The 70,360-nt window shown below is 42.6% G+C and overlaps 3 protein-coding genes and 4 non-coding genes across 9 annotated transcripts; 5 read left to right on the top strand and 2 right to left on the bottom strand.

Moving 5' to 3' along the window:
- Positions 1 to 31,266: 31,266 nt before the first annotated feature.
- On the top strand, positions 31,267 to 37,305 carry EIF4A2 (eukaryotic translation initiation factor 4A2). Of its 3 annotated transcripts, XR_007457505.1 has the most exons (12): positions 31,267 to 31,375; positions 32,178 to 32,223; positions 32,310 to 32,442; positions 32,723 to 32,862; positions 33,660 to 33,828; positions 33,939 to 34,048; positions 34,249 to 34,392; positions 34,690 to 34,827; positions 35,074 to 35,163; positions 35,382 to 35,461; positions 35,898 to 36,008; positions 36,714 to 36,796. XR_007457505.1 is itself a non-coding variant. In XM_049629533.1 (11 exons), exons 1-11 carry the CDS (start codon positions 31,347 to 31,349, stop codon positions 35,905 to 35,907), a joined length of 1,089 nt encoding a protein of 362 aa, XP_049485490.1. In that variant the 5' UTR covers positions 31,267 to 31,346; the 3' UTR covers positions 35,908 to 36,813. The 3 variants fall into 3 exon arrangements, 2 of the variants coding, with proteins under 2 accessions (XP_049485490.1, XP_049485489.1); XM_049629533.1 differs by having other exon boundaries at positions 35,898 to 36,813; XM_049629532.1 differs by lacking the exon at positions 35,898 to 36,008 and having other exon boundaries at positions 31,299 to 31,375; positions 36,714 to 37,305.
- Positions 32,553 to 32,621, top strand: LOC125922265 (small nucleolar RNA SNORD2). The gene has a single exon (XR_007457683.1). It is a non-coding gene; the product is annotated as a small nucleolar RNA SNORD2 (small nucleolar RNA).
- On the top strand, positions 34,441 to 34,616 carry LOC125922259 (small nucleolar RNA SNORA81). The gene has a single exon (XR_007457678.1). It is a non-coding gene; the product is annotated as a small nucleolar RNA SNORA81 (small nucleolar RNA).
- On the top strand, positions 34,880 to 35,011 carry LOC125922230 (small nucleolar RNA SNORA63). Its single transcript, XR_007457652.1, has one exon. It is a non-coding gene; the product is annotated as a small nucleolar RNA SNORA63 (small nucleolar RNA).
- LOC125922239 (small nucleolar RNA SNORA4) lies at positions 35,190 to 35,327 on the top strand. The gene has a single exon (XR_007457660.1). It is a non-coding gene; the product is annotated as a small nucleolar RNA SNORA4 (small nucleolar RNA).
- Positions 37,306 to 37,504: 199 nt separating the features above from the next.
- Positions 37,505 to 54,152, bottom strand: RFC4 (replication factor C subunit 4). The gene is made up of 11 exons (XM_049629539.1): positions 54,067 to 54,152; positions 51,868 to 52,004; positions 50,244 to 50,322; positions 45,352 to 45,431; positions 42,972 to 43,091; positions 40,392 to 40,535; positions 40,080 to 40,200; positions 39,277 to 39,402; positions 37,935 to 38,015; positions 37,737 to 37,853; positions 37,505 to 37,656 (listed from the first exon to the last, which is right to left on the bottom strand). Exons 2-11 carry the CDS (start codon positions 51,990 to 51,992, stop codon positions 37,561 to 37,563), a joined length of 1,089 nt encoding a protein of 362 aa, XP_049485496.1. The 5' UTR covers positions 51,993 to 52,004; positions 54,067 to 54,152; the 3' UTR covers positions 37,505 to 37,560.
- Positions 54,153 to 64,845: 10,693 nt separating this feature from the next.
- LOC125921587 (uncharacterized) lies at positions 64,846 to 70,161 on the bottom strand. Its single transcript, XM_049629189.1, has 4 exons — positions 70,015 to 70,161; positions 69,734 to 69,973; positions 68,643 to 68,783; positions 64,846 to 66,787 (listed from the first exon to the last, which is right to left on the bottom strand). Exons 1-4 carry the CDS (start codon positions 70,159 to 70,161, stop codon positions 66,605 to 66,607), a joined length of 711 nt encoding a protein of 236 aa, XP_049485146.1. The 3' UTR covers positions 64,846 to 66,604.
- Positions 70,162 to 70,360: the final 199 nt, after the last annotated feature.

The following is a 70,360-nucleotide window of genomic DNA, read 5'->3' as shown; positions in this document are numbered from 1 at the left end:
AGCGTAGACTTGAATGACACAAAGGAAAAGTTTGGAAGCCCTGAAGGAAAAGCAGCCCACACCGTAGATTAAGGGCTTGGGTCCTATATCTGTGATATGCCTATAAACACCAGGCGGAACTATTAGTAAGTAGCTGGGCATACGTGTAATGCCTAATGGGAGATATGGAGAAGGTGTGGCAGTCAAGTATAGAAGCAGTGTGGTCACTGAAACTGAGTGTAACTTGCCCAAGATAATGTTTCGGGGGGGGGGGGGGTGGTTCAGGGAGGGATCTAGCTGAGGGTTTTTGTTTGTTTGTTGCAGAAATATTAGAGACCAAGTGGCCATACAAAAAGTATCAATCGGTAACTGCCTTTGTGTTTTGACTTCAAGTCTCTGACACTTAGGATTCTCACTAAATGGAAGCATACGGTTAACTGGCAAAACTTCCCAGCATAGACAACGAGGAATTTTTATTCTAGTATTTATGGCTTTGCTCTCCTTCCAGAATGAGTCATACCTTCTTGCTTTCATTCTTACATTTATAAGACTCCTCAACCTCGGACTGTGTTCAGCTTTATGCCCATCACATGGTTTTTCCTTAAGGAACTTGCCAGGCGTTTAGCATGGGCCATCTTTGTCTGAAAGGCACCTATATGAACAGTTTTTAAAAATTGTTATTACTCTAAACAGACGACAACTATTAACTGATATTTGGTAGCTAGGGTAGTGGGGACATGGAGGTGAACAATATTATTAGTAAAGTTGAATGTTTGGGGGGCGGGGGGGGGGAATGGATGAAATAGCAGCCCTTGGGGAAAAATGCAAGTGCCAGCTTTTTAGGGAGGGACTATTGACGAGCTGGGTGGTTTAGTACCGTGTCAACTCGGCTACGCAGGAATTATGCTGCCGAGAAACCCCTTCCTTATATGGTTCTAGGTTAGAATTGCTCAAAAGAGCAATGGGCGTGTGATGAAGGTGGAGTGAACCACAGCTGTCTGTCTGACGCCATGGGGCAAGATGCATGAGTGAGGACACAGGGGCGCTGCAGGGCTCCAGCCATCCTCCTCCTCCCTGCCCCTCCCCTCCTCCTGCTTTGCCTGTAACTCTCTTCCCACCGCTGAACAGGTTGACCTTCAGCCATATCAGGCCAGCAGAGCAACGGCCTTCTCCAGATTTCTTCACGGACTCCCCTTCACAGGCCCTCTGCGGCTGGAGGCGCTCGTCCAGATTTTCTCTAAGAGCTCTGATTTGTCCAACAGCGCAGAGCCTGAGGAAGCCTGATCAGTGACTTTTCTCTCATCCTCCAGCTTCTTTTCCCTGGGTGTTCATTTCCCTAGTCTCTCCCGCTAGGGTGTAAGGTCTAATCCCTGAGATAAAACCCTTGTACCATAATACTCATGGTGGTTATGTTTCCCTGATCAACCCTTGACAGACAAACCCACCTTTTATCTTCTATCATCGTGCATTGGGGTAACACATTCCATTGCTTCCGAATGCAGACCCAGGCCCAGCAATGTGAATGCTTTTGAGCATGTCCTAAGACAATGAGTACAGGCTGTTCCTGCCCTAAGGGGATCAGGTTAGTGGGGCAGGGGGGCGGGGGGGGACACAGACATATAGGAATATATATCAATCAGCATAAAAATTACAATGGTAGGTAGAGGTGTGTTTTCAGGAGAGTGAGATCCAGAAGAAAGAGTCAAGTCCGAGACCGTAAGCAAGCCGTAGGGCAAGGTCCCATCTTGTACAGCATCATATTCCCAGGATCAAGGCATCGTGCCTTAACAGAAAATTAGGGCCCCAGAAACATTTCTTGGGGTGCCTGGGTGGCTCAGTTGGTTAAGCGTCCAACTCTCGGTTTTGGCTCAGGTCATGATCTCATGGTTTCATGGGTTTGAGTTCTGGCAGTGTGGAGCCTGCTTGGGATTCTCTCTCTCTCTCTCTCTCTCTCTCCCTCTCTCTCTCTCTGCACCTCCTTGCTCACGCTGTCTCTCTTTCAAAACAAATAAACTTTTTAAAAAATTTCAAAAAAAAAAGGAAACATCTCTTGATTTGACTTGAACTAAACGGAACTCAATTTGCATATGGCGCAGCATTAAGCCCGTGAATACGGCACTGAGCAAGACAAACACAGCTCATGCCTTTAGCTCACAATCTAACGCAGTGGTTCACAAATGTAAGCATGCAACTGAATCTCCTGGGAAGCTTGTTAAAACCCAGATCGCTAGGGCCCATTTTCAGAGTTTCTCACCCCACAGGTCTGTGACGGGGACCTGGAGCCGAGTTTCTAACAGGTTCCGGAAGAGTCCAGGGACCACACTTTCAGAGCTGCTGTTCCCAGCCTGGCTACACATTAGAATCACTTGGACAACTTTTAAAAATACCTCGCTACAAGCATCCTCTCAGACCTGTTAAGTCAAGTTTTAAGAGCTCTGCACGTGGGGCTCCTGGGTGGCTCAGTCAGTTGACTCTTGATTTCAGCTCAGGTCATGATCTCACGGCTCATGAGGTCGAGCCCTGCATCGGGCTCTGCACTGAGAGCATGGAGACTGCTTGAGATCCTCTTTCTCCCTTTCTCTCTCTGCCTCTCCCCTATTCATGCTCTCTCTCTCAAAATAAATAAATATTTAAAAAAAAAAAAAGAGCTCTGCAGGTGATTTTAACCTGTAGGTCAGGGTTGAAACCACTGATGTGCCATATGGGAGTAGTTACCATTTATTACCTGCCTGCTACGGGCTAACATCTGAAGATCGCATACACAGGATCACATCAATGAATCCTATTTTGCAGGTAAGTAAACCAAGTCTCAAAGAGATGAGATGACACTGGCCAAGGTCACAGATCAAGTGTCAGGAGGGGAGGCAGGATGGAACCCAGGTTTCTCTGACCCCGGAGTCCACGCTCGTAACCACCAATGACCGTGCCACACGAGCCTCACAGAAACAGTGCACCTGGTTTGAATATTGGATGATGAGTAGAAGTTCTGAGGCAGACAAAGGGGGAAGGGCATTTCAGGCAGGAGCACTGAGCTCCACATCTTTGGAGGTGCTGAAGTAGAGGCCGGAAGTCAGAGGCATCCGGAAGCATTTCTAGCCGGGCAGGATGGTGGGACAAGATGACAGCTGTGGCCCATTCTCCCTAAGGGTCTAGAGTTATGTGATGGGGGCGCCTGGGTGGCTAGTTGGTTGAGTGTCCGACTTCGGCCCAGGTCATGATCTCACGGTTCGTGAGTTCGAGCCCCACGTCGGGCTCTGTGCTGACAGCTCAGAGCCTGGAGCCTGCTTCGGATTCTGTGTGCCTCTCTCTCTCTGCCCCTCCCCTGCTCATGCCCTGTCTCTCTCTGTCTCAGAAATAATAAAAATATTAAAAAAAAAAAAGAGTTATGTGATGAAGCCATCTAGAACCTGATGGACCAAGAGGAGAAGGAGAAAGATATGAGTGATAATTTGCTCAGAGTTGCCCTAAAAGAATATTTAGCAGATGCCTCTGTCCTGTATTTAGTCTCTCTAGTTTGAACGGCTACTACTGCTCAGTTCTGAAACCATATCCACGCCCAAACAACTTGATGCTCCAAATATGTGCCACATCAATATTAATAAGTAAAAGCCAGGACGTATGACAGGAAAACGTAGGACTAAGATTGAGGCCATTCATATTTAAATATTCATTTAAAGGTTGAAATCCCCGATTAACGTCTCTCTCAGGTATGTGTGTTCTTTCTTTTTATGTATCTTGTGGTATATCGTACTTTAATGTTTCACGTGGGAAATTTAGAAAATACAGAATGAAAGAGGCGCCTGGGTGGCTCAGTCGGTTAAGCGTCCGACTCTTGATTTCAGCTCAGGTGATAATCTCACTGTTGGTGGATTTGAGCCTTGTGTCCGGCTCTGCATTGACAGCGCAGAGCCTGCTTGGGATTCTCTCTCTCTCTCTCTCTCTCTCTCTCTCTCTCTCAAAAATAAATAAATAAACTTAAAAAAAAAGAAAAAAGAAAATACAGAATAATGTAAAGCAGAAAACACAAACTATTGTAATCTCACCAGCCAGATGAAACTGCTGTAGAAATTTTGGTTATAACTCTCTAGAAATGTCTCCAAATGTCTGTAGGTGTGGGTATTCCAAAAACAGAATCATGCTGTAAATGTAGTATATAATCTCTATTTTTTACTCAACATATATCATGACCATTCTTTATGTCATTAGATTTAATTCCCATAAATTCTTTCCTAATTATACTAAAGATATGAATATCTTTCATTTTTATTTTTTATTTAAAAAAATTTTTAATGTTTATTTTATTTTATTTTTTTTAATTGTTTTTTAGTGTTTACTTATTTTTGAGACAGAGAGAGATGGAGCATGAACAGGGGAGGGTCAGAGAAAGAGGGAGACACAGAATCCAAAGCGGGCTCCAGGCTCCGAGCTGTCAGCACAGGGCCCGATGAGGGGCTTAAACTCACGGATGGTGAGATCATGACCTGAGCCGAAGTCAGACGCTTAACCAACTGAGCCACCCAGGCTCCCCTTTTAATGTTTATTTTTAAGAGAAAGAGTACAAGTCAGGGAGGGGCACAGAGAGAGGAAGACACAGAATCCAAATCAGGCTTCAGGCTCTGAGCTGTCAGCACAGAGACTGACATGGGGCTTGAACTCATGAATTGGGAGATCGTGACCTGAGTGGAGGTCAGACACTTAATTGACTGGGCCACCCAGGCGCTCCCCACCTCCACATCTTTTAAAGATGTTTTTATTTTTAAGCAATCTCTACACCCACATGGGGCTCAAACTCCCAACCCAGAAATCAAGAGTCACATGTTTCCCCCCACACACACACCAGCCAGCCAGGCACCCGAAATACACAAATACCTTTTAATGGCGATACACTGCCCAAAACTTGCAGTGGGTTAGAACATCCAGTAAGTATGGTATTTGTTGTTGCTGTTACCATACTGACCTGCGGATAATGGTAAAAAAGATGGACCCGTAAAATGGGTGGAGACCCTTCTGTTAGTCCCTTGACTCAGAAGGAGAACCAACAGTCTTCACTTTTTGAACCCTTGAGAGGTGATTCAGCTTAAAAGGTGATCACTTAAAAGGTGATTCAGCTTTTTCTGGTGAGGATTCTTTGTGAGATTCCAACCTCGGCAGGAAGCAGGTTTTCCCTCACTAGTGAAATGAGAAGCGGAGTGAAGAAGGGCTACGGCCCAAGCTCTTTTTTCCAAGGTTATGTTTCTTGCTTTACAGGGAACTGCTGCCCCCCAGAGGACAAACACGTGGCTGAAGGTCCTTCTAGGAAACCCCAGGCCGCTGGGAGGCGGCTTTCTCAGTGAGTACATTTCTATCCCCTTTTTCCTTGTTCTTACCGGGTTGCTGTACAATTTCCACTTGCCTCAGAGTTTCCTAATGCCTTTTGTTATCTGGCTATGATCTTCCCCCATGTGAAAGTCCATATGTACCCAGGAGGATGTGGGACTCAGGAAGGGACTCTAGCCTTTTTTTTTTTTTTTTATGTTTATTTATTTTTGAGAGAGACAGAGCGCAAGTGGGAGAGGGGCAGAGAGAGACACACACACATAATCCGAAGCAGGCTCCAAGCTCTGAGCTCTGAGCGGTCAGCACAGCGCCCAACATGGGGCTCAAACCCACCAACTCGGAGATCATGACCTGAGCCAAAGTCGGAAGCTTAACTGGCTGAGCCGCCAAGGCGCCATCAAGGCCCTTCTGAAGCCTGTGGCAGGAAAAGGTATCCGTTCCTGGAGGGCTGGTGTGGATATGCCACAAACACCAGAGAACAAGAGGCTCCATTGGCAGAAGCCTTAGAATTATCTAAGATAACTCAACCATGGAGGAAATTAGAAAATAATTTCCAGTAAAATATCTCTTATTCAACGGGGTGCCTGCAATTGGTCTCAAAAAACTGCTAAGACTTTACACGAATCTAGCAGAAAGGATCCTAAAGTTTCTCAAGAAAAGTGACCCATTAAATCTGAAGGAACAAAATTCTCCTGGCTGGGAGGGAAGGCAAATAAATGCTTTTCTGTGACTCTGTCAGTGCCCGGCAGTAAAATTACACTGTGTGGCTTGTAGAAATGCATCGAGTAAGTTAAAGTTAGTCTTCAGAAGACAGCAAGTTAAAAGGGATTTTTTTTTTTTTCTGGGAGAAGGTGACTTCCAAGTGGATAAGTTTAGGTTCAGATGAGAATTAATATTATATCTGATTAAAATAAAGGTAAAAAACATAAATTATGGTATTAAGATAACTAAAGTATTAATAAAAGTTTAAACAGTATATCAAGTGTTTTCTAATATGAAAATCAAAAACATTTTTAAATGAGAAAAAGGAAAACTTAGCTTTCATTGAATGACCTGGTGTCCCTTTCAATTATAAAATAAAAAATAGAGATAGGCAAATTTACATTGAGCCAACAATTGGTAGTTATGAAAAGGGAATGAAAAAGACAAATTCATTTGTCTTTTCAGGAGACCCATTTCATTTGTAAAATATTAATCATAGACACAGCTTCCAATTGAAAAGACCCTAAGAAATCCTTTTGACTAAGATTTATAGGGTTTTCATTTTACTTTTAAAATATAAGAATAGGGGTGCCTGGGTGGCTCAGTCGGTAAAGCGCCCAACTTCAGCTCAGGTCATGATCTCACGGTTTGTGGGTTCGAGCCCCCCGTTGGGCTCTGTACTGACAGCTCAGAACCTGGAGCCTGCTGCAGATTCTGTGTCTCCCTTTCTCTGCCCCTCCCCTGCTCATGATCTGTCTCTCTCTGTCTCTCAAAATAAACGTTAAAAATTGTTTTAAATAAATGAAGTATAAGAATAAAAAGTAAATATAAGCCAAGTTTATGTAATACTACTCAACTACTTGGATAAATCATGTTTTAAAATATTCATTTATTTTGAGAGAGAGAGCAGGGGCGGGGGGTAGAGAGCGAGAAGGAGGATCCCAAGCAGACTCTGCACCTGACACAGGGCTTGATCTCACCAACTGCAAAATCATGACCTGAGCAGAAACCGAGAGTCAGATGCTTAACTGACTAAGCCACCCAGGTGCCCCTGTCTTTTTATATATTCTGGATGTGAGTGATAGCTATATATTTTCTCCTGGTTTTGCCATTTGAGAAAGAAAAATTAAAAAACGTAACATGTAATTTCATGCGAAAAGTTTAGCATTTTACAAAATGGCAAATTAAATGCAAGTTTCAAGATTCCAAACACTCAGCTTATAAAATAATGCTTACACTAATATTTTAAAGTGTATAAAGATAAACATGGGCACGCAACTGGGTTTCTCCGTGTTTATTTGAATAACAGGTATAATCAGAAACCAGTCTCATAGACCTCAGACAGCACTTCAATTTATGAGAACTGCAGAGTTCCTCTATTTACCCTTCATGTGTAAACTTAGAAGGTATGACATCTCTGTGATAAAAGTGTAAAAACAGTATTATAGCGAACTTTCCTGCCAACTTAATATTTTTTTCTAATCCACAATTGTCTTTAGAACCTTGAACTACTACACTATGGAGATACTTAGCTAATCCTCAACATTTCACCTGGAGACTTTAAAAAATGTTAGAGTTCAGAGCGCCAAGAACTGAGTAATCTAACATTTCACTCCAGTTTCAAGCTAACACGTTAGCCTCCATAGTTCCATGATCCTGACAGAAGGTATAGGACACCTGGATCAGAGACGATATTACACAAAGCCACCCCTGCAGTTCACAGGGTGACACAAAAGGGGTCAGCTGATCGCCGCATTGCACGCACAGTGGATTGCATAGCAGGAGAGGACCCCCAAATTTTAAGAAGACAAATATTTTATAATAAGCAGTAAGCCTGCCTGACCTTTGTGCTGGAAGGAGACATTATCTTTATTATAATGGCCAGTAAATAAAATTGCCCTTTGCTCAGGAAGGAGACACAATCTCTACTCCCAGGGCCGTTCGTTGTACAAACATCCTTGAAAGATATTCCAGACCTAAGTTAGCCATTGGCTCCGCTCTTAAGATGTGCAGAATTATGAGAAACCCAGGGAGGCCTGTCTCTGAACAGAGAGAAATAAAATATAAAATGTATAGTTCCTACATAACACCTAACATGTTTTTTATAGATGTATTCTTATTTATGCATAAATATTTTTTCCTTCAGAATCCCCAATTAAGACAAAATAAACATCAAATTATGTATTTGATAAAGTTGTTTTAAAACCTAGAGTTTTAGGGGCGCCTGGGTGGCTGAGTCTGTTGGGCGTCCAACTTCGGCTCAGGTCATGATCTCGTGGTCCCCCCGCGTCGGGCTCTGTGCTGACAGCTCGGAGCCTGGAGCCTGTTTCGGATTCTGTGTCTCCCTCTCTCTCTGACCCTCCCCCATTCATGCTCTGTCTCTCTCTGTCTCAAAAATGAATAAACGTTTTAAAAAAAAATTTAAAACCTAGAGTTTTAAAGCTTTAAGTATTGTCATTTACATTGATATGACTATCTAAGTGTATGCATGTGTACATATCAGAGCTATATCAAGGTTAATGAATTTTTAAAAATTATTTACAAAAGAGGAGAGAGGACTTCCAGTTTGTAAAAAGAATTGGTCTCTGGGTATGTCATCTGCTGTCAACATGAAGCAGGTAAAACTTCTTTGCCTGAACGGTGTCCCCACACGGTAGCAAAAGTTGTCACACCTCTGGGTGTATACTCTCACTTCTCACAAGTGTGCCAGTATTTATCCTGATCCCTGCGATGTTTTTCAGTACTTCATGACCATACATGAGTGTGAAAACAGCACAAGTCCCTTGTGCTAAAAGGGTTATATGTCTACTGTTAACCTCCGAGTGGCTGTTATAAAATATCCATTCAAAAATTTCAGTTACCTTTTTTATTATTTTATCAAGTGCGCAGCCCCTTAGGGCTATTTTTTTATATATCATCCAGTTCTACAATTTGACCCCAAACTCAGAAGCTCTGGGCACTTACAGGATGTCCCACTGGCCAAGGATCTTGTAAAAAAAAAAAAAAAAAAAAAAAAAAAGGATTAAAATGGCCAGAAATATCGCCCCATAGCAAAGAGGTAAGTCGCAATGGTTACCTCGGGGGAGGGCAGCTGGAAGGGAATGGAGTATGAGAAAGACTACTTTGTAACCACTCACCCTTTCTTTGGACATTTTGTACAAGGTGTATTATTACTTATCCAGAAGTGCATGTAATAAAGTAACCCTCTTCTAAATGACAATTTCACACACCTGCCCCTTGAGTCCGGCTTCTCAAGGACAGATCTGCACATGCGCAAATGATGATGGTGCGGGGCTGTTCGGGCAGCGTTGTGTGTAACAGCAACAGGTGCGAAATGTGTACGTGTCCGTGGAAGGGGATCAGTGAAATGAACTGTGTGACCATACAGTAGAATGCAGACGGAAGGAAGGATCAAGATTATGTACGCATATGGAAATAGTATCTCCAAATATATTAAGTAATAAAAGAGAGAGAGATGCAAAAAAGTAAAGTATCTCTCATGTTCCGTAAAATAGATATGCATTTCCTTGCGTGTGTGTTAACAAATATATCTAAAGGATACAGAAGGAATTAACATAATTGGTTGGATTTGAAGAGAATAATTAGGTGGCAGTGAGACAAGAGTGAGGGGGTGACTCTTCACTGTATATACTTGTATATCTTTGACACTGTAAATCTTGGGGCACCTGGGTGGCTCAGCGGGTTGAGCGTGAGGCTCAGGTCGTGGTCTCACGGTTCCTGAGTTCCGGCCCCACATCAGCCTTGCTGTGCTGTCAACACAGAGCTCACGCTCTCATGAGAATCAACATTAAAAAAAATAAATAAATAAACTGTAAATCGCATATGTTACCTATTCACAAAATAAAAATCAAAATTTTTAGAAGAGGAAGATAATAGTGAAACGTTACCAATTTCAAAAAAGCTCAGCAGTGTGCATTTCTACAACTCCACCAAAGTTCAGTTGGTGTCCCAATAAAGTCCATCTACACTGTCTCAGAATGGATCCTGAGATTGTGCCAAGTAGAAAGAATTGAGCTTTTCTGTAGCAATAAATGAGGAAACTCAGGTGGTTTTTTATAGATACATACTTCTTTAAATGTGTGAATATCCAGCTATCACAGTGCCCTTCTTCCAATGAGCTTTTCCAAACTTCTAAAATTGTGACATGAGTTTAGACTGACAGAAGAGTTGCAAAAATAACAAGATAGCTCTCGTATACTACCTTTCACCCAGTTTCCCCTAATGTTAGCATCTTACATAGTGCAGTTATCAAAACTAGGAAATTAACACTGTATAGTATAATAAAATAGTAGACATCATACACTATAACACAATATAATACATAGTTATAAGACTACTGACCACACTATAACTTTATTCTGATTTCCTGTGAGCTTTTAAATGATGTTTCAAAACCTACTTGATTCAAAAAGCAAGCCATTAGTAGGAGCATGAACATATTGTTTCTTTCCGTTCACAGCAAAAATTTGTTTTTGTTTTTGTTTTGGGTTTTTTTTGTTGTTGTTGTTTTTTGTTTTTTTGTCCTCAGGTCTTAACTTTTTGTCACAGATATTTTTGCAAACGTTCAAAATAGCTAAACTGTATTCTGAAGATGTTTAAATTTTCACATGTATGTACTAGAAGGCACATTTGTATTTGTAATGAGAAAAAGCAGGATGCTACAGAATTGTGGATTTGCCTCAAGGGAGTACTTAAATTATGGCCGGAGGGAGCTGCTTCTCTGTTTCATTGCTTGATCACATTTCACTAGTCAACAATTCTGTTAATTATCCAGTTAATTGAAAAAATTTCAGTTCCATTCCTGAGTCTACCATCAAAAGCAGTGGTTCTCAAAGTGTAGTCCCGAGACCAGAAGGTCGGCACCACCTGGGAACTTGTTAGGAATGCCGATTTCCAGCAATCTGTGTTTTAGAAAGCCCTGATTCTGACGGTTAAACTTTAAAAGACTCTGATGAAAAGAATTGTTTTGATGACTAAAGGGAGAAGAGGGAGGGAAAGAAGAAACTAAAACAGAAATTCCCACTGGGACATTTAACCTGTCTGTTCGTTCATAGAAAGGTCTTTGTTCAAACTTTTTTTCTAAGAAATTAGATTGTATATACTCTCTCTCTCTTTTAAGTCAAATTTTATTTTATTTTAATTTTTTAAGTAATCTCCATGCCCAATGTGGGGTTCAAACTCATGACCCTGAGATCAAGAGTCCCATTGCTCTAATGGACTGAGCCAGCCAAGCGTCCGTGTACTTGGTTTCTCTTAAGTACTGACACACTTCCCCAGGCACCAGGCTTTGACCTTAGCCACCTTTTGACCTGAGTGAACTAATTCCAAAGTAATTAACTTAGAACTTCTGTATCGATAACCTCTTCTGCCAGAAACCGATTCAATCCTATTCTGGACACGAAATGAGTACTGGCAATCATTACTTGGCACAAATTTCAGCAGCAGCAGTTGAGTTAAATTAAGACCAGTCCCTCAACAATACGGTGCAAATTGCAGTTACCATGGTATATTACCTGTGAGTAATTACATAGTACAAATTTCATGGTTCTGCAAACACCAGGGAAATAGCAGACGTGCATCGTGATTAGTGGCCAATTTCATAGATTCCTGTTGACTCCGCTGATGGTTCGACACAGCACATCTGTTACTCAGTTCACGCAGTCTGCCAAGGTGTGTGGTTGCTGTAGAGGCTGCTTGTAGGCACCAACTTGAACAATGGAAACCTGAGTAATGTCGAAGGATGCACAGTGACCCCCAACCCCCGGGCTGAATACAAACAGGCCCATCAGGCGACCCGCCTCAAAATAGCCACAAGCCCTAGCTGACCAATTGGTTACTTACACCCAGATGCAGGTACCAAAAAAGGAAGATTCCATTGGTTTCCATACTTCCTCACCTTCCGCACTTAACCACAGCTCCCCCCAACCTCACGGCAGTCTGTGCTTTGCTGTTCCTGCCCCCTCCTCCCTTCCCCGCCCCCAGCTTCCTTGCGGTGTATTCAGGAAACTTGTATCTCCCTTGTTCTGTCTTGGGTGAATTCTTTCACTGCCCGTACTGCCTTCTTCCACCGGATTGGATTGCCCCCCCATTTGGTGGCCCCTCCCATCCAACTGGATGCCACTGCGTCTCCCAGTGATAAACCCACATGACGTTTTACAAAAATGGATGATGAAAAGAAAGAATTGTCCAACACAGACGAAAGTGCGGCTAAGAAAGGAAAAGTGGTGTCACTAGGAGAGAAATTGCGTGTGATTAGAAGTTACTGATGGGAGAATGTTGATGAATCAGCCTGTCTCCAGACTCCAGGTATACAGCCAGGGGATTTCGTGAAGAGGAACTCACTGGTAGAAACACAAAACTCAATGTGACACAAGGGATGAAGATGTCCCAGTGAAAGTGAGACTTGCAATCCCTTCGCATCAGAGGACCCTCCGGGGTGTTTTATAACACTAAAAGCACGAAGGATGGAATCTTGTAAGCAAAAGTAAGCTGCCAAATTAAATACTCCCCTGAGAGCTGGGACCTGTATAAATGTCCTGGCAGACTCAGGGAATTAGGACTGAAAAACTGTATGAGTTGGAAAATGATAGTTCAGAGACTATTGCCATGGCTTGTGTAAGTTACTCTTTTTAATGTTTATTTATTTTTTTGTATTCTGAGGGGGGAAGGGCAGAGAGATTGGGAGAGAGAGAATCCCAAGCAGGCTCCATGCAGAGCTCAATGTGGGGCTTGATCCCAGGACTTCGAGATCACTACCTGAGCCGATATCAAGAACTGGTCACTCAACCGACTGAGCCACCCAGGGGCCCCTCGTATAAGCTACTTATATCCTCTAAAGTTGGATTTCTTCCTGGTTGTTATTCTTAGCAACTTACTAGTCTGGTTGTAATATTTAAATTATTGTCTCTTTTTTTTCTGAAAGATGTAAATACTTGTGATTTTTGTTTGTTTGTTTGTTAAGCTAGAAAAGGATTTTTGGCTCTTCTCCTGCATTTGTGGTGGTTAAAAGAAGGAAGGAAGGGAGGGGGCGAGAAGGGGAGACAAAGAGCAAAGAGGAGCCCTGTTCTCCACCCACCTTCTGAATTGTTCTCCCTTGTCCAGTGTCTCCTTCTCTTCTTAGGGACTCAAGTCATCTATGTATTCATCATTTTACATGTTCTTATTTCACATTTTCTTTCAGATAGCCTTTCCATTATCTGAAGTTCATGACCACTGAATTGCTTGTTTTAAGTACACTCTCGGGTGTACATTGTTTTCATGTGTGTCCATGTTTTGATTATGAGCTCATCTGTAGCAGAGATTGCTTTTTCCCCAGAGAACCCATTGTGCCCCGGGGTGAAAAAGAGTCCTGGCAGATCCATTCTTGGTTGATTCTGCCAAGAGTCTTGTGATGTCACTGCATTTGACGGGTTCTTATGTTCAAGTCTCAATTTGGGGTGTGGGGGACTTCATTGTTGAAAGAAATTCAAACTCCAAACCTCTCTGAGGAGCTCGACTCTGGAGATTTTAACAATGGGGGAATCCAGGCAAGGGGTATGCACAGGAACTCTGTGTGCTAGCTCTGAGACTTCTCTGCTGACCTAAAATTAGCCCAAAATCAAAAGATAATTTTTATTTTTTATTTATTTAAAAAAATTAAAAAATTTTTTTATTAATGTTTATTTATTTTTGAGACAGAGAGAGACAGAGCATGAATGGGGGAGGGGCAGAGAGAGAGGGAGACACAGAATCGGAAGCAGGCTCCAGGCTCTGAGCCATCAGCCCAGAGCCCGACGCGGGGCTCAAACTCACGGACTGTGAGATTGTGACCTGAGCTGAAGTCGGATGCTTAACCGACTGAGCCACCCAGGCGCCCCTAAAAGTTTTTTTAAAGTCTATTTATTTATTTTGAGAGAGCGAGAGAGAGAGAGAGACGTGGGAGGGGCAGAGAGAGAGAGAGGGAGAGAGAGAATCCCAAGCAGGCTCCACGCTGTCAGTGCAGAACCCGAGGTGGGGTTTGAACTCACGATCCATGAGGCAATGACCAGAACCGAAACCGAAAGTCAGACACTTAACTGACTGCGGCAGCCGGGTGCCCCTAAAAAGTTAATTTTTAAACAATGAAGCCCCCAGGTAAACACTTAGGTAGCTGTGGAGTCAGCTTGTATGCTTCCTGGCCCCATTTTTACCTCCTTCTTCCTTTTGGGTATCTGCAATATCCTTTTATCCTTCCAAGTTCAGCTATGAATTTATTTTTTTAAGTGTATTTATTTATTTATTTATTTAAAAAAATTTTTTTTTAACGTTTATTTATTTTTGAGACAGAGAGAGACAGAGCATGAACGGGGGAGGGTCAGAGAGAGGGAGACACAGAATCTGAAACAGGCTCCAGGCTCCGAGCTGTCAGCACAGAGCCCGACGCGGGGCTTGAACTCACAGACCGCGAGATCATGACCTGAGCCGAAGTCAGACACGTAACCGACTGAGCCACCCAGGCGCCCCTCGGCTCTAAACTCAAAATAATCTTTGCTTTCATTTATCTAGCATTTCTGGGAGTTGTCGTAGGTGGATATTGAGACCCTATCAGCTCACTACGTGTGGAATCTTAACTCCCTAGTTTCTCTTTAATCCACACACGTCAAGCTTTTATCCCTACCCCTGAAACTGCTCTGGCCAATCTTACCAGCAGCGTTCCATCTGGCAAACAAGTGGTTGATTCTTAGTCATGAACTCCATCTTCCATCAGCGTTTGAACCGTTGTACGTGACTTCCTTGAAACCCTCTGTTCCCTTGGTTTGTCGCACTCTCTTTTTTTCTCCTCCTTCGCCGGCGGCTCCTCAGACTGCTTGCCGGACTCTGGTTCCTTGGCCAACCTTACGTCTTGAGTGCCTCTGGACTCAGTCTGCCACCCAGTCTCTTATCATTTTACCTCATTCCCTAGGTGATTCTATTCAGTTCAATGATTTTAAATGCCATACATATGCCAGTGACTCTCACATTGAGATCTTCCAACCTGATTTCTTGTGCGCCCACCCCTGGGTCCCCCTGGACTCATGTATACGATACAACTGCCTAGCCAGCATCCCTACTTGAATGTCAGACAGAACTCTGGATTTGGTGCCAACAGTCACAGAATAGGTCATCCACCATATGCCTGTGGTAGGCCTGGGCCAGGCCTTGTCATGTGGCAGCAAAGAGAACTGAAAAATTAACCCCTATGGCACAGCAAAACCCTCTCTGTCAGGTAGTAGGTAGACCTTTGAGTGTGAACGTGGCCCTTCCCCAAGCTTAACAGTGTAAGACCATAAAACCACGGTTCTCTGCATTAACCCCCAAATTTCTAGTGTACTTCAGGAGGACCCTCAGTTCAGAAACCTACTACTTCATTATATTTGAAGTCAAACCTCTAAATTAGCCAGCATGAAGGAGGGAAAGTTGCCCAACTACGTGGAGTAGGGAAGGAATTCCTGAAATCTGCTTTTTCTTTTTTCCTTTGTCCTCACTCAATGAGTTCTCATTGCATTGGGAAGGGGAAGAGTTGTGAGCATGTAGAATTGTTCTGTTCCATTGTCTTTCAGGCAGAACTGGGATCCAGGTTCTAATTTTCTTTTAAGTTCAGGATCTGATCAGAGTCAGAGGAGGCTGACGGCTGTTGGGAGAAAGGCGGGAAACAGGAATGTACTTGACTTTGAAAGTCGCAGGTCCCAGGGCTCCCATTCAGGTTCCTGAGGACCCTCCAGATAGATCACCATGTAGAATATGGATGGCCTGAGCCTAGGGCTGGTCTCGGGAGATGGAAGGTCAACCACATGTGCAAAGGAAGGACCTGAGAAGCCACTGTCCTCTGATCTGTACCCCCAGGATGCTGTGAAGGGCCTCTTCATAAAGAGAGGGCCAGGTTCACTCCTCAGCCTCTGGTTGGTCTCATAAACGGTAGAGAGTAAATCCTGCAAATTTATGAGCATCTGGAGACATTGTTGCCATTTTTCTTTAGGCCCCTGTCCCTGAGACCCTGGCCAAATGCTTTTGACCATATGTGGTTCTTCCTTGCTCGATCACATTCAAGGAGATCTCGTTCTTGTAGGAAACTCTGGATTTCCTAGTCACTCTAAGGTTTAATTAATGGGCCCATGGGATTTTTTGGTCCTTGGGCTTCTTTTTCCTACTTTACTTCCTAGAAGTTTCTGGTGATTTCAGCCTGATGTGCAACTTGGTCCGTTTTTATTCCTGAGTTTTCTCTGCAGCCACAGGGATCTAATCCAGGGCTGGCAGAGAGCTGGCACTTACTGGGCCCTGCTGCATTTCAGCAGAGTCTGGAGGTGCTCTGGTGCAGAAATGGGCTTGCTCCTCTCTGTTCTGGAGGTTTCTGCCTTTTCAAAGGATTTTCAACTTGTGATCGTGTTTTAGTCTCGCATCCCATGTCCAAAGGAAGCTTCCAATTTCTGAGTCTTTTGGTTGTTCTATGATATAAATGAGTTGTCCATTGGCTTTCCCCACGCCCCATTGAGGACCAAGCTTTCTCTCATCTGCTAACTTTGTCATCATTTCCCCTTTCGCTTTCCAATTTAAGAAGCCGTGTGGGCTGTTGTCTCCACTCCAATTTCCTTGAGTGTTTAATTGTTTTTAGCCAGACTTTTTACCATTATTTTCATTAGCTCTTATCATCTTCCTTGAACCCAAAAGCAAGACTTTAATATATGGAGACAAAAAGTTCTTAAAGGGGAGGATGGGTGACTCAGTCGGTTAAGCATCCACCTTCAGCTCAGGTCATGGTCTCATGGTTTGAGCCCTGCATTGGGCTCTCTGCTGACAGCTCAGAGCCTGCAGCCTGCTTCTGATTCTGTGTCTCCCTCTCTCTCTCTGCCCATCCCCTTGGCCTCTCTCTCTCTCAAAAATTAACATTAAAATAATTTTTTTTTAAAGTTCCTCTTAAAGGGGGAGGTCAGGATGGAACAAAGGTGGGGCTGTTAATGCCCCTGGGGGCCTAAAGAATCTACCTAGATCCACAAACTGAATTATTCAGAGTTCCCTGGGAAGCTTTGAAACCTCACTTCATGCTTGTTAGCCTAAGGGATTGTCCATGGGAATTCTTATCTCTCTCCACTCAATCAAAGCATTCAGATGTGAGCATTTTGAGATAAATCATTTAATCTCTGTACAATCCAACCCCCCTCCACAGTTTTACCTCTAGGAACCAGGGTCCCTGCAAAGAAGGAAGGTCTCTCAAGTTGGAAAAAGAGGCACCCCAAAAGAAAATTTAGTAATTATGCCTCAATCTGTACCCCTCTGAGAGTCTGTCCCTCAGGGACTCCCAATGTCCCACAAGCATCCTTCTGTCTTATCAGACAGCCTTTGATCTGATTAATCTAAACTCATACAGAAAGGCACTCCCTGGCTCTACTTAAAAAGAATTTTTTTTTAATGTTCATTTATTTTTTAGAGAGATAGACAGAGTGGGAGTGGGGGTAGGGTGAGAGAGAGAGGGAGATACAGAATCTGAAGCAGGCTCCAGTCTTTAAGCTGTCAGCACAGAGCCCCATGCAGGGCTTGAACTCACAAACCCCAAGGTCATGACCTGAGCTGATGTCTGCCGCTCAACCGACTGAACCACCCAGGCACTCTCTACAGAGGATCACTTCCTCTGGATTGTCAGGGAGTTCTGTCTGGAGCGTCTCCTTTGCCTTCTGGAGGCAGTTTGCCGGCTGAGTTTACCGCAGCCCCATCTCCAAGTGCCCAGGTTTTAGGGTGTGTTTAGATGTACGCTTATTAGAATCAACATTTAATTTTACTTGCACAGCCAGCATAAGACAGCTAGACACAGGGGTCTGAGGTTTCCTAATCAACTAACACAAGAGACGTCAGGTTATGTAGAAAGATCGGTCATATTAAATCAAGGCTATCAAAATTCAATGCCAATTTAAGTGAATACATTCCATTTTCTACTGCAAACATATCCTGTAGATTAAAGAAACACGGCAAAGTTGTATTTGCTTTGCGATAGTAGGGAGATGAAATGATGAATGAATGAAGGAAACACATGTGAATAGCAGTGGACATCTCAGGAAAATTTTTAGTATTTTTTATTGACCACAAGAGATAGAGCCTTGTAAATTACAATTAAGTAAGTCCTTTTCTCCTCCTATCTGATCCCCTATTCCTGAGATTACCAGATGGTACATACACTTTAATTTTTTTTTTTCATGTTTATTTTATTTTCGAGAAAGTACATGTGTGAGCAGGGGAGGGGCAGAGAGAGAGGGAGAGAATCCCAAGTAGGCCCCATGCTGTCAGCACACAGCCTGATGCAGGGCTCGAACCCACAAACTATGAGATCATGACCTGAGCCAAAATTAAGATCTGGATGCTTAATGGACTGAGCCACCCAGTCGCCTCTATACATATTCTTGATCCCTAGTTTCTTAATTTACTGTGGAGGATAATAAGCCTAGTACTTTGAAAATTTCAAGTACTTGACATAATAGGTTGTGGTCATAATAGGTTGCTTGCCTCAAAGCTTATTTTTTTAAAGTTCTTTTATTTAAGTAATCTCTACACCCTATGTGGGGCTCGAACTCACAGCCCTGAGATCAAGAGTTGCACACTCTTCTGACTGAGCCAGCCAGGTGCCCTGCCCCAAAGTTCATTAAATGACATTAGAACCCATATAATTTATTTTTATTGAGATCAAGTGTAAGTGTAAAAATTTAAAGTTACTTTTCAAAAGAATTTTAAAGGAAAATAAAAATAAAAGCCTCCAGCAAGGGGACGCTACCCCCTGACTCTTCTCTCTTCAGGGAAGACTAGAAGACCTTCCTAAGGGGTCCCTGGCTGGCTCAGTTGGTGGAGCACGAGGCTCTTGATCTCAGAGTTGTGAGTTTAAGCCCCATGTTGGGTGTAGAGATTACCTAAAGGAAAAAGGAAACCTTCTTAAACAGAAACAGTCTCAGAGAGCACCAGTAAGTTATGTTTCGCCTCAGCCTTTCAACGGGGGTCAGGAAGATAGCAGAATGGCAGTTCTAGGAGGTTTTGGTTTTGTTTTGCTTTTTTTTTTTTGCCCAAGTTCTATTGATAAAATAGAAAATAGTTTTCACCAAAAACAACTGACAATTAATGTTTATCGGGCTAATCACAGACTTCAGCAGGCTTCTCATTCAGGATTCAGCACTGGAAACCAAGATCTAATTGGCCTCTGCCATAGTCTGGCTGGATTTCGGGAGGCCCCCAGTCTGTTCCAGTGTATCCCCAAGGAGTCAGGAATTTTCAGATGGAGTATATTGACATACAGTATTTATTTTGACAGCTATGTCATTACTTTGATCAGCATTAGAAAAATACAACAAATTAAACCTATGATTCACTCAAGTGGAGTAAATACAAGTCAACCTGTAAAAATATCAGGTAAATAATGGTGCTCAGATCGTGCTCAAGCATGGCAACAGTCATGAAGCCTGAAGAATTGAATGGCCGGATTTGTACCAAGGCAACAAGGTCTGTAAACTCCTGCCTCACTTCTATGTCTACTGCACCACGGATTCCGATGTAAAGACTGGATCTAAGGACCACCACCAGCAGCCCGTGCTTCAGATCCAGCCTGCACTTTGGGCAGATTCCCCTTATAGAATTCACAAATAACATTGGCAGAAGTGACAATACCAAAGCAACTAATGGGGCAGCGAACAAGAGGAAATGTTCTGCTGCCCTGAGCTTTGTTTCTTAATGCAGTAGGGTTAGGAAAAACTTCACCTTTTAAATGTCCTTTATTGTTTTTAAGGTATGGCCTGGACTGGAGCGCCTGGGTGGCTCAGTTGGTTAAGCAGCTGACTCGATTTCAGCTCAGGTCATGGTCTCACGGTTGGTGAGTTCAAGCCTGGGTCGGTCTCTGCACTGACAGCACAGAGCCTCCTTGGGATTATCTCTCTCTCCCTCTCTCTCTGCCCCCCCCCTTCCAAACAAATAAATAAACTTAAAAAAAAAAAAGTATTATCTGTACCATTAAAAAAGTAAGATTAAGAAATTGCAAGTAGAATTACAATTTGTTTCACAGTCCAGACAGTTTTAAATAGCTCCTTGTTGGGGCCCCTGGGTACTCAGCTGGTTAAGCGTCTGACTTTGGCTCAAGTCATGATCTCATGGTTCATGAGTTTGATCTCCGCTTGGGGCTCTGGAGACTGCTTTGGATTCTGTCTCCCTCTCTCTCTGCCCTTCCCTGCTCTCTCTCTCTCTCTCTCTCTCTCTGTCTCTCAAAAATAAACAAACATTAAAAAAAAAAAGTTTATGTAAATTATCACCACTCCAGGGGATAGAAATTGGCATAGAAGCTGGAGGGAACATGAGGATGTGTCCTTTTTGAATGTGGATAGTTCTCCATACAAGGAGTAATAGACTCTCTAAAAGAAATTAAACAGAATATCAACATTGCAAATCACTGTAGATAAATAGTGTAGAATAGATACTGTTCCTCCGTCTGTGAGTCCTACTATTCATTCTTCTAGTTATTCACTCATTCATTCAAAAAATAGTTGAGTGCTTACTATATGTGTAAGGAATTACTGCCAGCAATGAAAAATTCTTCTCCTAATCAGTTCCTTTGACCTACAAATCAAAGAAGCAAAAAAGTCCTTTTGCCATCTTTGGACCAAAATTCACAACTTCTTAGAAGCTCTTCTGGATCACCTCTATTCTATTCTAATGATTTGTTTACTGTCTCCCCTCAATATTTATTGTAAACACTAGTCAACATGTTGACTTGTCATTGTTATAGGCAAAATAATGCCCGCCCCCCCCCCACCCCGCCCCGGCAAAGATGTCCACATCCTAATCCCCCAAACCAGAGTGATGTGGCTAGAGGCCAAGGAATGTGGGCAGCCTCTAGAGGCTGGAAAAGACAAGAAACAGATTCTTCCCTAGAGTGTCAAGGAGGAGCACAGCTCTGCTGACCTCTTGACTTTAACCTCGTAAGATACATTGCAGTTCTCTGAGCTCTAGAATTAAAAGCTGATGCTTTTTGTTGTGTTTTGTTTTAAGCCATTAAGTTTTGTGTAATGAGTGACGACAGCAATAGAAACTAATGTAAGCCTCAAAGCATTGGGCTTCATGTTGTGGGAGATGCAAAGATGAAACCCTCCTCTCAAGATGCTTATTTATAGTTTAGAACAGATGAGATGCCTAAGCTAAACTACTAAGCTAGAACATGATGACTATCGTAAAAGAGGTACCACAGAACGGTTATGGGAGTCCAAGGAAGGAAATCGCTTCTTTTTTAGGGTATTTTGGAAGGGCGTGGTGGAAGGAAAGGCTTTTGGGCTGACCCTAAGAGGATGAGTAAATTTTAAGAGATAAAAGGAAAGGGAGCACCTGGGTGGCTCAGTCAGTTAAGCATCCGACCTTGGCGCAGGTCAGGATCTCGTGGTTTGTGGGTTTGAGCCCCGTGGCGGGCTCTGTGCTGACAGCTCAGAGCCTGGATCCTGCTTCAGATTCTGTATCTCCCTCTCTCCCTGTCCCTCCCCAACTCATGCTCTGTCTCTCTTTCTCTTAAAAATAAAGAAACATTAAAAAAAGAGAGAGAGATAAAAAGGATGGAGAAAGTGGCATAACTCTTACAAATTAAATCACATAATAAATTGTTGTTTAAATCTATTATTAGTCCTTTGATAAAGGAAACACTGCTGTGTTAAAAAACAAAATCATGCCCTAACACATCTTTTTTTAAAAAGCTGCTTATTGATTCTTGACAGTGAGCATGTGTGAGAGGGGAGGGACAGAGGGTCTGAAACAGGCTGTGGACTCCGTGCTGACGGCAGACAGCCTGACGTGAGGCTCAGACCCACGAACTGCACGATCATGAGCTGGAATGAAGTTGGACGCTTAACCGACTGAACCACCCAGGCGCCCCATAGGTTACACCAGATGTGGTCGGATCTTTGAACCTGAAGAATGACTTCCATCAGTCTTCTAGGGCTGCCATGACAGGATACCGCAGACGGAATGGCTTCAACAACAGAAATTTATTTTCTCACGGTTCAGGAGGCTGGACGTACAAGATCAAGGTGTCCCCAGGTTCGGTTTTTCTCCTGACACCTCTCGCCTGGCCTTGCAGACAGATACCCTCTCACTGTGTGTGCACGTGGCCTTTCCTGTGCGCATGCACACCCTTGGTGTCTTCCGCTTCTTAAAAAGCCACCTACAAAGCCACCCGTTCTTTACCAGTTCTTTTGGATTAGAACCCCCACCTTTATGACCTCACTTAAACCTGATCACCTTTTAAAGGCCCTGTCTCCTAATCTAGTCACACCAGGGGTTTGGGCTCCTTTCTATGAACTTAGGGGAACACAGTTCAGTCCGTATCATACAGAATTATTGTTTTAAAAATTATAGATGTGAGATACACCAATGGTACAAAAAATATAAACCAAACAACAGTATGTCAGGTAGAAAATAAAAAATTTTCTTCTCTCTCATTGCCTCTAGAGGAAGTCAGTTTCCTTCTGGAAAAGTCTGATTGAAATAATTATAGCTAAGACACCGGAGAACTTGCTTCCTCTCTCTTTCTCTGCCCAAATGTACTTAAGAAAGGCCATGTGAAGACACAGTGAGGAGGCTGCCCTCTGCCACCCAAGGAGAGAACTCTCACTAGACACAGACCTTGCTGGCACCTTGATCTTGGCTTCTAGACTCTAGAATGGTGAGAAATAAATTTGTTGTCTAAGCCACCAGGCTATGGTGCTTGGTTATGGCAGCCCAAACAGACTAAGATAGCATCATTCTCTGCATAAAACTATGCGTATATCTATCCATTTTTTAACACAAATAGGATCTTGCTAAACGTAATGTTCTTCAACAAACTTTTTCCGTTTACAACATATATTGACAATCTTTCCATACCGGTACAGGTCTAGTGACCTCATTGTTGTTATTTTCCACTGTCGTTTTATTATTCCAGTATCCAACCTGGAATACCATGATACCTTTAGTGATTATTCTCTTTATTTTTTAGTTTTAATTTTGTTTTGAGGTAATGGTAGATTCACACATAGTTGCAAGAAATAACACATGTACTCTTTCCTCAGTTTCCTCCGATGGTAAGTAACATCTTGGAAAACTACACAACATTATTACAACCAGGATATTGACAGTGATACAGACAAGGCATGAACACTTCTGTCACCACAAGGATCTCTCTTGTGGCTCTCTCATCGCCACACCCACTTCTCTCCTGCCCCTTCCTTAACCCTGCAACTACTAACTTGCTCTCCCTTTCTATAATTTTGTCTTTTCGAGAATGTGATATACATGGAATCATACAGTAGGTAACCTTTTACGTTGGGTTTTTTTACTCCATCTAATAGTCTAGAGATTCATCCAGGTTGTGTGTGTATCAATGAATAGTTCTTCCTTTCTACTACTAAGTAGTATTCCATGGCTAGATGTAGTATAGCTTAACTGTTCACCAATTAAAAGATACCTGAATTGTTTCCAGCTTTTGACTATTGTAAATAAAGTTGCTACGATCATTCATGTACAAATCTTTGTGTGAACATAAGTCTTCATTTCTCTCTGGTAAATGTCTAGGAGTAACATTTGCTGTGTCATATGATAGTTGCTTTTTTAGTTTTGTAGAAAACTGCCAAATTGTTTTCCAGAGTAGCTGTACCATTTTACGTTCCCACCAGCAATGTATGAGAGACGCGGTTTCTCTGCATCCTTGTCAGAATTTGGTGTTGTCACTGTTTTTATTTTAGCCAATTCTATTAGATGTATAGCAATAAGTCATTGTGGTTTCTATTCGCGTTTTTGAAATGGCTAATAATGTTTAACATCTTTGCATGTGCTTATTTGCCATCTATACATCCCCTTCCGTGTAATGGCTTTTTGTGTCTATTTCTCATGTTTCAATAGGATTGTTTGATTTTTTTTGCTATTGAGTTTTTGAGGTTTTTTAAAATGTTTCTTTATTGGTGGGGGGGGAGGTAGGGAGGAACAGAGAGAGAGAGAGGGAGACACAGAATCCGAAGCAGGCTCCAGGCTCTGAGCTGTCAGCACAGAGCCCTATGCAGGACTCGAACCCACGAACCGCAAGATCATGACCTGAATGGAAGTCAGACACTTAACTGACAGAGTCACCTAGGCGCCCTGAGTTTTTGAGTTTTACTATATCTAGACACTAGTACAGTAGGCCCTTGAACAATGCAGGAGTTAGGGGCACTGATCCCCCATGCAGTCAAAAATCCATACATAACTTTTGACTCCCCCCCAAAACTTAATTACTAGTGTTGACCAGAAGCCTTACCAATATGGACATAGTCAGTTAACTGGGTGGCTCAGTGGGAAGAGCATGTGACTTCTGATCTCAGGGTCATGAGTTTGACCCCCACATTAGGTGTAGAGTTCGCTAAAAAAGAAATAAATTTTTAAAAATAGTCAACACATATTTTGTATGTTATATATATAATATACTGTGCTCTTATAAAGTAGGCTAGAAAAAATGTTATTAAGAAAGTCAAATGGTAGCAAAAATGAACTACTGGGACCTCATCAAAATAAAAAGCTTCTGTGCAGCAAAGGAAACAATCAGCAAAGCTAAAAGGCAACCGACAGAATGGGAGAAGATATTTGCAAATGACATATCAGGTAAAGCGTTAGTATCCAAAATCTACAAAGAACTCATCAAACTCTGCACCTGAAAAACAAATAATCCAGTGAAGAAATGGGCAAAAGACAAGAATAGACACTTCTCCAAAGAAGACATCCAAATGGCCAACCAACACATGAAAAAATGCTCAACATCACTCATCATCAGGGAAATACAAATCAAAACCGCAATGAAATACCACCTCACACCTGTCAGAATGGCTAACATTAACAACTCAGGCAACAGATGTTGACGAGGATGTGGAGAAAAAGGATCTCTTTTGCACTGCTGGTGGGAATGCAAACTGGTACGGACACTCCGGAAAACAGTATGGTGGTTCCTCAAAAAACTAAAAATAGAACTACCCTACGACCCAGCAATTGCACTACTAGGCATTTATCCATGGGATACGGCTATGCTGTTTCGAAGGGACACATGCACCATGTTTATAGCAGCATTCCCAACAGTAGCCAAAGTATGGAAGGAGCCCAAATGTCCATCGATGGATGAATGGATAAAGAAGATGTGGTATATATATATACAATGGAGTATTACTCGGCAATCAAAATGAATGAAATCTTTCCATTTGCAACTACGTGGATGGAACTGGAGGGTATTATGCTAAGTGAAATTAATCAGGGAAAGACAAAAATCATATGACTTCACTCATGTGAACACTTTAAGAGACGAAACAGATGAACCTAAGGGAAGGGAAACAAAAATAATATAAAAACAGGGAGGGGGACAAAACAGAAGAGACTCAAAAATATGGAGAACAAACTGAGGGTTACTGACGGGGCTGGGGGAGGGGGAGGGGCTAAATGGGGAAGGGGCACTAAGGAATCTACTCCTGAACGTATTGTTGCACTATATGCCAACTAATTTGGATGTACATTTTAAAACCTAAAAAATAAAATTAAAAAAAATGAAAGTCAAAATACATTGTACAGAATGGTACTGCATTTATTGAAAAATATCTGTGTATAAGTGGATCCAGACAGTTCAAACACGTGTTGCTCAAGGGTCAACCGTACTTTGTCAGATATGTGGTTTCCAAATATTTTCTCCCATGCTGTAGCTTGTCTTTTCATCCCTTTAACAGAGTATTTCAGGGAGCAAAGGTTTTTTTTCCTTGCATGAGGTCGAGACTGGGCTGCCTGTCTACTGGGCACTGGGGACCAGTAGCTGGGGGGTCGGGCTTCCACCTGGGCCAGGGATGGTCCTTCCTGAACACCTGCCTCCCTGCAGCCCCGTCCCGGGTCTGGCTTTTAGTGGGAGCACACGGAGCATGAAATGGAAGAGGTGGGCAGGATGATGGGGCAGAAGACAAAGGAAGAAAAGGAGAAAAGGAAGGAAAAAAAGGAGCTGGAGGGGAGAATGTCACCCGAGAAGACCCAGGAACAGATTCTGAAGTTGCCAGAGAAGCTTTGCACCCCCCCACCCCCACCCAGGAAGAGAAGCACCAGCTTTTTCTGCAGCTCAAGAAAAAGGAATTTTCCCACGAGGGAGAAACAGGGAGGCCCGGGGAGCAGAGCACCCTGACCACTGCATCAGCTATGTACGAGCAGAGCTGGATGGTCAGGCCAGAGCTCACCTCCTCAGCCTGGGAAGACACAGCCAGCCGGGCGCCCTCAGGGCAGACGACCGCCAAACAGGTGTTGGGACCCCAAGTACTTACCACCCAGAGCCGCGTGGGCTCAGCGGCTGCTTTTGTAGGGACCCCAGAGCCACGGGCAATTCCGCAGCCCGGGCAGTGCCTATGGGAGTGGTTGTCCCGCACCCGACTCAAGGCCCACGCAGCCCACCCACAGTGCTGGCGAGCAGCTCAGAGCACGTGAGCAGCACGTCCCCGCGGGGCGAGGCCGGTCTCGATCCCGCCATCGCCTGACGCCACGCACGGCCGCTTTCAGACCACCCAGACATGGGAGGCAAGAGCAAAAACCCAGGGAACTCACATGTCCTTCTCAAGGTTTCCAGCCAGCCTGCCCTCTTGTCCACCTCTCAGCCTTCTTGTGTCTGCTATATCCACAACGTCCGGGGGTTTTAGTTGTGCTTTGCGGGAGAAATAGGGAAAAGTGTGTCTACTGCATCTTCTTAGAAGAGAAAAGTGGACCTCATTGGTTTTCAATGGCTAAGTAATGTGCATGGCCTACAACTCATTAACCAGTCTCCTTTTGATAGACATTTAGACTGTTCCTAGGTTTTTTGCTATTAAAATAATGACGAAAGGAATAGATGTTCTCCTTCTTTGCGGGGGGGGGGGGGGGGGGGAGAGCGGGAAATGGGGAGAGGGCAGGGCAGATTCTGGGTTCTTGTGCTATTATACGCAGAGGCTAAAATTCCCAACGGGAATTGTTGGGTCAAGGGACATGTGCATTTTAATTCACCATATTGTCAAAATATCCTCAAAAAATGTTTCACTAAACTCCCACCAACAGAAGAGTATGTGTTTTTCTATTGAGTATTGTCAAATTTTCTAATCTTTGATCACCTGATTGAGAAATGTTCTCTTAAGCTGTTTTTGTGTGCTTATTTTCCTTTCTCGGTAGGACTCAAAGTGAGAAGGGTGCCTTTTTCATTTTCTTGTTGTCTGCAAGGACCTGGCCCCAGGCTACATACCATAATAGTTATCTGTTAATAGTTTTAGCACTTCCAATAAAGGATTAGAGCTGGTCATACAGAATTCTGGCCAATCTCATGACTTCAAATAACACACAAAACTTCAACAGGCTTTACAAGCAGGTGTTTTTCAAAATGTCTGTAGATGAACCTGAATCAGAATCACTTGGGGGTAACGGGAACTCTAACACCACACATCTCCTGTTATGATGGACTCAAGAGGATGCTTTGCCACCTAGATGTAATATTCTTGCCAAAAAATGGTGACACTGAATCTAGTAAGGAGGGAACAATCAGACACATTCAAAGTGTGAGACATTCTAAAACAGAAACAAAACCAAACAGGTCTGGAATCTTCAAAAACTGAATGTGCTAGAAGACAGGAAACACAGCCACACTAGATTAATGAGGTCACAAGAAATGCAAGCCAGCGTGCAAGAGCGGGGGAGGGGCAGAGAGAGAGAGAGAGAGAGAAAGAGAGAGAATACCAGGCTCCATGCTGTCAGCACAGAGCCTGACTTGGAGCTTGAACTCACGAACCGCGAGATCATAACCTGAGCTGAAATTAAGCGTCAGATGCTTAACCGACTGAGTCACCCAGGCACCCCTGTGGTAGAATTTCTGATGAGAAAATCCCTTCTCCAAAGGGGGGTACTGTTCTAGATGAAAACAGACTAAAGAGACTGGGTCACTAAATATAATGGTTAACCCTTGATCGAGTCCTAGATTTTATTTTTAAGGCTATAAAGTACATTATGGGGACATTTGAGAAATGATGAATATTGATAGCTTTGTAGGTGTTATTGTAATAGCAAACTTGGGGGATATAATATTTCTGTAGTTTTATAGAAGAAGAATATATTTTTAGGATGTAGTGCTGAAGTATTAGGAGTCAAGTGTCACTGCTATGCCTAAAACTTCAGAAAGTTCAGAAAAAACTCAAAAGACAACAAATATAGTAAACAGTTAACAGTTGGTAAGTGCGAGAAACATTTGGTGTTCATTACTGTAATCTTGCAACTCTTCTTTAGTTTTCAAGATTTTCAAAATAAAAAGCTGGCCCTACCTCAGATCAGATCTGAATCTTGGTGGGAGGGCAGCACCCATTTGTATCTGCATTTCAAGTAGATCTTCCCATTGATTTTTATGTATACTGCAGTTTTAGATGTACTGATTTGAAGTACAATAATGTGTTTTTATTTTAGTCTTTATGAAGGTAGAGCTAAAACAACAACAACAACAACAAACAAAAAAACCCAACCCTCCATATCTTGGTTACACAATAGAATTTAAGGATGTTGGGTTAACAGATTTAAACCCAGTCTTTTTCCACATTCCCTTCTGTGGTCCTCTTAATTTTCTCCATCTCCTTCAACTCTCTTAATCTTTACTTATCTTTATGCACAGTGTTTTCAAAGTTATTGTGAAGATTGTGTCAGTGAGTGCTGCCCTCTAAATTGCTGCAGTGGACACCGCCTATATTCAGGTAGAATCTAGCCTCTTATTTCCCCCAGCAACTGAATAATAAAGAGGTAAGTAGCACCACTGTCCCTATCCAGCTCAAGGCAATTCTTCTTAAACACTTAAATGACCGATGTAGGGACAGCATGTATTATGTGGTGTGTTTACCAAATAATAAATGACATTCACAAGTAATAAACTGGTGAAAGATCCAAAGCATGTGCCTTAACAAACTTACGCATATCGATAGCTTGTCAGGACACTGCTTTAAATGCGTAACTATCACCTAAGATCAACAGATGGACTTGAAATAATGTGGGAACCTCAAAAGAATACCTGGTACTTTCTGTAAGGAGCCATCACCATGAACATAAAGCCTACTGTTTTGAAGGTTCTGTTGTTGTACTGACAAATTCGTACTAACTCCTGGATTTCCTCTGGTGAACAGTGGCTTACAATTGCTAGCTGGATTTAGAATGGTCAGTTGAGGCTACTGAAGAGTATACATGGCCTCACATGATCCGGGGTAGCAAAGAAGCAGGTGCAGTTGACTTTGAGAAGGCTATCTAATTTTAGATCTCAGGTAAGTAGAAAGTTTATCATAACCATAAAAGAATATGCTCTCTGTTGGTATACAAACTTTGTTAATATGTATATTTTGGATCTTTAACTCACTTATTACTTAGTGGTATTTGGTAACCACATGCAAATGTTCCGTAAGCACAGCATTTATTAGAAAGAAATACATTGTAACGCTGCAGGCACTGTGGCTTTGGCTTTTGACTGTGGATTTTTACTGGATTTTTGATTGGGACGCTTCCCCCCCGCCCCCTTTTTTTTTTTACCTTGAAACCTCTTTAGCACTTGTGATCTAAACCAGAATCTAACCTTTATTTATTTTTTTTTTTAAAAGAGATTCTGGAAATCCTCCACAGCATGTAACAGTAGCGCTAAATCTAAAGTAAACACTCAACAATTAGGTGTTAACTGTTGATTGATTTCACCCTGTGATTCATTGGTTTCACCCTAAGGACTCAAGTGAGACTAAATGGTTGGCCATTTTTCTGATTTAGTATTTCCTTGGGTTTCTTATATCCCCGGAGAGTTTTAGGTTTTAGATGAGACAGTAAGGACCTTTGACCCATTCTCAGAAAATGTCTGGCATTACCTCAAATCTGAATTTGATCATTATTACAGGGGGATGGGTAAGGAGCAGCAGCCCTAAACTGGGGCCCAAGTCTACTTTGTCATCTTGGTATTAGCTTTAGTCACAGTTTCTGGCACGCCAGTAATTTTCAAATAAATTTTTTGGAAAAAAATATATTCAGAATTAACTATCATATACAGATAAAATTAAGAGTCAGTTTTTCTCGTTAGCTGACTTTAGGTGGTTGTCTGAATTAATGAGGAAATGTTTCCCTTGACAATATCTTGCAGTGTGGGTAGCATTTTAAAGTTAAATGACTAAATACATTGATTTTTTTTTTTTTTTTTCAACAGGCCTGGGTTAGGGCTACGGTTGCAAATCTCTGGGGCTTAAAGAATCAAGCAGTTTATTTAAGCAGCAAGGGTTGTACTGTTCTCACTTTCCATTAATTCAACATGCATTAGGTATTAAACAACTAGAGTTCAAAGCCTTTTGAAAAAACAAAAACAAAAAGACCAACATAGACTAGAATCAAAAATCTATCTAGTCCCCAAGGGGCACGGAGCTGTAGCTGCCGGAAGCGTCCATTTACATTCCTGCATCACAGGAAAATTACTCGTTCCTTAGCTGTTAAGCATTTGCAAAAGTTCAGTGATTTTATCGGGCATTCCTCACACGTTAAAATTACTGTTATTTTAAAAAGAGAACGAGAGAAGACCAGAGGCAACATGAGAACAGAGTTGCCTACTCCAGAGACATTTGTAAACGACACTATACAGTTTTTTCCCGCTTGGCACAATGTACTCCGGTGCACCGGGTTTTCTGGGACGGGCTGGGTGGCCGACATCTTCCCTCTCAGGAAGTTTCACACTTTTAAGATCTGAATAGATGTTCAGCGCTCAGCTAGCGGCCAGAAGGCTCTTCACGGTCGAGTTGAACAGCGGCGGGAGGCGGCGGAAGAACCCGAACCCCTCCTCCCCACCCCCCAGGTGCAGAGCGGGGCCGTGCCCCAGTCGCGGGCCCCGAGCGCCGGCGGCGGACGGCGAGCTCGGCCCCACTGGCCCGCGGGGAAACGCCGGCTGCCCAGCACGCAACCGCCCCAGGCTTCCGCCTCCCGGTCCCGCTCGGCTCCCCCGGCCGTCTCTGCTTCAGGGACGCGGAAACCCCGTAGGAGCGGGGCGGGCCGGGAGCTTGGTTTGGCCACCCCTTGCTGCAATATTCTTCCGCCGCAAGGCAAAGAGTCCCAACCTTCCCCCAAGGTCCTGGGATTTCCACCGGCCCTGTAAGATCCAGAAATCACTAAATTTGGATTTTCCCACCCACTTGCTTAGGATATTTTCTGAGGTAAGGACCCCAGGATCACAATTTGGTGGATGACCGAAGAGCGACAAGAAAATTCCTCCGCAGAAAACGGGTTCCGGCCGCGAGCCTATAAAAAACGGGTGGCGCGGTACCGCTGTCTTTCCAGTCGGGCGCTGAGTGTTTTTTCGGATCATGTCTGGTGGCTCCGCGGATTATAACAGGTATGGCGCTTTCTCGGTGGTGGTAGTTTGTGGTGAAGGTCATATGACGCGAGCGGACAGTGTAATGGACGGCGTGGGGCAGGGAGGTCTGGGTTCATGGGCGTTTCCTTGGGGTGCAGTACCCCCCTGCCCTTCGAGAAGCTTCCATGATGGGTAGGGCCTGGGTTGTGGGGTGACTAGGGTACAAAAACGGAGTGGTGTTGGAGGGTGTCTCCTCTCCTCCCGAAGACGCTTTGAAACCGCGGCCGGTTTCCCTGCCACGGGGCCACGTTTAAAGGGGTGGCGCAGTCCGCAGTCGGTACACTGTAACGGGCCCGAAAGCTTTATTGGCGGCGGATGGCGCGAGTTGTAGTGCTCGACTTTGGGTGGGGTGGGGGGAAGGGTGACAGCGGCGCCCGCTCGCCACCACCACAAGGCGGCTGGGACCGCGCCGGCAACGGGGTCCCTGCGAACCGTTGGCACAGCTCTTGCCAGGCCTCGGCCCGCGTCAATCACCCCGGCTTGCGCAGTGTAAGGGGCGGAGCTCAGCGCGTGGAGCTCTCGCGAGACGGTCTGCCGCCGAGACGGCAGCGCCCGGCGGTCGGGCCTGGGGGGGAAGGGCCGCCGTCCGTGGGGCCTTTCCGGGCGTCCCCTATTCTCGGCCTTCGGACAGGCGCGCGCGGGCCCTCTTGTGCTTTAGAGAGTGTACACGTGCAGGGGAGGGTAGCCCGAGGAGGCCGCCTAGAATAGGGCTGTCCCTTGGTGTGCCCCTGAGAAGACGTGGGAAAGGGAAGTTCTCTAACTGCAGTATTCTCGTCCGCAGAGAACATGGAGGCCCAGAGGGAATGGACCCCGATGGTGTCATCGAGGTAAGGAATGTGTGTGGATTTTGAAACGGTGGAAAGGTGAGCCGGTTCATCCCACTTACTCGGTCTTTTTTATATGTAACTTACAGAGCAACTGGAATGAGATTGTTGATAACTTTGACGATATGAATTTAAAGGAGTCTCTTCTTCGGGGCATCTATGCTTACGGTTTTGAGAAGCCTTCAGCTATTCAGCAGAGAGCTATTATTCCTTGTATTAAAGGTAAAAGAACTAGTTAGCACTTGATAGGAATGAATTAACTGTTCTACATAGACCTGGACCATAAAAGGGAAAATAACTTCTGGGGGACTAGCACCTGTTTGTATTCCTTAAAGTGAAATGATGGCAATCATCTTTCGGGACTGACCTGAAATGAAGAGAATGCTCATTGCTGATCACTTGATGATTTGGGCATAATTAATGTTCCAAACGGAATACATGGTGTGAACTAGAAGTGGCGGTTTGATGTGGGATCGGTAAATATGTATCCTACTTTTTTTAGGGTATGATGTGATTGCTCAAGCTCAGTCAGGTACTGGCAAGACAGCCACATTTGCTATTTCCATCCTGCAACAGTTGGAGATTGAGTTCAAGGAGACCCAAGCACTAGTATTGGCCCCCACCAGAGAACTGGCTCAACAGGTATTGATAGTGTAGTTCAAAAAAACTGCTTGCGTGTTGCATAGGTTTCAGGTTTCACAACTGTGAAGAATTTAAAACTTAGTGTAAATCGGTCCTATTAGAGCCCTCCTTTTAATTGTCCATGCATGCAGGGAGTTGTTGAAAGTTCAACATAGGAACTGGGTGTGCAGGTATGGTTTGCAAGGTTGTGTAAGAGGTTTGAGAAACCAAAGTTTTCTTTTCAGGGTGGACTAGGTCTGTTCCCATTTTGAAGTTTGAATGCAGTTGTGCAACATGAAAACTGCAGTGACATGTTCTTTGACTGTCTCAGTAGTTTGTGATGCATCTGTTGCATGCTATGTTTTCAAAGCTCACTGCTATATTGGCTTTGAAGTAAAACCTTGCTAATAAAACTAGGCTTTATTAAGGTCAAAATGACAAATTCCAGTACTTGGGGAAAACTTAAGTATCCACATGTTGTCCTAGATGTAATTGCAGAGATCATTCCACTGTTCTACTATTTACCCCTTCCTACACAATGAAGAGCAATGTAGGAAATGATTGAACTCAGATCTTTTAATTAACATAGCTGGTATCTGGGGCAACAAGATTCCAAGTTTGACAAGGCATAAGGAAGACACCTTAAGGGAATTTTATCAGGAAGCTGTTAGATCAGTCTGCATTTTAAGCTTGGAAGTAGTTAAGTGCTGTGCATGCATAGAAGCTATTTGCAGACCAGATATTTGCCATTGTGCTTTGGAATTTTTAGTCACAGCCTATAATTCTGCTGCATAATAACTAAGGGTATTGGCTTTTAGATCCAAAAGGTAATTCTGGCCCTTGGAGACTATATGGGAGCAACTTGTCATGCCTGCATTGGTGGAACCAATGTTCGGAATGAAATGCAAAAACTGCAGGCTGAAGCACCACACATTGTTGTTGGTACACCAGGAAGAGTGTTTGATATGTTAAACAGAAGATACCTTTGTAAGTATTGTTGATTGAATATAATTTGTTTTTGCTATTACAAATTAAAATTTGCAATCCTATTCTTACCAATCTAGAGCTGATAGTATGTATGGCTTTGTCTTTGTCAGCTCCAAAATGGATCAAGATGTTTGTTTTGGATGAGGCAGATGAAATGTTGAGCCGAGGGTTTAAGGATCAAATCTATGAGATTTTCCAAAAATTAAATACGAGTATTCAGGTGAGCTTTAATTTTACTCCCTCTCCTATAGTAGTTGGGACTTTGGTTAATGCAGGTTGCAGTACAATTGAAATGTTGGTCTTTTCCCTTAAAGCAATTGGTGCAGAACTGTAACACAGTTTCATTGTGAGGCTGGTCTGTTTTTTGAGTATTGTGAAAGTTTGTTATTTGTGCAGTAACATAAAAATGGTCTTTTTAAGGTTGTGTTGCTTTCTGCCACAATGCCAACTGATGTGTTGGAAGTGACCAAAAAATTCATGAGAGATCCAATTCGAATTCTGGTGAAAAAGGAAGAATTGACCCTTGAAGGAATCAAACAGTTTTATATTAATGTTGAAAGAGAGGTAATGTATCTAATTACTAGACATTAAGATGTAGTTTTTTTTTTTTTAACCTTCTTGTATAAGCACTGTGCTAAAATTACAGAACCTAAGATTGTCTTAGTTTCTGTAGTAATGCTAGCAGAGTACACACAAGAAGAAAAATAACTGCACTAGATTGTAAAGACTGGGGTGGACCTCTTTCTTAATGTCCAGTGTCCTTTGTCTTAAGATTTGGTGCTATATGTATTAGGCCTAACAATGAATTTCTCATGGGAGTTGGAAACTAGATTTTAATAACTTAACTTTGAAATATTGTAGGAATGGAAGTTGGATACACTTTGTGACTTGTACGAGACCCTGACGATTACTCAGGCTGTTATTTTTCTTAATACAAGGCGCAAGGTGGACTGGCTCACTGAGAAAATGCACGCCAGGGACTTCACAGTTTCTGCTCTGGTAAGAGGTGTTGTAATCTAGCAGTGATAATTACAGTGTTGTATTTTCATTAAAGCAGGATTTAGACTACAATATAGCTGTTAAGTGCTGTGTTGTCGTTCCCCCTGCTCAAAATAAAGTTGTTTCTTAACTATACCTGTCTGCTATACTCCTGTAGCAGCCAGGGACGCTTGGTCTCATACATGTCAATAAAGTTAAATATTGGTTTGACTGGTGATTCTTGAATTAAGGTTTGTTAATTTGCAGCATGGTGACATGGACCAGAAGGAAAGAGATGTTATCATGAGGGAATTTCGATCAGGGTCAAGCCGCGTTCTGATCACTACTGACTTGTTGGTAAGTCTCTTACTGTTCTGTTTAATCTACCAAAAGTTTGTTTTGGGGGGAAGGTTTTTTAATAACCTTTACCAACTTGGGCTCTTTGGGAGAATAAAGAAGACCACACTCCACAGTGGGCTATACCACTTAACATAGTTCACTACTATTTTGTGGCCTACATTACATAGCTGTGTGGGTTTTTTTTTTGAGTTGAACATTATATTACTGTATTTCAGGCTCGTGGGATTGATGTGCAACAAGTGTCATTGGTTATAAACTATGATCTACCTACCAATCGTGAAAACTATATTCACAGGTGAGTAGGTGGCATCTTGACTGCATTGGGAAAAGGAATTCATGTATGGCTTTTCTACTGACTGATTTATTTGAAAGGTAACTTCAAATCAGGGAAGTAAAAAGACTTAGTAACTTGGTAAGGTGTAACTAAAATTGTACTTGGGAAGATTGGTCATCTTACAGTGGGAAAACAGTTGTAAATGTTGCCCAAATTGTGGACTTAATACATACAAATCTGGTTGTTTAGATCTCTTGGTCTTAGCTTATTTTTGAGTTTTTAGTGAAGTTCCTGTGTCCATGTGCTTTCTCGATGATTCCTCTGTAGTTGGGATTTTCTTGGTGTTGTCTGGTAGCAATTTGAGCAGTCCCTGGTTTAGTTATAGTGGCTTTATCCCTAAGTAAATTGAACTGTACTTTGTTATATGATGTAAAAAAAGACTTTTTAAAAAATACAGGAGTCGATAGCAGCAGTTGATGACGAGATGGCGCTCAGAAACGGCGTTGACGTAATTTAGGACGTGGAATCATAAGCGAAACAGCACACTGTTTGAATAAAGAGCGAGTCGGTATTTATATTTGTTTTTCTTTTGTCATGATTATTTGATATTTTTAAGTTGCTCCAGCCAAGGCATTTTGTATGTTAGTCTAGTAGGTGGTTTGTGTTGTCTGGTTTCTATCAGGAAGGTAGAAAGCTGTTTTGGAGGTAAACACGTTTTGAGTAATTTGAGTTACAACGTGTGAAACTGAGCAAAAAAGCAGTGATAAGTTTGGGTTACCATACCAAATGCTTGTTTTCCCACTGGAAAAAGTTGTGAGTTTTAGGCAGTAGTTAACCTTGCAGCATTTGTATTTACAGTTTACAGTTCCAGAGGTGCGTCGAAATGGATTACATAACTGTTCTTTTTGTTTTATCCCTGGTGTTTACATCTGTCCCAGGCTGACATCTGCTCTTGGCTGGCCCACTTTGGTATGGGCTTTAATTTCACTACCCCAAACACAATACTGTCATCTGCTTTAAAAGTAGTGCTCAAGACACCTGATAAAATCTCATTTTGCAGCCAGACAAGCCTTGAATCCTTTTGGCACTAACTGCAAAGGAAGATTTTTTTCTCTAGATATTGATTAGCAGCTAGTGCTCCAATTAGAAGCACGAACTATAACCTTGTTAAGTAAACAGCAGCTGATGGTTAACAAGTGGATCATCATGTTCAGTAGTTCATTTGAATTTGAGAAGAAACATTCTAATTGCTGATTTTTTTTTTCTTACACAGAATTGGCAGAGGGGGTCGATTTGGGAGGAAAGGTGTGGCTATAAACTTTGTTACTGAAGAAGACAAGAGGATTCTTCGTGACATTGAGACTTTCTACAATACTACAGTGGAGGAAATGCCAATGAATGTGGCTGACCTTATTTAATTCCTGGGATGAGATAGTTTTGAATGCAGTGCTCGCTGTTGCTGAATAGGCGATCACAACGTGCATTGTGCTTCTTTCTTTGGGAATATTTGAATCTTGTCTCAATGCTCATAACGGATCAGAAATACAGATTTTGATAGCAAAGCGACTTTAGTCGTGAGCTCTTGTGAGGAGAAAGGCATTGGCTTTATCCTCTTTAGAGTTAGACTGTTGGGGTTGGGTATAAAAGATGGGGTCTGTAAAATCTTTCTTTCTTAGAAATTTATTTCCTAGTTCTGTAGAAATGGTTGTATTAGATGTTCTCTATCATTTAATAATATACTTGTGGACTAAAAGATATAAGTGCTGTATAAAATCAGCCAATTATGTTAAACTAGCATATCTGCCTTTATTGTGTTTGTCATTAGCCTGAATAGAAAGGCCTTTAAAATTGATTTTTTTTTTTTTAGAAAGCATTTGAATGCATTTTGTTTGGTATTGTATTTATTCAATAAAGTATTTAATTAGTGCTAAGTGTGAACTGGACCCTGTTGCTAAGCCCCAGCAAGCAATCATATCCTAGGTAGGGTTAAACCCCCAGTAATTAAAATTGCCATATTGCACATGTCTTAATGAAGTTTGAATGTTAAATAAATTGTATATTCACTTTAAAGGTGTCTTGGTTATTTTATTTGTGTAAGTTTTAAACATCTTACGAACATTTCAGCAATTCTGAGTTAACTGCTGCATCACAGTAGCACAGAGGCTGATCAGTTGTAGATGTTCATCAGCACCATCCGCTAAGCACTTGTCTACTTCCTACAAGAAAATTAAAGGTTAGTAAAATTTCCCTTGGAGTTCTACATTTTGCTGAAGTGTGCAAACAGGTGCCTACTTACAGCAAGTTTTTCTGTCATGATGGATTTCTGTTTGTCGGAAAGGTTCTCGTTTTCTACAACCACATCATGAAGTTGACTTACAAGCTGAGTGGCTGCATGGCCCTCATCTATTAAATTCTGCAACAGGAAAGTACAGCATTTGGGGTGATTCTTTTAAGTTTTCCCTTCCCCATAGTTATGAGTGAAGTGATGACTTACTTTTACCACACCTTCTAGTTTGTCAAAAGAGCCACTCTGACATGCAGCAAATAGTCCATCGATGGTCTCAGCTGGTATTACCTAAAAAGGTTATAAGGTTTGGTTTCTGGGTCTGAACATGCCTGAACCCACTTTTCTCTCAGGCCTGGGTAGGGTAGTTCATTGTATGCAAAAAGACGTCCTGTGGCATGGGATGTAGAGCTGTTAACCTTAACTAAACCCATGCAGAGCTGGAAAGCCCCTTTATGGCTTCTATCCTGAACTCCAGATACATGATCCAGATACATGATGATAGGGAGCTGAGTTTTCCATATGGCCCTGGCCTTTTACCCTGTGTTGGACCACCTTAAATTAGTCCAGTCACTATTCTATATCCACGGTGATGCATTTTGCTTTCAAAAATCCCTTAATGTCTGTGAAGTCTACAAAATTTCCTTTGCTCCTGATAGCTTCAAGTTTGAGCCCATGATGAAACAAGAATAGCTGATCTGGGCAGTGGGTGAACAGCTAAAAATTGTCCCTACTGGCTGCTGTCATACCCCAGTGGCTCAAATGAGCCAAGTAGTTTAAAGGAGAGTGCCCCCACCCCTTTCCAAACAAAGATGCCACTAATAAGAGACTGCTCTCAGAAGGCCCAAAGTACCCAGAAAATTAAAGGCAACTAATGCCATCAATTTCATTACGGCACTGAAAAATACCTTTGGGAACTTAAGTTTTGAAAGTAGTAGCAGTAGTAATCGTAGTAGAGATGAACCCTGACAAATGATTTCTGTAAGTAGGATATTGCCCCTCTATATATGTATGACCTTTTGGCCAGAAGAGATTTGTCAGAACAGGGATAGCTGTTAAATCTATTTTAATGCCACATCCCTGAAGTGTTGTGATGCTTCCAGGTTGTTCCCTTATTACACGGTTTCTAGCACAGTACTTGGCACATGCTATAACCTAATAACCCCAAGACTCCTATTAAAAATCCCTATTGTGATGTTAAGAAGGTAGGAGGCTGTTGGGAGGTTGATTAGGTCCTGAGGGTGAAACCCCCATGAATGGGATTAGTGCCCTTATAAAAGACCTTTCTGCCAGGGGAGGATGCAGTGAGTCTAGTCCACAAACTAGAGTCTAGGCACTAAGAAGTTAGTTCTCACCAGATACTCCATACATAATATTTGACCTCAGACTGCCCAGCCTCCAGAATTGTGAAATTCTGTTTATAAGCCACTCAGCCTATGGGATTTTGTTAAAGCTGCCCAAATGGAATAAACCAGCACATATTAAGCATTCTGTATATATTTGATGAAAATTTTCTAAAAGCCACAAAGCCAACTAAAAATTTCAATCTTACCCCAGCAATGTCTGTGATCACCTTCTCTGTGATCTCCTTTCCACCTGTTAATCGAGTAGCACTTTGAAGAAATGTAATAGCTTTTCTTAAGTCTCCTTCTGACACTTTAACAAGATAAGCTATTCCCTAGGAAAAAAAAAAAATTTTTTTTTTTTTTTTTTTTACCAGTGATGGACAGCCAATTATGACTTTTGGCTTTAATAAAGGAAAGTGGAAAAACACTATGTTTTAGCCTAGAGTTAATGGGGAAAAATGTATTTTCATTTTTAGGGGAATATTATCAGTCCTATAAAATGGCAGAATTCATGAAGGACAGCATCAGTCCAATAGAAGGATATAGATCTTTTGCCTCTGAAAGAAATTTGCAGAGACAGAGATGTTCCACACTTCGAACCCTATTTTCTATTTAATACATGAAGCAAAAACGATTCAAATTATGGTTAAATTCTGTTAAAATGAATTAGGCCTATATAGTCTCTTTCTGTACCTGAATTTCATCACCAAATTTGCTCCTGAAGTGAAACATGAGCTAGGACACTAAAATCTTGTCATTATGCAGAGATTTTTTGCAGAATTTGTGTCAGGTGTATGAAATCTGCCCCAGTTCTGGGTCTCTGAAATATAATAAACTTCTCATAGTAACAAGAATGCTGAAGCTATAATTCCTCGACATTCCAACTGTCACTCTTTTAGCTTAACTTTGCCTAAAGGTATCAGAAATTAAAGCAACACATTTGATGCTTTCAGGACCTTTTTACATGAATTCATCAAAGGAATTAGTAATTGCAATAATTAGGAATTACCTCATTGCTAATTTTGACATGTTCTTTATCAGCAATGTCTAGTAATCGCTGCTGTTGAATTTTATCTGACAGTGGTTTGAAGCGGAATTTAGAACATCTAGAGGTCAGAGGTTCAATTATTCTGTAAAATATTGGGGAAAAGAAAGTCAGTGTCTAAAGAATTTCCCCCCAAAGACCTTTTTATCAAGAACAAATCAAGATGTGATAGAGGAGAAATTACTGTAGCCTTGAAACATTTAAAGTTTTTTTCTCCCTAATTGGAGTTATCAAAATAAGGCTGCCTAGCATCTATCTTCAGGGCAATACACATACCGACTGACATAGTTACAGATGAGACAGAATCGGGTGGTTTTAGACTCCTTCTCCATAGTACGTCGTAAAGCTGCCTGAGCAGCCGAGGTCATAGAATCTGCTTCATCCAGAATCACAATCTTAAAAGGTGGACATGGTTTCCCACTGATTCAGAGAAACAGGAGTTATAATTCACATATCACCACCACAATCTACTTTTAGAATATTCTCATGGTCCCCCAAAAAAACCCCATGCCCACTAGGAGTCACTTCTCCCAACTCTCCCAGCCATAGGCAATCATGGATCTCTACTTTCTCTCTCCACAGATGTGCATATTCTAGACATTTCATATAAATGGAATAATATGTTGTCTTTTGTGATTGGCTTCTTTCACTTAGCATGCTTTCAAGGTTCATTCATTTTGTTGCGTCATTACTTCATTCCTTTTTATGGCTAAATAACATAGCAAAGGGATATACCACAGTTTATTCGGTCATTCATAAGTTAATGGATATTTGGATTTTTCCATGTTTTGACTATTGTAAATAATACTGCTATGAACATTTTTGTACATGTTTTGAACAGACCTATTTTTTCATTTCTTGTGGCTATATACCTAGGATTGGAATTGCTGGGTCATCTGGTAAATCTATGTTTAACTTTTAAAGGACCCGCCAAAGTACTTTCAAAATGTTTGTACATTATAGTCATTATAGTCAGCAAAGTATAAGGGTTCCAATTTCTTAACATTCTTACCAATATGAATTATTTTCTTTTTGATAACAACCATCCAAGTATGTGTAAAGTGGTATCTCATCATGGTTTTCATTTGCATTTCTCTGTGGCTAATGATGTTGATGAGCATGTTTTCACATGCTTACTGGCCATTTGTATAGTAGTCCCCCCCCTTATCCACAGGGAGTACATTCCAAGACCCTGCTGGATGCCTGAAGCCCGGGATAGTACACCAAACGGCATATAAAAAAATATATATACCATGTATTTTCCTATTCACACATACCCCCTATATACTTACCTATGAAAAAGTTCAATTTATAAATCAGGCATAGGAAAAGATGAACAATAATGTAATTAATAATGAAATAGAACAATTACAATTATAGTGTAATAAAATTTATGTGAACATGGTCTCAGAATATCTTATGAGACTGTACTAACCCTTCTTGTGATGTGAGATGGTAAAATGCCTATGTGATGAGATGAAGTGATGTCAGGCTACTAATGACCTTCTGAGGATTATGTCAGAAGGTAGATCATTTGTTTCTGTACTTCAGCTGAGTGCAGGCAAATGAAACCACAGAAACAATATATAATGGGGGGGGGCGGGGGGAGAACTACTGTATCTTCTTTGGTGTAAGGTCTATTCAGTTCCTTTGCCTTTTAAACTGGGTTTTCTTTTTATCATTAAAATGTAAGAGTTCTTTATATATTTTTGATCTAAGTCCCTTATCAAATACAGGATTTATATGCATTTGTCAGGCCAAGGTAGATATCAAAAATCACTTTCTACAAATTCTTAAATATGCTCAGATACAAATTTAAATATATACCAGCTTCCAAAAATTTTATCTTGGTACTTTGCCATCTAAGCAGTATAAGTAGCTGACTAAACATCACTGTTTAACTCAGGGCAGTCCTATTTAAATTATTAATAATACCTCCTCTTTTAGTCTAAAAGTGTCTGAGTTTGGACAAGAACTTATATGGTCACCCTAAGTATGAAATATACACTGAAGCTTAAGATACCTGAAATTTTTTTCAAATAACACAGTAACAAAAAAATGGATTTTTTATTATGAGTGTACCACCAAACTATCAAATTTGATTAATACTCCTTAGACAAAACATCAGTTAAAAACTCTTGACAGTAAACAATTTAAAATTAGTTATTATAATAGAAAGGTCACTTGGTGAGTTTAAATAATTTAGATAATTGGGCACCTGGCTGGCTCAGTCAGCAGAGAATATAACTCAATCTTGGAGTTGTAAGTTCGAGCCCTACAGGGTGTAGAGATTACTTAAAAAAATAAAATCTTAAAAAAAGATATGATCCAAGGAGTTGGACAGGGGTGCCTGGGTGGCTCAGTCGGTTAAGCTTCCGACTTCAGCTCAGGTCATGATCTCACGGTCCTTGAGTTGGAGCCCCGCATTGGGCTTTGTGCTGACAGCTCAGAGCCTGGAGCCTGCTTCGGATTCTGTGTCTCCTTCTCTCTCTGCCCCTCCCCCACTTGTGCTCTGTCTCTCTCAAAAATAAACATTAAAAAAAAATTAAAAAAGAAGGGGCACCTGGGTGGCTCAGTCGGTTAGGCATCCGACTTCAGCTCAGGTCATGATCTCACAGTCCGTGAGTTCCAGCTCCGCGTCGGGCTCTGTGCTGACAGCTCGGAGCCTGGCGCCTACTTCAGATTCTGTGTCTCCCTCTCTCTGACCCTCCCCTTTCATGTTCTGTCTCTGTCTCAAAAATAAACATAAGAAAAATTTTAAAAAAAATTAAAAAAGAAAAAGGAGTTGGACATTTGGCAGAGAAGTATTTTACATGCAATGACATGGGATGAAGAAGGGAAAGTGAGCTTACTTACTCTGAACGACTTCCTGACACAGTTAATTGAGCAAAATTCTTCACTTTTTCTCTAACAACCTGTATTCCACGTTCATCAGATGCATTTAATTCAAGAACTCTCAATCGAAACAACTCAGGCCTATGTCAAAATGAAACAAATATGAAACATCATACAGCATATAAATAACCAAGGTTTAAACTACATTTTAAAAATGGCACATTTTGAAGTAGTTTAAAATCCACCTAGTAAACACTATAGATAGAAGGCACACAATCGCTTTTATATTTTTTCTTTTGCATGGACACAGGTTTTTTTTCCATGCAGTTTAAAAAGCAGATGGGGAAAAAAAAAGATGGTATCACATAATTTATAACATTTTAAATCAATTTTTCACTTAGGATTATATCATGAACATCTTGCCATATTATCAGAACCACCGTAAATATCATTTAAAAAAAAAGTTTTTAACGTTTATTCATCTTTTGAGACAGAGAATAGAGCACAAGCTGGGGAGGGGCAGAGAGAGAGGGAGATAGAATTCAAAGCAGGGTCCAGGCTCTGAGCTCTCAGCACAGAGCCCAACGTGGGGCTCGAACTAACCGACCGCGAGATCATGACCTGAGGAAGTCGGACGCTTAACTGACTGAGCCACCCAGGCGCCCCATAAATACCATTTTAAAAGCTTTATGATGTTCTATCCTATGACTGTACCATTTGCTTAATTTAATTTATTGTTGGACATCTAGATAGTTTTAAATATGTTCAATTTTAAATACTGCTGCAATAGAGCATATTTTCGATTATTTCCATAAGGTGGCTTTCTATCAGGGCTATTACTGAATTAATACATGAAGTTTTTCTTAAGTGAGTTTTTAAAAAAATTCTTAAAGGTAGTTCACCAGGGGTGCCTGGGTGACTTAGTCGGTTAAGTGTCCAACTTCAGCTCAGGTCATGATCTCATGGTTTGGTTCGTGAGTTTGAGCCCCGCATTGGGCTTCTGCTGTCAGCACAGAAGCGCACTTCAGATCCTCTGTCCCCTGCCCCTCCCCTGCTCACGTGTGCTCTCAAATTCTCTCTCTCGAAAATAAATATTAAAAAAAAAGTAGCTCACCATAGGACCATCTGAGAAATCAGAAGAAAATTAAAAGAACAATTAAAACACCCTGCCACACCAGTGTTTTGAAAATGGGTTCCCCTTTTTCATTATACATATTTTTTAATTAAAAAAGAGTTGGGATTTAGTCTTCTCTTTATTTTTCCTAAACAGCATGAGATCCTAGGCATTTTTCTTTGGGCATAAACACACAAAGCTCTGTGTATATATTTTCTATTTTAAAACTACATATACTATGAAATGTGGAATTCATAATTAAAGTTCTTTTAGTTCTATAAGGACATTATTTTTAAGAGGATATTTTAAAAGTTATATAATTTGGATTGACCTCTCAAAAAACTAATAAAGTACTTAAGTTCATTATGACTACATTGCTAAGGCTGGTTCAGTTTGGACTGGAGTTGTGGAATAATCCAAATAACTTTTATAATTTCCTTGAGAAACAAAAGTTGCTGTCAAATAAATAAAATATTAGGTTCACAGCAGCTTCCCCATTTTTCTTCCTTCACATTTCACATAGTTCCTTCACATTAGTTCACATAGAACTAATTATCTCTACATATTTGGTGCTTTCAGAGGCATCTGATTATTTTTACGTGTAGGATTTCAGATGTACCCTTTGACCTTATGCTTGATACAAAAACTGTGGAGAAATCCAAGGGCTGCTCTAAAATGGTTGGCTAAGCCAAGACAGTCAATCCAGAAAGAAGAATCTAAGAAATTGGCTCACAGATTTCCTGGTGTTCCTGGACTCCTACTGCATCAACTACCACATACTGTGCTCACTCAAGATACTTGAGGGCAAGGAGCTGGCCTAGTTACTCCAGAGGCAACGCTGGAAAGGCCTGAGCCAGAAGAAACTCTGGAAGGGGTGGTGTGGGTCAGTAGCATCAGACACAGCAGATTCTATCACACAAGGACATAGATGCGAACACACCATTAACAGACTGAGGTGAGTATTGGCATGATTGAAGAAAGATAGGATAGGTCCTCTGGGCTCCAAAAATCATAATGAAAAAGTTCAAGTGATGAAAAATCATGACGCTACTGTGTTGTAGTACATTCCAGCATCTGAATAAGGTTCAAAATGAAGATTACAAAAGATGTAGCCAAGCTTATTTATTGGAAGGGAAGAACTTGAAATGGGCCTGCTGAATTAATAAAAAAATACAGAAATAAAAACAAAGCCAATAACCATGCAGAGAAACCAAATATAAATTTTTAGAGAAAGAAAAGCAGAGATTTTTGGTGTCAAGGCCTTTTTAAACAGAGATTTGAACTTACCCAAAAAGCTCTCTAGCTGCTGCCAGAATAGTGGATGTTTTTCCAGTTCCAGGTGGCCCATAAAACAAGAGATTAGGGAGCTGTAGAAGTTAAATTTCATTTTTTAAAAACTGTATTCTGGCACAAATAGATGAAAATGATGACTGAAAATGTCTATGGAACAGTGCAATGACTTCCCTAATAGTGCACATATCTGAATACAAATATTTCTTCATATAACCAGTATCACAGTATTAGCAGTTGTAAATCCTGCTTTTTCTTTTTTCAGGTAATACTGTACTTTCTTCCAAAATGTCTAATATCTTAAGCTGAATCCATATTTATGACTGCTCTATTCCCAATATACTTAAGTGAAGCTTTCAAAGCTGGAATTAGGAACTTTTTTTTTTTTTTAAAGATTACATTTCTTAAGTAATCTCTACACTCAGTGTGGGGCTTAAACTCACAACGAACCCTGAGATCAAGAGTCTCACACTCCACCAACTGAGCCAGCTAGGCACCCCAAAACTGGAATCTCAGGCTTCTTTCAGTGCCCTATCCCACCCCTTTGCTCAGGATTGGGCAAGATTTTATATTTTATAAACATGTCAGTTGCTTCAAAGAGGAAATGGACCAAAGGAGAACCTGGATTTGGCTAATACTGAGGAAAAAGGAATGAAAAAGACTCATCAGGGCTCTCGATAATGTTCCAAGAGTAGGAGAAAAACAAAAACAAAAACAAAAAACATTTATTAAGTGCTAGGTAGTACTCTATACCATGATTATATACTGTGTAGGGATGCCCAATATATCAGGGAGAATTAATTAGAGGAAGAAAGGATTAAACTAAATCACTAGTTATCTTTTTGTATACCTTAAATCCTGTTAGCTTGGCTCATATCAAGCACACAATCTGTGGTACAGACTGATAAATCTACAAAAATCTAATGAGCTGTTACAAAACTGCATTCTTCAGTACGTCCTTTCACATACAGAAATCACCGCACATAGGAAACTAGGCAGCACAGTTCATGTGTTTCCACTCTTGTCTAACCCTCGGCCTTCCCATCCATTCTTCACCCAAATCAGATGCCACTCTGCTTGCCACTTAAAAACTATTCACTGACTTCACACTCTACTTAGAAAAACAAAACCAGACAAAAATCAACCTATACCTACAAGGACATCCATGATCTGCTCACCAACTCTCTCACCTTCTAGGCTCCAACTTACAGTGAATTCTAACAACTAAGCACTTTATGGCCTATGCTTCCCCCATGAGCTAGGTAGGGTCTGTTTTTTTCTGCTTAGCCAACTCTTACTGCATTACAAGTCAGAAGCCTTCCCTGACCACCCAGTCTAAAGTGGAACTCTTGTGTTACTCTCTCGTCAGTCTTTGCACTTAACGCACTTTGTAATTATTTATTTCTATACAGTAACTTACAATTGTTACTTAGTGATTGGGTTTGATTGTAAAATACCGGTCTACCTCACTAGATGGTAAGCGTAAGAAGGTCAAGAACTTTGTTTGTTCTCTTCGTATCTGTGTTCTCAGCATCTTGTACTGTACTCAACATGTGTCAAATAAATAAACCGATGTGCAAATGTATAGACTGAAGACTGCTACTGTCACGTTAGTAACATAGCTTAAGACACAAGCTATGAGTTTCACTACTTAAAAACAAACACCAAAAACCTTCTAAGCATTTTAACCGGTTTTGGAATCAGGAAAATACTAGCCTCATAGAACAAATTTGGTAGTTTTCCTTCCTCTTCTACTTTTTTGATTAGTTTGAGAAGAATAGATATTACCACTTCTTTAAATGTTTAGTTGAATTTACCTATGAAGTCATCTGGTCCTGGACTTTTGTCTGCTGGGAGTTTTGGGATTACCAATTCAACTTCATTACTAGTAACTGGTTTATTCAGATTTTCTATTTCTTCCTGATTCAGTTTTGGAAGATTATATGTTTTTAGAATTTATCTATTTCTTCTAGGTTGTCCAATCTGTTGGTATATACTTTTCCATCATGTTCTCTTATAATTCTTTGTATTTCTGTGGTGTCATTTGGTGTCTCTATTCTTTCATTTCTGATTTTGAGTCTGGTCTTTTTCTTGAGGAGTCTGGCTAAAGGTCTATCAATTTTGTTTATCTTTTCAAAGAACCAGCTCTTGGTTTCACTGATCTTTTCTCCTGTTTTTGTTTGTTTAGTCTCTATTTTACTTATTTCCACTCTAATCCTTATTATTGCGTTCCTTCTAGTAGCTCTGGGCTAGTCAACTTGGGTACGTCAATTTTATTAAAAAAATATTCCTGGGCTTCTTCGTCTTTAAGATTATAACTATTTTTTTTTTAAATGTTTGTTTATTTTTGAGAGAGAGTGCATGCGCTCATGCAAGAGAATCTCAAGCAGACTCCGTGCTGTCAGTGCAGAGCCTGACACAAGACTCAATCCTATGAACCATGAGATCATGACCTGAGCAGAAATCAAGAGTTGGATGCTCAACCAACTGAGCCACCCAGGTGCCCCTTTAAGGTCATTACTATTATTTTGATTCATGCATGCTTCAACATTTATAGTAATTCATCCATGTAACTATCACATACAATAACTTAAATTCTTTGAAACATGGCAAACTTATTAAGCCTTACATTACATAACGGTGATATATATGGTGCGTTCAAGAACTGTATGTGGAATATTAGGGCTTAAAATTGATTTCTGGAGGTGCCTGGGCGGCATAGTCGGTTAAGCAACTGACTCTTGATTTCGGCTCAGGTCACGATCTCAGAGTTTCTGAGTCTGAGCTTTACATGGGGCTCTGTGCTAACGGTGTGGATCCTGCTTGTGATTATCTCTCTCCCTCTATCTCTCTGCCCCTCTCCTGCGTACTCTCTCTCAAAATAAATACATAAACTGAAAAAAAAAAAAGTCTGAAAAACATCTATTATAATTCTACTTTAATAACTTTTCATCTAAATGAAGGAATGAGTACTCACTTCAGCAGCACATACACTAAAGTAAATGAAGGTATGGATTGTTTTTCTTTACTCTATAGAATTTAAAAATTATCTCATCTTGGGACACCTGGGTGGTTCAGTGTTAAGTGTCTGGCTTGAGTTCAGGTCATAATCTCATGGTCCGTGAGTTCGAGCCCCACATTGGGCTTGTGCTGATAGCTCAGTCTGGAGACTGCTTCGAATTCTGTATCTCCCTCTGTTTCCCTTCCCACTTGCACTCTCTCTCAAAAATAAACAAACATAAAAGCATTTATTAAAAAAATATTTCATCTTTAAGTTTTCTAAAACTTGGTCTGAAAACAAACATAAAATATTAAACAAAGGTTTAAAAAAGAAACTTCTTAATTCAGCCTTATAAGATAGATGGTATAAAGTCAACAACTGGATCATAATCCCACTACATATGCCTAAAGAGTTGAGAATACTACCAATTAAAATATATCTTGTCCTGCAGTCTGTGTAGTTATTACTATACAATTAAAATTGTATACACCAGGGACATCTGAGTGGCTTAGTCAGTTCAGCATCCGACTTCAGCTTAGGCCATGATCTCACAGTGTGCAGGTTCAAGCCCAGAGCCTGGGACCTGCTTTGGATTCTGTGTCTCCCTCTCTCTCTGCCCCTCCCCCACTCACTCTCTGTCTCTCAAAAATGAATAAACGTTAAAAAAATTTTTTTTAATTAAAAAGAAACTGTATACACCAAAATTAAAAGGTAAAGACATTTGTGTCAAGATCAAATCAAAACAAAAACTGGCAAAGATTTTAAATAGTTTGAGAAATAGAACTACTTTCAAAATATGTACTACTGTAGTATAATTCCAGGAAGAGAATAATGGCAGCAAAAGCCAAAAGAACCTCTAATCCAAAGTAGCCAGGCAGAGAGGAAGGAAGCAACTCTTCCTTGGGAAAAAAAGTAAAAACCACATCCCACTTTCATCTGCAACTTTTCCCCTTCTTTTACTGAGTTCTTAAAGCACTTCATAATACAACTTTAAACTGCTAATTCTTCTTACAGAGTTATCTTGCCCCTGAATAACCTAAGATGCAAGTCATTCAAAGGTTTTTGGGTTTTTTTTTTGTTTTTTAAGAAAGGCAGACTGCCAATTGCAGCACCTCATTTGGATGTGTCTGGAGTCTTGGAAACTTGACTACCCTATATTCTCCTACAAATGGACCTTGAGAGCTTGTTTGGAGGTTTCGGCAGGGGAGCGCAGCTACTCGTACACCCTTGACCAAAGAACGGTCCTCCTCTATCGGGGAAGGTTGTCCTCTTCAACCGAGCGCCCAGCTTCGGGAGGGACACACATGGAGCGGTGAGGGAGGAAGGGGACACCCGCCTAGCCAGCCAGATCAGCCGAATCAACCCTGGCCATCAATGGGGTGACAGATGTTACAGCCAGATCACCCTCACATCCATAAAGAGTTTTTTTAAATCTCACATACCACAGCAGGAGACACAATGCTATAAGCAGAAATACTCATGTTTTTTATGTTGTAGTTCAAACCAAATCCTAACATTAGGTGAGCAATTAGTTTCAAAGAATCTCTAACTCTTCTTCAGAGCACAATTATCTATAATTCTCTTATTTATTTGGCTTGCAGATTTATTCTCTGTCACTCTCCACCAAAATAAAAGCTCATGAGCCAAAGAACCCAGCGTGTCTCGTTCAATGGTCTCCACTTGAGTATTACATAACAATGCCACAGGACAGAATGGGAGATGCTCAATCAATATTTGAACCAATCATCCACTGTACAAATAGTTATCAAGGGCATACTGTATGTACAGCTAGTATTTTAGGGGAGCAGGCAATTATAAAAGGAAGGAAGAGGGTAAGTAAATTAAATCTGCAATCTCCCAATGACGTGACACATCATTTGCTACTCACATCAGCTCCTTCTAAAGACTTTTTCAGTACTGCAACCACTTCTTCCTGGAAAGCGACTTCATCCACACATTTTGGGCGACTGGAAAAAAACCCCAGAGATTATTTAGTATAATAGCTACAGTAATGTCTTAAGTGTTCCTTTTGCTAAAATACCAATGATAATTCTTATATATTGGTGATAAAATGGGAAACTTTCATAATTGGAAGTAGGTAGAAGCCCCATTTGTATTTACCTTAAGCTAATATATACTGAAGGAGTGAAATCACTTTTCATTTTACATGCATTGCTTGCATCTAGAGTACTTACAACAATTAAGTAAAAATATTTTGCTTTATTACACCACAAATGTCCACTGGTTAAAAATTTAAAGTAAACAGTGGCCTAGAACATAATGTATTTTGATAAGATCATGCACTTAAGCTGAAAAGAGAGACCTACTTAGTAACCCAGAATAAGCAACTATTTTGGTTAATATAGTTAATACACAGTTAACATAGTTAATTGGTTAATACCAATTTCATCCATCACCTAACTGTGCAGAAAATGCATACCTATTCACTTGACTAAGGGCTAACAAAATAACAAGTTTAACCAAAATGAAGTATAACAACATGTAATTTTCATCTTACATCAGTAGTGATTTTAAGAGAAACTGGAACAAAGTTATACTCCTAACCCTAAGATTAGGTACTGCACTTAGTTAGTTGGCTAAAAGCTCTTCCTTGATTTATACATTTCTAATAAATGAGGTCAACGCTGGGTGGGAATTTTATGTCAGATAATGCTTTCTAGGGAAACCAGTGTATGTTATACACCAGGGTTTCATATGCAAATACCTGCAGGGGCCAGGGAGAAAGCAAGAGTAAAGAAGGCAGAGTGTAAGGCAAGAGAAAACAGAAGAACGATGGTGAATTGAAGAACATATGACCTTGCCAGAACGAGAAGCAGTACTCAGGTCTCATGGTGTCAAGGGAGAATCTGCATCTAGTGCTGTCTAATCCCCTGAGAAGCTGAAAACCTAGGTTCCCCACCCCCCCCAGTATATTTTTTAAATTAAAAATCTAGATTTGAATGTGAAATCTCCCATTTTAAAAACCATCATTGGTAGCAAATAAAACACAGGAGGATCTTATTTGACCTATAAGTAATCCACAAACTTTTGGTAATAATTGAGGCTATATTATTATAACACCAAGGGTTATAACAACTTGTCATAATATCACTTAGCTGATTTAAATTTAAGCGCCACCTCAAAAACTCAACAATGTCCACCTATCAGCAATGAAAGGGGGAACAGATTATTTGGATTTAAATGGAACTCCTGACAAGACCTTATGGTCACCTTCTAGAAACTGTTTTCTTCTGCTGTATCTCAATCCCTAAACCACAGACCTGAGTTATACAGAAGACCTTAGTTCCTCTATAAAGTAATTAAACTAGATCATTCTACAGTAGTTTCAGCTGCAAGGCTCTATGACTTACCTAATTGGGTGATTAAGGACATCTAAACAAAGCAAATCATCCCTCTCCCCGTAAGTTAAAAAAAAAAAAAAAAAAAAGTGATCAAAACTGGTTAGAGACGTAATATATTAACTATTTCAACAAAACCACAAGCATTCTTACTATTTTTCCACCCACGGAACAGGTTTGGCTTTCTTGTTCTCTCCACTGCTTCCAGCTGTGGCAGCTACTCGATCCTTCAGTGGTGGTTTAGTACTGACAGATGTGCCTTTTAGAAAAGCCTGCATGGTTACTTCACCCTGACCAGGTGCAAGACAGAAAAGGAAAAGCTCTTTTGAAATCATTATGAGGACATACAGCGTGAAAGCACCCTTAACCTTGTGCAAAATATTCCAATAATTACTTACCAAATAAAGGACATCACCTCATGACCTAGCATCTTCTAAATGTACTGTACTGAGAACTAAAGGGACCATAAAACTGGCCGAAGTGCTTAGGACACTTAGAATTTATTTATAATGAGAGAGTTACAGAACAAAGATAAATTTATGAATGACAAATTTTGAATTCCACACTTTTTGACAAATATGATGTCATTAATGGCCAAACTATGCATGGGCCTCTACAGTCTCTTCCATTTCAGTCAGGGGCCTAGCTTTAGCTCAGACCCAGGGACGGACTTAGCAATGAGGAGTTGGGACCACAAATGAGAACTTTCATTTCTTTTCTTGGGCCTAGAGCTCTACTCAAAGATCTGTTTTAGTGGCAGAGCCAACGACTACCGCTGACTCTGAAGAGGCTGTTTTGTGGGGAGGGTTGGGTCTGGGAATTTGTTGTTAAAATGGAAACAGTTCTTTTGCTTAATAACATGCTCATCTGAAGAAATCAAAACAAAGTGGGAAAGCATGAATTGTTCTAAAAAGTCATGCAAAAATCTCACCCAGAAGATAACCACTATTAACATTCAGATATACTTTCTTACAGGCAGCAGAAGGCTGTTTTAGGGATAAGAGAGCATTGTTAGCTTGCCCGAAAATTCTGTTTTTTTTCACTGCTCTTGCTCAGGGCCTAGAGCAGTAACTAGTACATGATAGATGCTCCATAGTATTTGGTGACTGAATTACCATTTATGAGACTCAGCTTCCCCTTCTGTAAAAGGAGCTAAGGCCTACTCCATAAGGCAGTTAATAAAAGAATAAAAGGTAAATAAAAGAATTGTGCCAGCCCTCATGCCCTGTTGGTGGGAATTATATTGGTGCAGACACTATGAAAACCAGTATGGAGTTTCCTCAAAGTATTAGAAAACAGAGGTATCATATGATCCAGCAATTCCACTATTGGGTATTCAAAAAGATCTATGCGCCCCTATGTTCAATGCAGCATTATTTATAACAGCCAAGATATGGAACAATTCGTGTTCATCAGTGGATAAATGGATAAAGATGATGTGATACACACATGATGTTACTCAGCCATAAACAAGAAAAAAAATCTTGCCATTTGTGGCAACACGGACAGACCTTGCAGATGTTCTACTAACCAAAGACAAAAGAAAGCCAAATACTGCATGATTTCACTTACATGAGGAATCTAAACAAAACAAAACAAAACAAAACAAAACCCAGACTCAGCGAACAGACTGGTGCTTGTCAGAAGGGAGGGGGCAGAATGAATGAAGGGGATTAAGAAGCACAAACTTCCAGTTATAAAATAAATTGAACCACGGGATGTAACCTACAGCACAGGGAATGTAGTCAATAGTTTCGCAATGTATACAAACGTTTAAGCACTGTGGTACACCTGAAACTAATATCGTATGTCAATTTAATCTTTTTTTTTTTTAAAGAAATACACAGAAAAAGCATACTTCTGTGTACACATACCTCTATGCTTGGCATATGAGTAAATACTCGGTAAAAAAATGATTAAAACCTGTAAACAGCCTAGGTTTTTAGCGTTACTGGATTATTCCCTCCATCCCTGCCACAGGTTGCAGCAATTACTAAACACTATTACAAGCCAAAGCAGGGCTCTGAAAGATGCTGTACTGAGCTACCATTCTGCGAACGGGAGCGACGGGGGAAGACATCACAGGAGCATCAAGGGCGCAAGAGGTGAGGAGAGCGAAGGCCACCCTTGCAATTTCTCCGGCCGGTCGCCCGTTATCCCTGGCTCGCCTGCTCCTGGGCACTGCCTGGGCCTCTCAGCCGCTCATCTCCGGAGCGAGGATGCCGCAGGGTCGTCCCCGGGGCTCCCGGGGATAGGGAAGGGGCGAGGTGGCCGCGAAATTCTAGCTCCGTTCCCCAATGTGAGACCATCAGGCCTCGGAGGCCTGGAGCCGCCAGACCTAGTGACACTTACAGTAGCCGCCGTCAGGACGGTCGCCCGAGTTCCCGCCACGGAACAGCCGGCGAAGGGCAGGGCGGGAATACACGGGCACGGAGCGCGTCACTTCCGGCTCGCCGCGCGCGCTCCGCGCCCACGGGGCCCTTAACTTCTACCCCGTTTTATTTGCACAGGTGACACGCTTTGGGGGTCGCACAGACTGGGGCAAGAGTGACAAAGAGGTGTAGATTAAGTTCCACGCCGTCCCCGTGCATTCCTCGGACTGGAGGCTGCAGGGCAAGGGAAACACAGCGACCCAGGCGGGAGGAGCCGCGGGCACGGCGGCCCCGGCATGCTCTGCGAAAGTGGGCGGGGAGGGGTCTGCGACGGCTCCCACGAGGGGCCGGACGGGGCGTGGGCCTGCCCAGAGCCTGCGGTCCGCGGAGGGCCTCGGGAGTCCTGTTTTCCTCTACCGCACCGTGGACTTGATCGGTAGTCCTGGGGCGTCTCACTGACGTTTCTGCCTGGACACAATTTGGCCTGCAACCTACTTCACCCTAAGGAAAGAGGGGGATTGGGGAGGGTGGAGTCGGTCCCTGGCCAGAAGAGGGCACCCTGATTATCCTGCCCTGTAACTCCACCTTGGTGGTTGCCTGGCAAACTTTGTGCTTAAAAGGGAGACAGCGGGACGCCTGGGCGGTCAGTCCGTTAAGCCTCCGGGACTCTCGGTTTCAGCTCAAATCATGATCTCAGTTCGTGAGAACTGTCGAGCCCCACATTGGGCTGCAAGCTGAGTGTGTAGCCTGCTTGGGATTTTCTCTCTCCCCTCTCTCTCTGCTCCTCCCCTATTTGAGCGCGCGTTCTCTCTCTCTCTCTCTCAAAATAAATAAACTTTAAAAAAAATAAAGGGGGAGGGGCGCCTGGGTGGCTCAGTCGTTAAGCATGTACTTAGATTCAGGTCATGATCTCACCATTCCTGGGTTCGGACCCAGAGTGGGTCTCTATGCTGACAGCCCAGAACCTGGGGCCTGCTTCAGTTTCGGTGTGTCCCTCTCTCTCTGCCCCTTCCCCGCTTGCACTCTGTCTCTCTCTCTCTCTCAAAAACATTAAAAAGAAAAAAAAAAAATTGAAATAAAGGGAGAGACATCAGAAGTCTGAAGTCGAGGTCTTTGCCCTTTTGAATGCATGTGGCTCATACCTCTATTAGTAACTGGCTGTTGGTGAGAGGGAGCACTTTTCCATGCAGCTGCTGTGATCATCTTCTAATCCCAGAGCCCTGCCCAGAAATCTGGTGGTGTAGATGCTCAATGAAAATCAGAAGATTGATAATAATGTTTAACCCTACCATGACACATGCCCTATGGGCCCTAGGCAAGTCTTTATCTTTACTCATTTCTTAGTTCTGAATTTTTCCTACATCTTACTGAAATCTGACCCCTTTTATTTTATTTTTTTTTTAATTTTTTTTAACGTTTATTTATTTTTGAGACAGAGAGAGACAGAGCATGAATGGGGGAGGGTCAGAGAGAGAGGGAGACACAGAATCGGAAGCAGGCTCCAGGCTCTGAGCTGTCAGCACAGAGCCCAACGCGGGGCTCGAACTCATGGACCATGAGATCATGACCTGAGCCGAAGTTGGACGCCTAACCGACCAGGCCACCCAGGCGCCCCAATCTGACCCCTTTTAAATGCAACCTTTGCTGTAGGGCTTTCCCCTAACTCATAAGGTTGATCTGGGTCTTCTCTAAATGAATGAGTATAAATTTTGTTTGATACAAGCTCAACATGATATTCATTGTTAATTTTACGCGTTTATTCATTTGTATTTTAACTAGTGCTTACAAAGTGCCTAGACACTTCTAGGTGGTGGGGGTACATCAGGAAACAAGGTAGAAGGTCTTTGCCTTCAAGTAGCTTTACAGCCTAGGAGGGTGACATGTGTTGTGTGTGATGTGTGTTAGGGAGAGGAAGCATGGGGCTCTGAGTACATATATCCCATGCCTAACCTAATCAAGGGGCTAACCAGATTAAGTATCCTTTATACTACTTTCTAACTCTCACAGGGCCTGGTACACTTCTTGGGGAGTATAAAAAACACACAGGTAACCTCTCCGGTCACTGGTTTACAATGTCAGGACCCATGAAAATGTATACTTAATGTATGTACATTTTATTGTATGTAAATTATACCTCTATAATAAAGTTGCTAAAGATCTGTAAAGGTAGGTGGTATTCAGTTGCTACCTGAACAAACACCACAACCACACAGAGGGAGATATACCCCCATTTTATAGATAAGAAAACCAAGGCTTAGACGGATAAGGTTAACAGCAAATAAGCAAGAAAGCCAGAATCCACATCTAGGACTGTCTGACTCCAGAGTTAAGACTTATAATTAGTTACTGGGCAGGGTCAGGGCTGACACAGAGATGCCATTATCATAAGTAGAAAAGAGAGACCTGAATGATAGCATGCTTGGGCAATTGGTTTTAAAAAATGTGCCACATTCCTCTGGTATATTCAACCCCTTAATGGAGTGAAAAACTTGGTGATTAGAGGCTGGGCCAGATTTCAACCTCACTTGCCTTCTTAGACAACCATTTCATTCCTGAACACAGCTATAGGTAGCATCCTAACCTAGGTATTTCATAATCTTTTTTTTTTTTTTTTTTTTTAAGAATAGACGGATTTTTTCAAGTTTATTTATTTATTTATTTTGAGAGAGAGCATGTTCAGGAGGGGCAGAGAGGGAGGGGGAGACAGAGAATCCCAAGCAGGCTCTACACTGTCAGTGCAGAGCCCAACATGGGGCTTGAACCCACCAACTGTGAAATCATGACCTGAGCCAAAACCGAGTCAGACGCTTAACTGACTGAGCCACCCAGGTGCCCCTAGCATTTCATAATTTTATGTGGCCGCCATGCACTGTCTCTGTCACCAGAACAAGAAAAGTCTTTATATAATTACATACTACTTTGTTTGTAGTATACCTGGGTGTTCATGTGATTAAGCCAGTTAATAAATTTATAATAGCTTTTGTTTTTTTAAAAATAGCCATTCATTTACCATTATGGTATTATGTGGAGATTTGTGAAGTTTTTAATGTTAAAAGAGGGATTTTTAAAAAATGTTTAGTTATGTTTGAGATAGACAGTGCAAATGGGGGAGGGCAGAGAGAGAGAGACACACACAGAATCCAAAGCGGGCTCCGGGTTCAGCACAGAGCCCAACGTGGGGCTCAAACTAATGAGCCATGAGATCATGACTTGAGCCAAAGTCGGAGGCTCAACCGACTGAGCCACTCAGGCTCCCCAAAAGAGGGCTTTTCAAAGTTGAGTACAACTCTACTTAGTGTGTTGCCTTTTGAAACAGACAAGGATTATGTTTTATGGGCCCTCTAGAAAAAGATGACGGGTGGAAAATAAAAGAAGATTGCTGTTAAGAATGAAAAGGATTAAATAGTGAATGACAGTGTCAATTTTGAAAACAGGAAATGTAGGTGTAGTGGGTGCTCTGGTGTGCTACCTTTTAGGGCTGAGACCCTCACTTCCCCAGCTGTTGGGACTGTCGAGAGCTGACAGCTCTCAGCTGAGTCCTTTCTAGAAATTGTGCTCAGCCACCAGAGCCACTGCAGCCAAAATCACATTTCCTTGGGGGTAGCCCACCTTCAAGGACTAGTCTAGGAGGAGGAGAGAAACTTAACCTCTTTGCCTTGGGGTGGCACAGCTCATGGACTGTCTCAGCTCCAGATCTCTATTGCACTTGCACCACAGTATTTTTGCCCAGTCCTGCTTCCCTGAGCCCTCTCAGGTATTTTCCCAAGAGTACCAACCAATAAAAAACCTCCATTCAGATCTCAGAATCTGTTTCCTATAAATTCAACTTATGATGGCACGTATAAGAAGTAGTCCTAGAAAAAGACTCTAAGATGTAATTTTGTAGTTGGGTCACTTGCCAGCCTGCTGGTAATGAGAACCCATCCTTGGTGATAATGGAGTACCGATAGCCCCTGGAATGCTATGGCAATTGTTAAAACTTTCACCAGTGGGAAACTGGAATGGGATGCCTTTGGAAACGAGTACACTGACAGATGCAATATCTTAGGGATTTTAGGAAATAGTAATTATATGAATTTTGGAATTGGATGGCCATTTGGGGGAAGGGAGGGCTTATTAATTAAAACAAGACAAAGGCTGAGGGTGATTCATTGCTAGTACCAGACCAGGTGTGAAAGCCAGAGGGTCTAATCGGCAACATATAAAGCGATCACATATCCTACAGCCAGAGGGCAAAAAATAAAATTAAAATCTGTGGCGGGGTATCTGGGTGGCTCACGTGGTTAAGGGGTTAAGTGTCTGAATCTTGATTTCAGCTCAGGCCATGATCTCATGATTTGTGAGGTGGAACCCTGAGTTGGGCTCTATACTTACAACGCAGAGCCTGCTGGGGATTCTCTCTCTCTGCCCCTCCCCCTCACTTAGGCTCTCTCTCTCTCACACACACACACACACAAGTTCTGTGGGCCAGACCCCAAAACTAAATTATAGGAGTAGGAGTTCCAGAGGAGGTTAAGTTTTTTAACTCCATCTAGTCTCCCACATCAAGGTCAAGGTCCTGATTGGGAAAAAATGGGATGCTGAGACTTGAAATGGGGTCATCTGGGTTGATGCATTTGAAAGTCTTAAATTTCCATATTCCCTTGAATGCTGTTGATAACAGAGGTAGCGCATTCTTCGGTTAAAGGCTGAAGCTTGATGACATAGAGGTTTCTGCCTTGTAACACAACACATATCTTCCCTTACCCCTCAATGGTCTACCCCACTCTTCACTCCTGACCACCAGAGCTATAGCCAGGATGAAGAATGCTGGGTCAGCTAATGGTAGAAAAGGACTACCTACTGAAAAAGCTGGCTGGATGGGTGACACAATCCAGCTGAGCAAGCAGGAGAGAATATATGGGGCTGCACTGGATGGAAAAGGGAGAAAAACCTGTGGCATAGTATTTAATAGCTAGGCAAAGAATCCAGGTGACAGCATTTGGTTGTCCCTTGGAAACTTGGAAAAAGCAATCACTCACACTAAGTAGGAATGCTGGCCTGCAGTGGCAAGCAGTGGGGGAAGAAGTCAAGACACTTGATTGGGATATACTATGGAAGGCCAAAAAGCGATTAGCCTCCTCTGTTCTCAGGATAAAGTGTTCTTCAAAGTGACAAGGGATGTGCTGATTGAGGGGGCTTCAGTATTGTTAAGAAGCTTAATGGTGGACTGTCCCCTGTAGGCCAAGATCACTGGTAGGAAATGTGGGGACAGAACAGGGTTTTCTGATAGCAATGGGGACAACAGAATTCCAAAATAGAAGCCAGATGGCAATACTTAACTCTCAAAAGCAAGTTATCATGAGTGACAATGTCAGAGGCAGAGAGGTCTGAGTCACAGAGAGCTGGGGAGGTGGTTAATACAGCATAGCATCCTGAGAGACGTGATAGATGAATAGCAGATGAGAGTACTGCTCAACCTATAGAACCAAAATAAATCCAACGTATGATCAGGAGGTGAACCACAGTCATGACCATCAAAAGTCTTGGTCACTTTCTCTGTTTTCCAACCTGACCAGTTTTCCAACCTAAATCCCACTTACTGACAGCAGCTCACAAAAGAGGACCCTGCAAACACGATGGCAACAATATAATGATTTCCTTAGCCCTTCTCCAAACCCATCTACTCATATACCTACCCTGAAAGAAATAGGAATACAAAGACTTTCAGGTCTACTGGATGCATGGTCTGAGTTGAGAGATCCAGGAACCCAAACCATCCTTGTAATTCCCCTGTTGGAGTAGGGTGCATAAGGGGTAGCGTAATAAATGGAGTTCTTACCCAGGTCTGGTTCATGGTAGGTCCACCCACTCCACACACTCATCTGCTGGTAATTTCCCTGGTTCCCCAAACAATGGAATGACCATGCTTAGGAATTGGCAGAACCCACACTGGCTCCTTGGACTGTGGTGTAAGGGCTATCATAGTGGAGAATGCCAAGTAGAACCCTGGGAAACAAGTGTACCCTTCCCAGCCAAGACAGTAAATCAAAACCCATACCATATGAAGGGATACGGCAAATACTAGTGCTACCCTTAAATACGTGAAGTAGGCAGGAATGATCCTTATCATAGGCCTTTTCCATTCATGAGTATGTCCCCCACAAACACTGAATGTATCCTGGAGGATAACGGTGGGTTACCATAAACTCAACCAAGTAGTAGCCTCCCATTGCAGCTTTGAGCCAGATAGGGTATCTTTGCTAGATCAGATTTAAATGGCCTTGGATACATAGTAAACAGCCATCAATCTCATACATGTATTCTTTTCAATCCTCATTAAGAAGGATGATCAGAGGAGTTCACATTCACATGGCACAGGACATGGTATAAATTCACAGTGTTGCCTTTGATATATGTTAAGTCTGCCCTCTCGCATAATATAGCCTTAAGGACCTGGACCACCTGGACATTCTGCAAAGACCACATTCATCTATTAATGATCAGATGAGCAAGAAGTGGCCAATATACTGGAGGACTGGGTAAGACCTGTGCAAGCCAGAGGACAGAAAAAAAAGCTAAATGAAGATTCAGGGGGTCACCCCATGGGCGAAGTTCTTAGGGATCCAGCGGTTTGGTGCAAGCTGGGCCATATTCTCCCATCTCCATCAAATTAGGACAAATTAGTATCTCACATCTCATGCAACTAAAAAGAAAGCACAATGCCTGGCAGTCCTCTTGGTTTCTGGAGGCAGCATATTCCATATTTAGAAATAACTGCTCCCATTTACTCAGTGACAAGGAAACTTGCCAGCAGGAAAGGGTTTTGCAGCAGATCCAGGCTGAGGTGCAAGCATCCCTGCCGCCGGGGCAGTACAATCAGTGGGCTATAAGCCACATAGACCCTGTGGTGTCCGAATTATCTGTGGTGAGAAAATATGTCATGTGGAGAAGAACAGAATGACAACGTAAAGCCCCAGGGTCCTGATACAAGCCTGTGCCATCTGCAGCAGAGAATCGTTTGGAAAAGAGATTCCCATGTGCTAGTGAGCCCTGGTATAGATTAAGCACCTAACCATGGGACATGAAATGACCAAGTATCCAGATTTATCTATCAGGAGCTGCATTCTGTCAAATTCACCTAGGTTGGGAGGAACCAGCAGCGTTCCATCACAAGCTGGAAGTGGTAAGTCTGGGAACAGCCATGTGCGGCACCAGACAATACAGGAAGCCTGCATGAGCAAGTGACCCAGGCTCCCATGTCACCTACCATTCTGTACCGGTGCCTCTCGGCTCACATTTCCAGCTGTGTATTAGTTTTCTATTGCTGCGTTAACAGTATTACCACAAACTTAGCAGCTTAAGACAATACATATTTATTATTTCACAGTTTTTGTGGGTCAACATTTGGGCCATGACTTACCTGGGTCCTATTTTCAGGTTTTCACAAAGCTGCAATCAAGGCATTGTCTGGGGCTGTGATCATTACCTGAGCACCAACTGAGGAGAGATTCGCTTCCAGCCCCGTATGGTTATTGTCAGAGTCCTTGCAGACTGCCACACTCAGGGGTTTAGCTTCTAATTGGCTGTTACCCAGAGGCCCCCTTCAGCTCCCTGTCACATGTTCCTTCCCATGTGGCAGCTCATAACATGACCACTTGCTTCTTCACAGCAAACAAGGCACAGGGAGTGTCCTTGCAAGATGGGTGTTACAACCTTCTATAGTGTATTAAGTACACATGCTCATGTACTTCCCAACATCTTTGCCATATTCCCATTGATTAGAAGCAAGTCGCTGGACTTGCCTACACTGAAGGGAAGGGGATTACCCAAGACAGTGAACGCCTGGAGGTCATCTTAGCATCAGCCCTCTACAGACTACCTGGAAGGCTCCTATTTCTAGCTGACAGAGGAGGGAAAAGGCTAAGCTTGGTTCATGGACAGGTCAGTTGGTATGTGGGTGCGAGAGAAAAATGGGCAGCTACTGTAGTGCATCCTCACTTAGGAGAACCTCAGGGACTGCAGTGAAAATCCCCTCCTCACGCTGGTATCAGGCAGTGCATCAAGGCATCTGCTTTGTGAAGGATGCACAGAGGCTTGTGGGTAGTGGTGAATAGCTTGGCCAGTTGGTCAGGGACTTGAAAAGAGAAAACATTGGAAGATTGGGGATGAAGGTGCGTGGGAAAGAGGCATGTGGTTAGTGGACCCAGAGCATGGAGTGGGCATGGAGTGTGAACATCTTCATAACCTACGTTAATGCCCAGCAGAAAGCATCTCCCATAGGACAGGCACGAATCAACCAAACAGAATGACTCTTCCAGTTGTCCTCAGCCACCCTCTTCCCTCGGCTAGTCTAGTGTTGGCACAATAAAGTCATGAAAAGAGTAGCCACGGTGGCAGAGATGGCGGCCACAGGGGCTGTTCTAGCTACTGCACTGCTGAAAGTTCAAACTGCCACAGACAGGCCAGTGGTGGGCACTCCTCTCCCTTTGAGGCTCCATCTTTCAAGACGACTTCCCAACCTTCTTCCCACAAAGAAAGAAAACATCACTTGCTGCCACCAAAAAGAAGAAATTTCTACTCTTCGCATTGTCCTAAAAATCCTTACTTCTTAGAGTAATATTTCTCAGAGGCTATAGCTTCAGAATCACTTGAGGGGCTTGTCGCAAGCGCAGATTTCCACCCAACCTAGTGAGTCAGAATCTCTAATTTGGTGCCCAAGTATCCGTATTTGTAGAATATGGCCTTTGACTACACTTCAATATTCTAACTGGCCTTTGACTACACTTCAATATTCTAACTACATTATTCCAGTTATGGGAAGGGGAAAGAAAATATAAACTTAGGGGTGTCCAAAGTGAAACATATATGGAACTGATACAACTCAGCACCCAAAACACAAATAATCCAATAAAAAAAATGGGCAGAAGACATTAACAGACGTTTCTCCACAGAAGACATACAGATGGCCAATGGACATAGGAAAGGATGTCCAACATCACTCATCATTAGGGAAAAGTAAATCAAAACTACAATGAGAGATCACTTCACATCTGTCAGAATGGCTCAAATCAAAAACACAAGAAACAAGTGTTGGCAAGGACGTGGAGAGAAAGGAACCCTTGTGCACTGTTGGTGGGAATGCAAACTGGTGTGGCCACTATATAAAACAGGATGGAAGTTCCTCAAAAAATTAAAAATAGAAGGACCCCACAATCCAGTAATTGCACTGCTGGGTATTTGCCCCCCGAATGCAAAATCGCTAATTCAAAGCGATACGTGCATCCCTACATTTCTTGCAGCATTATTTACAAACAGCCAAACTATGGAAGCAGTCCAAGTGTCCATCAACAGATGAATGGATAAAGAAGAGGTGGTTTATGTGTATACAGTGGAATATTATTCAGCTATAAAAAAGAATGAAATCTAGGGGCATCTGGGTGGCTCAGTCAGTTAAGCATCCGACTTTGGCTCAGGTCACGATCAAGGTTCATGAGTTTGAGCCCCACATCAGGCTCTGTGCTGAAGGCTTGGAGCCTGGAGCCTGCTTCAGATTCTGTATCTCCCTCTCTCTCTGCCCTCCCCCACTCATGTTCTGTCTCTCTCTCTCAAAAATAAATAAACATTTAAAAAAAAAAAGAATGAAATCTTGCCATTTACAACAACATGGATAGAGCTAGAGAGTATAATGCTAAGTGAGGCAAGTCAGAAAAAGACAAATACCACATGATCTCACTCATATGTGGAATTTAAGAAATTAAACAAAGAAAAAAGAGAGAGAGAGACAACCAAGAAACAGATTCTTTAACAAACCTATGGTTTACCAGAGGGGAGGCTGGTGGGGGGATGGGTGAAATAGTTGATGGGGATTAAAGACTACAGTTATCATGATGAAAACAACAAATTAAAAATTTTTTAATTAAAAAAAGCACAAAGTGAAAAATCACTTTATCTCATCAGTAGGACAAACCCGTTATTCAGTTACCAACCCAGAAATACATTTATAGAGTGTCTGTGAGCCTGGCACTGTGCTCTAGGTTGTGATGGGGATTAAAAGCATAAAGTTTAGAGAAGGAAAAAGTCTACACACATAAAACATCAGAACCGAAAGACAGGTCCAGAGGTAGTCTGGCCCCTTCTTTTATAGTCTGGCAAACAAGGGGTCAGTTCCACCCAACTCTTTCGCAGCAGAGCCAGATGTCCTGAGTGTGGCTCACCAAACAGGGTCTGATGGAATGCCACTGAGAATGACGCCAACAGTGAGGGCTCTAGGAACTCAGAGGGGCCTCGGTGCACTGTGTGCGGGAGTGGGAGCTGGGCTGTGGGCTGGTCCCTGAGAGGACAGGAGACTCCTGGACAGAACGCAGACTCAGGGGCATCAGGCAATGGGGGAGGGAGAGGGAGGTTTCAGGATCAGGAATACCAGGATCTTATGTCTGCCTAGCACTTTACAAAGCTCTGACACATGCGACATTATCACCCCAGTTCATTCCTGTACCACTGTTACCCCCCCGGGATTGCTGGGCATAACTTTGTACACTCTGGGCAAGGCATACAGGGACACCCAGTGACAAGGACACTGGCAGCCGCTGAGGGATGTGGAGACAGGGCCTCTGGAGAAGCCAGGAGGAAGGCGCCTTGGGCCCAGAGGGAGTTATGGACGCAGATGGGGCTTGGGTGGGGAAGTGCAGTGTAGCCTGATGGGTGTGACACGGCAGCATGACAAATCAAGGAAGGAGGCAGGCACTGTGGTTTGGGACAACTCTTCACTTGTGGCCTGACCACCTACGACTCAGGAGGTCTCAAGAAACTGGAGGAAAGCTTAGGCCCATCAAGGAAGGGCTATGGCAGCAGACAGCTTAGTAGGGGCAGCACGGTGTGCAGGATAGGAGGCAAAGAGCCAGTTCTGGCACAGTCTGAGCATGAGGCCAGGAAGTGAAGGCCACAGGCCCACTGCAGCAGCTGGGTAAATTGTGCCAGCTGCATGGGGAATGAAGAGTGGACCCAGGAACCTCTGAAAATCATTGAGCTACCTCTAAAAGAGCAAGTTCAGTGGTGATTTGGAGCCCTGCTTGAAAGATTCATGGATGGAGTGGAAGGACACGAGAAGGAGGAGGGAGGTATCCTCAAATATTAGGCTGAGGACAAAGCATAAGAGACTCTTAAAAACTGAGAACTGAGGGTTGATGGGGGGTGGGAGGGAGGGGAGGGTGGGTGATGGGTATTGAGGAGGGCACCTTTTGGGATGAGCACTGGGTGTTGTATGGAAACCAATTTGACAATAAACTTCATATATTGAAAAAAAAATTAGGCTGAGGAGTTGGGCTTTTCTGCAGGTGCAGGCAGTGGGGAGCCACTGGAGGCCGAGACCTGGTGTTACTCTCGTAGCTGGGACAACACCTGAACGAGACGTGTGTTTCCCCACCAGCTTCTATAGTTTGGGCTCATTTCCATTCTCTTTTGGTGCACACGGGGAAGAATGGAGAATGGTGGGCTCATTGCCATTCCTTACTTCCGTAGGAACAGAGCTAGCTGGGTGGACCCAGAATCAAGGCACACAGGGAACATAGCATGGTAGGTGGATAAGTGGGAGAGGACGCCAGGGCCAAATGAGTCAGAACTACAGAAACATTTTCTGGATATATGAGAGGAAAAAAAAGATGACAACAAACATTTATATACACATAAATAGATACAGTGCTTTATGTGTGTGGTGGCCTTATTCCTTTAATACTTGCTTACTTAAATTTGTGTGTGTGTAAATTAAAATTGGCTTCATTCTGAGTGATTTTTTTTCTTTCAGCGTGAAACAAGCTTTGTCATGAAACATGCAAAAATTGCATGCTCGGGTAAATATTTTTTCTTTGAAAGAAATATTAACCATTTTGAGACTTCACACTGATTATTGTTTTTCTTAGCTTTTTAGTTTTTATATGAAAGATACTAGTTCTCTCTTGGTGCTTATTAGTAACTCTGATTCCTCTTGGTCTTAGATTGGTTTGGAAGGAAATACACACTTCAGAGATATACTAGTCTAAGTGTGCAAGTTTAAACTCTAGTTCACAGAGAAAAACTTTGCAAAAGGTCCTGATTCAGCCTGACAACCTAGACTAATCCTGAGACGACTCCTTTTTTCAGACCTAGGTGGCTAGTGGGGCAGATGAGGCAGAAATCAGCCCTGTGGTTAAACACCCACCAGGTAACAGCACCAGGCAGGTGGCACAGCAGTGTGGTTAAGTGAAAACATTTGAGGTCCCAGAGTTCCAGGCTCAAACTCAGCTCTGGACAAAGTTACTTACCCTCAATGTGGCTCAAGTTATTAATGTTGTCTTTTATAACACAGAGGTGACACCTTACAGTCTCTCTGTGAAGAATGAATGAGATGGAACTCCTAGCCCAGTGCCTGGCTTGGGTACTTTCACTCATGTTACCACAACAGTACTATCCAATGTTCCTCCAAAGGAACAGGACAAATCCCCCTGGCTCAGGCCTTCAGGCAAGGAACAAGAAGCTTTTTTAAGGCAGCTCCAGCTCCCCAGTTAAAATAACTCTGTTTGTATGCCAGAGTGTCCTAAAATGTTCACAAAGTTTATGTTTCTTTCAATTGGGATGAGAGCAAAATCTGGAAGGAACAAAACAAAAATAGAGTTTGGCCATTTAAAATCGGTGCAGAAAGAGCTGCCAGGGCATTGGCAGGATCCAGAGTGGTTACGATCCGCCATCTAGTGGACAAGAAGGGAAAGGAGAAATTTAGAGCAAAATAATTGAACCGAGGATTTTGTCAATGTCTGTACTTAACCAAAAAAGTGTTTTCTGATTAGTATAAACTCTGTACTGAATTTGCTTATTAATAGATGAACTTAACTTTTTTTTTAAAGTAAAACAACTCAGTATTTTAAACATTAAACACTAAAACTAAGTTTGCTAAAGCATTTTTATTTACAAACTAAGTTGTGAAGATTGTGGGAGAATGATCTTGAGTTCCTACAACCATGATTTTTTTCTGGTCCATCTTTCCCATTTATATTATCCATTTCTATACAGTACTCTTTGCATTTATTTTGTCACACAGACTAGGAGTAGCTAGAGCCTATGAGGGTTGTCTTCCCCCCAATACTGACTGAAATCAGTGGGGAAATAAGTCATTCCATTAATTTTTCAAGAATGTACAGCAACTTAAAGTGCTGATATAGCCAAGCTCAACATCTGTTAAAGTCTACATGCTTAAATTAGTCTTTTGCTAATTTATGCATGCACATATTTCCTCTGGTTTTATTTCTAAGGTCATTTCCTTATGTGTCTATGAGGATTTCCATTTTTATCTAGGATGAAGACATTGGCAGCCAAACTGCCCCAAAACGATAGTGACAGAGCATACCTGAGGTGGCGTTTCTTTACTCTTGTCACTACTAACGATAATAACAGCAGGTGCTGGGGCGCCTGGGTGGCTCAGTCAGTTAAGGGCCCTACTCATGGTTGTGAGTTTGAGCCCTGAGTCAGGCTCTGCACTGACAGCTGCAGAGCCTGCTTGGGATTCTCTTTCTTCCTCTTTCTCTGCCCCTCCCCCACTCGCTCTTTCTCTCTCTCTCTCAAGATGAACATTTAAAAAATAATAATAGCAGGTGCTATTTGAGCTTCCATGATGTACCAGACATGTGTATGTTCCTGATGTACATAGTGCTAATCCTCTAACTCTCCAAAATGGGTATTATCTTCAGTTTAGATGACAAACTGATACTTGTGACCCACTGGGCAAATCTTGACTGTGCTAAATAATCACTGACTGGCTGACCCTCCAAGGCATTTTCCTCCCCTGGAAAATGGAAAGCTTTGACTATGGCCTGTTTTCTAAGACTGTGCCTCCCTCTGCTGGGAGGTGTGGGGCTTCCAAAGTGAAAAAGATTTTGTCCTTGCCACCAAGTAGGCCGGGGTCTCATGGAAAAGGATGGCCTAAGGGCACGCACAGAGTGGGGTGGTAGTGTATCTTAGAACAGATGCCCTGGAAGGGACATGATGGCAGGCACCTGTGTGACCTCTCACAAAACACCTTTTTGCACTCTGTCCTTGCCTTCTTTCTCTGTTCTACCTTTCCCATGCCCCTACCATTCTCCTTCTGCTTATTCTTTTCTTTCTTCCTCTGCCATGCCCTATAATGGTGCTTTTCTAACTGTGGGTTTTAATCCATTAGTAGGTAAAAATATCCGTTCAGTGGGTGTAGACCAGCCTTAAAAAAAAATGAAATTACACAATTCAAACTATTAAAGGGCATCACTCATGCTGAAGGTAATGTGCTTTTTCATTTAAATTTAATTATTCATTTTTTAATTTTAATGCCAGTGTAGTCGACATACAGTGCTTTATTAGTTTAAGGTGTACAATATAGTGATCCAACAGTTCCATACATTATTCAGTGCTCATCAAGACAAGCATACTCCTAATCTGAGGGTAATGTCTGATGTAAAACTTGTTTTAATAGGTGTATCTGTGTTTGTGAATACGCTGTCAAGATGTAAACTTTGTATCTTAAGACATTAGGAAAACACTGCCCTAGACTAGAGTGGGGACCCCATCCCTTACCTGTGGAATTGCCAGCAAGAAGGCCACATGGACAGTCCCCAGCAGGGAGGTGCTACCCGGGTCCTGAAGCGCTGGGAAAATCCTTTCTCCTTCCAGGCTCCGGCAGATCCTTCCTGGAGGCAGGGAATGGCCCAGGTGGCCCTGAAATAATGCAGTCACCATGTGGCCAAGTGTGTGAGAGATCTTCCGTGCCAGTCTGAGCGTCCCTTTCCCCCCGGCCCAGGGCCCCCAGGAGGGAGAGGAAAGCAGGCACCAGTGCCTGGTCATCATTTTACCCCAGGTACCACTTACCTGTGGAGCGGCTGGAACTGGCTGGTCTCCCAGTTCCTGCGTTGTCCCCCAGCCCTGCCAGCCCCAGGCCCTGGGTGCTCCATGGCTGCCGGAGGCCTCAGAGCCCGGCCTCACCCCCGACCTCCCAGAGGGTGGCTCTGGGGTCCCCGGCCACTACCCCTAACCAAGTCCCCCAACCCCCCATCACCGCCAGCCGGCTTTGTCTGGGGCACTGAGGCCACGGCCCCTGGAGACGCAGCCGTTTCGTTCACAGGCGGCAGTGACAACATTTGGGTGTGAAAGAGGAAAGAACAAAGAGCGAATCTGTTAGCCGTTGCTCCTATGACTTTCTTCTTGAAATTTTAGGCCAACAAACACAACTAAGGAGAGCGCTGCGGTGCCCGCTGCCTTGCTCGGCCCTGCGGGGGACGCGACTAGTTTCCGGGCGAAAGCAGAGCGGGCGAGGGAAGGATGCCTGCGCACCCCCTCCCCCGAGAACTGACACTGGTTCTAGAACACCACGGCTCCCCCGCTCGGCCGGGCCTCCCCACGCCGCCTCCATTCCGGGCCCGGCCTGCTGCGGACGCCGAGGGCCCGGCCCACCCTCCAGCGGGAAAGCAGCCAAGGGGCCGCATCGGAGCCTGCGGATCTGCCACTGGGGGTGGGAGTGGGGTGAGATAGGACCGCCTTCCAGAAGCCTGAGGAAGGGCCCACGGCCTGCCCGCGGAGGCCACCCTCCCGGCGAGGGCCGCTGAGAACCTGGGAGCTGTTTCACACGCGTCAGCGTTAGCCCTGGGGACTCGGCTCAGACGCCCGCGAACCTCGGGGCTGCTCCACACGCGCCTGCGCGAACGCCTGGACTCCGTGCAGACACCAGCGAACCTCAGGACTGCTCCCCACGCGCCTGCGCGAGCGCCGGGACTCCGTGCAGTAGCCTTCGGGCTGTTCAGGCGCCAGCGCGAGCGCCGGGACTCCGCGCAGACGCCCGCGAACCTCGGTGCTGATTCACACGCGCCTGCGCGGGCGCCGGGACTCGCTGCAGACGCCCGCGAATCTCGGGGCTGCTCCACACGCGCGCCTGCGCGAGCGCCGGACTGGGTACTGACGCCCGCGGGGCCCGGCAGGAATCCGAGCCGGCTTCGTGCACCCGCGTGTGCGCGGGGTCTCTACTGGAGGCCTTGCCAGTGTCTGGTGCTGCGCTGGTCCCTGATCGCCGAGGCCGTTTACTTTCAGGGAGGGTTCGGTCCATGTTGACTTACGTGTAGACTTTTTAGTTTTAGAATTAATTTTAGAGTTATTTGCTTCTTCGTTTTAGCAGTTACTGTAATTTTCATTTATGTTGAGCTAGTTTTCCAGTTATTTAATTTTGTAGTTTTCAGTTTGTTTTCGAAGCTTGTTTCCAGTTACTTATCTTCAGGTATTTTTGAATTAGCTTTTAGAATTATTTA

Source organism: Panthera uncia, chromosome C2, assembly GCF_023721935.1.
Source record: "Panthera uncia isolate 11264 chromosome C2, Puncia_PCG_1.0, whole genome shotgun sequence".
Lineage (NCBI taxonomy): Eukaryota > Metazoa > Chordata > Mammalia > Carnivora > Felidae > Panthera > Panthera uncia.
This window is presented reverse-complemented; position numbering and strand designations above follow the sequence as displayed.

Coding starts and splice junctions, on each gene's coding strand:
- EIF4A2 (XM_049629532.1), top strand. CDS start 31,347: ATGTCTGGTGGCTCCGCGGATTATAACAG. Junction 32,224..32,309: donor ACCCCGATGGTGTCATCGAG/GTAAGGAATGTG, acceptor TGTAACTTACAG/AGCAACTGGAATGAGATTGT. Junction 34,393..34,689: donor ATATTAATGTTGAAAGAGAG/GTAATGTATCTA, acceptor GAAATATTGTAG/GAATGGAAGTTGGATACACT.
- RFC4 (XM_049629539.1), bottom strand. CDS start 51,992: ATGCAGGCTTTTCTAAAAGGCACATCTGTCAGTACTAAACCACCACTG. Junction 50,323..51,867: donor GTTCCGTGGGTGGAAAAATA/GTAAGAATGCTT, acceptor GTTTTTTTCCAG/TCGCCCAAAATGTGTGGATG. Junction 37,854..37,934: donor AACTAGAAGGTGTGGTAAAA/GTAAGTCATCAC, acceptor TTCCTGTTGCAG/AATTTAATAGATGAGGGCCA.
- LOC125921587 (XM_049629189.1), bottom strand. CDS start 70,161: ATGGACCGAACCCTCCCTGAAAGTAAACGGCCTCGGCGATCAGGGACC. Junction 69,974..70,014: donor GCCGGGCCCCGCGGGCGTCA/GTACCCAGTCCG, acceptor CGTGTGGAGCAG/CCCCGAGATTCGCGGGCGTC. Junction 68,784..69,733: donor GCGTGTGGAGCAGCCCCGAG/GTTCGCGGGCGT, acceptor GCATTATTTCAG/GGCCACCTGGGCCATTCCCT.